Here is a 71,426-nt window from a genome sequence, read left to right as displayed (position 1 = left end):
CTGCAGCTGACAAAGAGCCACAGTGCTGGGACGTAACCAGTGAGGGCCAGGGTAGCAGCTGCCTCATCATTTCCCAGAAGGAGCCCAATTCCTAATGGAACTCAACATGGCTTACTTAGAGGAAGAAATCAGAAATCTACCAGTTTCTTGGCTGAGATGGACACAAGCTATTCCCTGGCTGCCCAGAAAACCCCTTTCTTCAGGAGAGACTTCTTTATTCTGTATGTCCTTGAAGGAAATCCCTGTGACCACTTAGATGAGGAGAGTTATTGCCCTGGCTGGTGCACAAGATCAGGTTGGGGGTCCTCACCGTCACAAGGGCTGAAGCCAGAGTTCAGCAGAGTATTGTATGAAAGACGAGGACTGCCCAGGAGGACTGCCAACAGCATCATAAACAGCAAAGAGAAAAGACAACATATTGCCAGGCTTGGTGGCACACACCTGTGATCCTGGCACTTGGGTGGGGGATGAAGCAAGATGAGGAGTTAATGGCCACCCCATACTACATAACCAGTTTGGGGTTAGGCTGAGCTGCATGAGGCCCTGTCCCTTACACGCACGCGCGCGCGCACGCACACACACACACACACACACACACACACACACACACACACACACACACAAAATAATAGACAATTCAATAAAAATGGCAGCGTTTCCAAGAAAAGTTGTGTCAGGATGGCAGTCATTAAGGAAGCAAATAAAAACTGCTGGTGAGACAAGGATGGAAAGGGAACCCTTATGTACCCCTGATGGGAATCTAAACTATGGATCTCAGAGTGGAGGTTCCTCAAAACCCTACAAAGAGACACACTGTAGCTCCAATTCTAGTTGGTATTAACAATAAAAAACCAGACACAGATATTGGGGTTAAAGCTGAAGATCAGAGAAGCAAAGCGGCCATTCACTAGAGAGTTCTCACCTCTGCCAATGCTCAGACCAAAAGGGCGATCCTATCCTCAGACTGCATCTCCAGACTGCATCTGTCTCCACCAAACCTCAGACTGCACTGTGAGCTCCTGTCTCCTTTCGCCTTATATTCCTCTCTCCATCCAGCCATTTCATTCCTGTCTCCACCTCCCTAGTGTGGGATTAAAGGCCTGTGACCCCAAGTGCTGGGATCAAAGGTGTGAGCTCTGTTTCTCTTTTAGACTGATTCACTCTCATGTAGCCCAGGGTGGCTTCGAACTCACTGAGATCCATCTGCCTCTGTCTCCCAAGTGCTGGGATTAAAGGTGTGGCCACCACTGCCTGGCCCCTATGGCTAACTAGTGACTTGGCTCTGCACTCTGATCTTCAGGCAAGCTTTATTTGTTAGCTCATAAACAAAATATCACCACAGAACTACAGTCCAGAAATGGAGGGCACACCTGTGATCCAGATCTTGAAGCTGAAGACACACTTTTAACCTGGCCACACCTTCTGCTAGAAGCCCATAGAGAAAGATTCCTGGACTTTTCATTCACAGCTAGCCATGGTTAGACTGTAGCCTATAAATCATTGAAATATACACACACACACTCACACACACACACACACACACACTCACACACACTCACACACACACACACTCACACACACTCACACACACACACACACACACACACACACACACACACACTCACACACACTCATTCCATAAGCACTGGGGAGGCTGAGACAGGTGATCCTGAGGGCCCAGCCTAACTGAAATGGTGAACACCAGGCCAGTGAGAGACCCTGTCTCAAGGTCACAGTGACAGAGCAATGGAGGATGATGCCTGGTGTCCTGTTCTGGCCTTTGCATGTATGATCAAAGACTAGCACACCTGTATGCTTGTGTGTGTGTGTGTGTGTGTGTGTGTGTGTGTGTGTGTGTGTGTGTGTGTGTGTGCACTATATGCATACATACAAATGAAAATGAGGATGCTGACATCATTATTGAGAAAAATGGGAGCGTGAGAGCTGTGAGATAAGGTTTAGGCAGAGAAAGGTCAACAAAAGTTCCATTTGGGATATTATTGAAAAGAAGAATACAGGCTTAGATTTCTTTGGCAACTTAATACTATGCGTCTTAGTCACTGTTCTAGTCCTGTGAAGAGAAACCATGGCCAAGGCAACTTTCAGAAGAAAGCATTTAATTGGGGCTTGATTACAGTTTCAGAGACTGAGTCCATTATTTCATGGTGAGGAGAGTAAGAGCAGGCAGGCATGGTACAGAGCACTGGCTGAGAGCTCACATCTGATCTGATGCATGAGCAGGAGGGAGGGTGGGAGGGAGAGAGAGGGGGGAAGAGGGAGGGAGAGAGGGAGGGAGGGAGAGAGAGACAGAGGGAGAGAGGGAGAGGGAGAGGGAAAGAAGGAGGGAGAGAGAGAGAGACAGAGGTAGAGAGGGAGAGGGAGAGGGAAAGAAGGAGGGAGAGAGAGAGACAGAGGGAGAGAGGGAGAGGGAGAGGGAAAGAAGGAGGGAGAGAGAGACAGAGGGAGAGAGGGAGAGGGAGAGGGAAAGAAGGAGGGAGAGAGAGACAGAGGGAGGGAGAGAGAAAGGGAGGGAGGGAGAGAGAAAGGGAGGGAGGGAGGGAGGGAGCGAGCTAAGTGTGCCTGATAGGGGCTTTTGAAACCCATGATGGGTAGCCATGGATGGCCTTGAACCTGTGTTCTTCCTGCCCTGGAAGACTCCTGAGTACTAGGGTTGCAGGTGTGAACCATACATGGCTTTTGGAAGAGTGAGATTCTACTTGAAGGAGAGGCTTTGTGCCCCTTACATACCATTAATCTATTTGTGTCTGTTGGGATCTCTTCGGGGAGTGAACTCTCACTTTCCCTGTTCCTAGAAAGTGATTCTGACCCAATCATTTAGGCAGAGCTGACAGTGCTGTCTGTCCCTTGGGTAGTTGCCCAAGGATAGGCACAGCTGAGACGTTCAGAATTCACATCTCTGAGGGGTTCTTCCGTCTAAAGCAGCACGAGGCCATCCTTTTCTGAGAGTGACATCTTCATGTCAGCTAAGTCAGCAGGAAGAGAGAAGGGAAGAGAAAGGGGTGCAGAGAAACAGGACCACAGGGGTCCCTAATGTTCACAGGGGCAGCTGGAGCCTCTGCACTCGGGCTCACTCCTCTGAGCCCCCCATCGTCTGGGCTGGCCCATTGCCCCTCCAGCCTGAGTCACAGGAGCTACTTCTGGAGGAGGCAGCAGGCTGGACCCCAGAGGTTCACACTCAATGTTGAGCCATGGCCTCTCTGGGCTTACAGCAGTGGATGATGCCTTCCTAGGCTGTGACCATAGCAGAAAGAGGGCATTCCCAACTCCTCGCCTTTCCACTGTCAAGGCTGTTGCCGTGGGGCAGTTGCCTAGCTCTCTTCAGCACTAAATCCTCACCTGTGCTTCCCCGAGCAGTCCCTCTTCAGGGATCTGCCATCCCTCACCCTCTGGCTCCAACCCTGTCACGAGGCTCCTGCTTGCTCAATCTCTGTGACTTCAAACATACCAGACTTTGACCTCAGCTCAGGGGCCTGGACCTAGGCTTTTCCTGCTGCTTGGGCAGCTCTCAGAGACCTCTCTTTTCTCCCAGCTGACTATGTCGTGTGTCAGCCTGGATGTTAGTCATACTAGTTCCTCTTCCTATGACCTTGGCTTTCCCATTTAAGACCTGACATCATTTTGTTCTTTTCTGTAATTATACGTCTAATGTTGCTTTCTTTCCCTAGTCTATAAATGCCTTGGGCAGGGTCTGGTTTTCGTGGCCCTCTCCCTGGGCTCTGACACTGGCTGCCCTTACTGAATTGCTGAGGAATGAGGTGAATGCAACTGCCAGCCATGGAAAGAAGGGCTCCTGGACACAGCAGCAGGATGCTGACTTTAGCAACAAAGCATCTTCTCTGGGATGCCTGCCAAGGAGATGCTGCAGAGAAGGGTGGCCTTACCTTGACTTCAGTGTAACAAGAAGCAGAGACAGCAGTCATCCAGGAAACACCCACAGTGGCACAGCAGAACGGGTGGACACCACAGACTGGGGACTGTCCTGTCACAGGCCTCATATCCTCTACAGGGAGTTCCAGGCCACTGGAAGAGAACATCAGCTCGGAAATCCAAGGCACAATCTAACTGACTTTCACAGCAGGAGGACAGCATCCGTGGAGTTCAGGGGCGGTGTTGGGACCATAGAGCAACAAAGCTGGCGGCATCGCAGAGTGATGCGGTGTGCCCAGCGGCTGTGTGGATGAGGAAATGGGTAACAGTTCCCGTTTTAGTTAGGGCTGTATTGCTGGGAGGAGACACATGGCCATGGCCACTCTTATAAAGCAACGCATTTCATTGGGGCTGGCTTACAGTTCAGAAGTTTAGCCCATTATCATTATTGTGGGAAGCGTGGTGGCCTGTCCCAGGCAGACAGTGGAGCAGTAGCCGAGAGTTCTTCATCAGGATCGCAGGCAGCGGGAAAAGAGAGTGACCACTTAATTGGGTCTGGCTCGAACATCTGAAACCTCGAAGCCCACTCCCAGTGACACACTTCCTCCAACGAGGCCACATCTCTTAATCCTTTCAAATAATGTCTGTCACTCACTACCTGGGCTAAGGTTTAGATATGACTTGTCCCTCGAAAGCTCATGTATTAGAGAACTGGTCCCGGTTGATAGGTACAGTTGTTGGGAGAAGATTGGATTCTGAGAACTGCAGTCTGATCAGTGGATTACTCCCTGGAGAGATTCACAGTGTGATGGCATCTGGGTGTCGGGGGCAGGGTCTACTTGGAGGAAGGAGGTTATTGAATGCACGCCCTAAAAATACACCCTGTCTCAGTCCCTTCTCACCTCCCACTGCCTGCTCTGCTTCCCTGATTCCCGGCTGCTATGAAGTGAGCAGCCTCCTTCACCACACCCTCCTGCAGCCAAGCCATCTGCCTTCCCTCTCAGCAAGGGATCTAGGCAACTGTGGACTGAAACTTTGAAATCATCTTTCTTTATTTAAATTGTTTCTCTCAAGTATTGTCAGTGAGACAAAAAAAAAAATGACTAGCATATTGAACCTTCGGGTTTTTTGTTTTGTTTTCATTTGAAGATGAAGCATAGTCTTACAAATTGGCTCAGGAGGGTGAATGCTGAATGAATGGGTGTGCATTGTATTTCACAACCAGTAAAAAACCCTGCACAACACCTGGTCCCTAATGGGCACCCAGTGCTTGCCAGCTATTCTTGCCGATGCAGTAAAGCACTGTTTAGAAAGATGTCTGGTGTGTAACTGGTATCAGGAGGTGGCTGTCACTCTCTTTGGGTGAGAGTCCACTATTTCTAGCCCTGACAAACAGCCAGTCAGAGGAAACTAAGAGTTAAGTCCTGAGTGGTGGGGTCTGTGGGAGGTAATGGGGTGGGATCAGAACAGGGCTGTGGGAGTTGTTGGCAGAGGAGGGAATCTGGGCATTGACTAGTTACAGCTAACTCCCAGAGAAGGGAATTCGGGCATTGACTAGTTACAACTGACTCCCAGGATTCAGCCCCAGTGAGAAACTGCTGACAGGAACTGGCCATGTCCTGAGGGCGTTCTAACCACCTGCTCTAGTGCTCACTCAGAATGCCCAGGGACATGACTGAGGCTGTCATCTGGCCTTGGCCTCCTTTCCTGGATCCTTTTAGGTTCATTTCTCGCCTGAGAATCATCAACTTTCTCCATGCCCAGTGTCTCAAGGCCCCCTCCTCTTCCCCACCACTATATGTCCCCACAGCCCCCTTCCTGATCCTAACAATCCCCCCATCAGCCGGGTGGACTTGGCAGCAAGGTTGTCCTTGCCGCCCACTCTTGCCACGGCACAGTCACGGCATCTCCTGGCCTGTCATCTCTGCCAAGCCTGAGACCTCAGGGACCCTGAACACTTGTCCAGTTTCTGTTCTCTCTCTGAGGGGCTGTGGTCAGAGGGCCGGACGCTCTTCCCAGCCCCAGCTAACTCCCACTCAGGAAATGGCCAGTCTCTATTTTGAGCAGAGCCAAGTGTTACACCTTCCTGAGCCCGGCCACACCACACACCAGCTGTGCTCAGACAATGACCTCTGGGCCGCCCCCTGCAAAGCCAGCAGGACCACTCAGTTCACCCAGATCCTCTGAACCTTCAAAAAGTAAATCTTGTGTTTTCTCTAACAACCTGCTATATATAGCTCTATGCACTATAGTTAACCTTGCAGGGCTGAACACTTGGACAGGCTTGGCCCATTGTCACAGCACCCACCCACATTCGTTCAGAGACCTGCAGTTACCCAGTTGGGAGCTGCCCAAAGGGAGGAGCCGGTCTTAGGGGGAGGAAACAGGTCTGGCCATTTTAAGACCTGTGTATCTAGGCTCCATCCTTTCCTGGCTGTGTAATTTGGGCAGCAGACTTGAGATTTCGGAGCCTCCTCTGTTAAAATGATATGACACCATCCAAAGGGCCAAGAGGGCCACTGTATCTGTTTGTAAGAATCTGATGAAAGCTGTGTCACAAAGGCTTGCTGCTTGTTACAGTATCCGATGGCTTTTTGAAGCCTGTAGGTGTTTGGGTAATTGAGAAAGGTCAGTTCTCTATCTCCCAGGAAAACACACACACACACACACACACACACACACACACACACACACATGCATGCACGCGCACATACGTACATGCACAAGCACAAATGCCTACATACATAAGCACACCCCATATACACATTCATACACATGCACACACACATATTCATACATTCACACACACATTCATACATACACACAAATACACACTCACACACACATTCATACATACACACAAATAACACTCACACACATTCATACATACACACATTCATACATACACACACATGTACACACTCACATGCATTCATACATACACACATGTACACACTCACACGCATTCATACATAAACACATATACACACTCACACACATTCATACATACACACACATGTACACACTCACATGCATTCATACATACACACATATACACATTCACATGTATCGTACACTGGAAAAGCTTTTTGTTCCTCATCCCTTTCAGGGAATTTTTATTATTTTAATTTATGTGTACATGTCTGTGTGGATGTGCACACCTGAGTGCAAGTGCCTGTGAAGGCCAGAGCTGTTGGATCCCATGGAGCTGGAGTTACAGGCAGTTGTGAGGCAAATGGCATAGTGCTGGAGTCTTCTGGAAGCTCAGTGAGTGCATTTAGTCACTGAGGTGTCTCTCTAGTCCCTTTGCCCTCATCTTAAAGCTCAGCTTTTTCCAACTGACGCCGCACCACCTGGCTCACCCCTACTCTTTGTACAGCCCAAGGCTACACAAGGAACCCTGTGGATAGTAAGTCTTTTCAAGAATATGCAACTGAGTTGGCGGACAACACACTGCACCTGGTAGATTTTGACATTCACCTAGACCAGTGGTTTTCAAGCTTCTTAATACTGCAGCCCTTTCATACAGTTTCTCAGGTTGTGGTGACCCCCAACCATAAAATTATTTCATTGCTACTTCATAACTGTAATTTTGCTACTGTTATGCATCATAATGTAAGTGTCTCATATGTAGGATACCTTATATGTGACCCCCCAAAGGGATCATGACCCACATGTTAAGAACTGCTCATCTAGACCCTTGGAAATACCACAGTCAAGATGGGGACCATGTCTAAAGCCTTGCTTACCACCCTTTGTGACACTGTTCCCTGCTTCCAACTCTGTCCCCACCCTCCCAGGCATCCCTATTCCATTTCATCTTCTAACAGGATAGATCAGCTTTAGAGTTATTTTATGTCAACAGAACCAGATGGTAGCATTGTCTTCACTGGGCTTTTGCGATTCATTGGTGTGGATACAAAGTCTCTGTCTCTAAAATTTGTCTAAGGCCATATGACCCTGGGCATGCTCTGTCTTGTCTGTTGCTAAAATTCCTTCCCTGGGAGATACAATGTTTACCTCATCCCCAACAAGCCCAGGTAAGATTCCACCAGATCTCCACCAGTTTGCTGGTGGGAGTGCAAACTTGTACAGCTACTTAGGAAATCAGTATGACAGTTTCTCCAGAAAATGGCAACCAGTCTACCTCAAGATCCAGCAATTCCACTCGTAGGCATATACCCAAAGGATGTACATTCATACAACAAGAACATCTGTTCAACGATGTTCATAGCAGCATTATTTGTAATAGCCAGAACCTGGAAGCAACCTAGATGCCCCTCAACTGAAGAATGGATACAGAAAATGTGGTACATTTACACAATAGAGTACTACTGGGGGGGGGAATGGAATCTTGAAATTTGCAGGCAAATGGATGGAACTAGAAGAAACCATCGTAAGTGAGGTAACTCAGTCACAGAAAGACAAACATGGTATGCACTCACTCATATATGGATATCAGATATTGTGAAAAGGTTTGCCAGCCCACAGTCCACACCTCCAGAGAAGCTAGGAAACAAGAAGGACCCCAAGAGAGACATACATGGTCCCCCAGTGAAGGGGAAAGGGTCAAGAGCCCCTGAACAAATTAGGAACATGGAGGGAGGGAGTTAGGAGAAAGAGGAGGGGAGAAGAGGAGGGGGGAGGAGGACACAAGGGATCAGGAAGATTGAGTGGGGAGAGGACTTGAGGAGAGCAAGATAAGAGACACATCGGTAGAGGGAGCCACTGTGGGTTTACAGAGAAATCTGGCACTCGGGAATTGTACAGAGATTCACAACGATGACCCCAACTAGGAATCTAAGCAACAGTGGAGAGGCTGCCTTAAATGCCCATCCCTGTAATGAGAATGATGACTACCTTAAATGCCATCCTAGGGCCTTCATTCAGTAGCTGAAGCAGAAGCAGACACCCACGGCCAAGCACTGAGCCAAACTGGAATCCAATTTCAGAGAGGGAGGAAGTCAAGGGGTCAAGACCATGATGGGAAAACCCACAGAAACACCTGACCTGAGAGAGTGAAAACTCATGGACCCCAGGCTGACAGCTGGGGAACCAACATAGGACCAAACCAGGCCACCTGAAGGTGGGTGTCAGCTAGGAGCAGTGGCAGTCTATGGGGAAGGATGCGTCCTGCTACCCCAGACAGCGGGCAGGGCAGGGAACAGAAACCCTACCAGCAGTGCGTCCCCCTCTTCACCGCTGGGGCTGCGGATTAACGTTACGCATTCATTCGCCTTTAACATGTCAGCGCTGCTTACTCCAGGCACCGCGCCGACACTGGGGAGGCGTTCTCTGTCCCCAGGATGCCGCCCTGAACCTTACTAGGCAGCATTTGGGGGTGTTCAGGGGTGTACCTGTTGGCTGTCTGGCAGATTAAGGGACAGGAAGTGGGCTGCAGTGCAGGGAGAGGACACTGTTCCTGGCTGTGGCCCACGAAGAGGTAAAGAACGGGATGATGGGTTGGGAAGAAGCCTGCAAGCGGTTGCAGCACAGCAAGGGCAGGGGAGGGGGTGCCGGGGACTGTGGGACACGCAGGCGGGCACCAGCTCAGGCAGCCAGCGGTGTCTGCATTGGCTTCGAAGACTAAAAGGAGATCGGTCCTTCTAAGTTGAGGGCAGAGAAAGAGGGCTTCCGGTTCCCAAAGATGGGGAATTTTTCTTGCTTTCCGGGATTTTTGCCCGCCAGGGGGAGCACCGAGGATGCAGGGCTGGGCCCTGCCTTCCTGCTGGCCAATTCTCATTCCTAAACCTGGCTTCTCCCTGCCTCTTCCAGCCCCAAAGATAGGACCAGAAGAGACAAGCCTGGGCAAGTAAGGGGTTGGTGATGGGGGCAGAGAATTGACAATTCTTTCTGTAACTGCTAACAACGCCCACAGTGTGTCTGCCTGCTTGGGTTGTTAAAAGTACCATCTTCCTGTACCTTTGGGAGAGCAAATTATAATGCTAGAAATCCCTGGCCTTCTGTTCATCCCATCCTGGGTTTAAGACCTGCTGATATATTCTGACTGTAGGGCTTCCCTGAGCTCTGCATTCTAATTTTTGAAGACTGGTTGTGCGATTTGTTCTTTCTTTTTCTTTTTTGAGATAGGGTTTCTCTGTAGCTTTGGAGCCTGTCCTGGAACTCTCTCTGTAAGACCAGGCTGCCCTCAAACTCACAAAGATCTACCTGTCTCTGCCTCCCCAATGCTGGGACTAAAGGCGTACACCACCACTGCCCTGTGCAATTTGTTCTTTCTTAACTTGCTTAATCCAATGGTTGATAATATAAGTTTGATGGCTTTGAGACCTGCTAAGTCTACATTGGTTACTTCTTGGCATAAAATTTCTCTAGGTCCTATATTGAACAGTCCTTGTTGCCAGTTCCGTGTACCTGGGGGCACTGTGAAGGCAGAGATACTGGGAAAATCACAGCAGGGACTTTCAAGCTTTGGTGTGTGTTTGTCTCAGTCAATGCTCTATTGCTGTGAAGAGACACCATGACCATAGCAACTTTTATAAAAGAAAGCATCTAACTGCGGCTTCCTTGCACAGAGGTTTAGTTCACTATCATCAAGGCGGGAAGCAAGGCAGCACACAGTGTGGACATGGTGGAGAGGTAGCTGAGACTTCCACGTCCTGATCCACAGGCAGCAGGAAGAAAGGGACACTGCACATTGAGCATTTGAAACCCCAAAGCCTACCCCCAGGGACTCACTTCCTCCAACAAGGCCACACCTCCTAATAGTGCCACCCCTGGTGACCAAGCATTCAAATCTCTGAGCCTATGGGGCCATTTCTATACAAACTACCACAATGTTGGTTATTGATTTCCTCCAAGTAGTCTAGGAGTGCCTTGGAACCTTTAAGCAGCCTCCACTCTGTGTTTTATTTTTTAAAAATCGTGTGTGTGTGTGTGTGTGTGTGTGTGTGTGTGTGTGTGTGTGTGTGTGTGTGTGTCTGTGTGTGTGTGTGTGTGTGTGTGTGTCTGTGTGTGTGTCTGTGTGTGTGTCTGTGTGTGTGTCTGTGTGTGTGTGTGTGTGTGTGTGTGTGTGTGTGTGTGTGTGTGTGTGTGTTGCCGGTGGCCATGTCAGAGGAGCAGCAGGTGAGAATTGACTTCAGGAGCTCAGCCCACCAGAACGCAAGGCCACTGATGGGTGAGTCTCAGACAGGTGATGCCCTGAGGATTGGCTGAAGAATGTCTCTTGCTATTTCTGTGTCTTTGCATGTTTGTTGCTGCCATTCTTCTCTGGTATCTGGCATGGTGTGAATGGGTGTGAGGGAGCTCCCACTGCCTTTAACGTAGTGTGAGTATCGCATAGAAATATCCTGTTCTACTGAGCATTTTGACCTGTGGATTATTATGAAGATGATTTCCTCTTAAGCTATACTGTTGAACTGATGTAAGGATTTTATATAGTAATAGTGTCAGTTTAAATAGAATTTTGATGAATAAGGGTTTCTAACAAATATGGTAAGGGATTATGATGGAGGTTAGTTTAGTGGGAAAATTAATACAGGTAAAGGTAGGATACAGTGTTGCCTCCACCCCTGGTAGAGCAGGGCCTTCAGAGGGTAGAAAATAAGAACAAGAAAGTGTCACACAGCTAGGACTTTCTCTTGAGGAGCCAAATAGACTATCGCTTATGTTAATGATTAAGGAAAACAATTGAGTCCTAGAAGATAGGCTAGCTCAAGCTCTTTTAATCTTAATGTTGGGAGATTAGTTCATGGGCTTTGGTGTGCATCATAGCTGAAACAAAGCTTTAAATAATGACTTAAGGTTAGGATAAGATGTTTTTGTTAATGGCTTTGAGGTAGAAAATCTTGGGGAATGATTTAAAGTTTAGAAAGGCACACTTTTGATAATGAGTGAGGAACATAACAGTGGCAGCCTGGCTACTGCTGGCTGACGTACCTTTCTTGCTAGGACGGGTTGGTGATCAAAGGTGATGATAATTCCTTATACCCATTTCTGCCCTCAGCTTCCTGATATAAAAAGCTGTTGATGAGTGGGTGTGTACCCTGAGGGTTTAAGGTAAAGCTGACTGATTGTTTTTCATATATAAAGGTTTAGATTTGTGATTCTTAAAATTTCTTATAAGATTACCTTTTGAGATAAATAATGAAATAATTGGTCCTTTCTTTGTAACCGCAAAATGCAGCCTGCCAGTAAAAGAGCTGGCTGAGAAAAACACCTTTCTTGCTCACACTGTTAATCTGTAATAAGTTGCTTGGATGTATGTATGCAGGTTCTTGGGGATAATTTGTTTTTAGCCTGTAATATGTAAAATGTTTAATCATGTAAGGGATATAGAAAGCACAATGTTTTTCACCTGTATCCATTGTAATCATTCACTTGAAAAATAGAATGTAAAGACTTGTAATTTTTATATTACTTGAAAGATTTTGCTGGGGTCTATAAGCTGTAAGGGAAACATTAAGAATGTACAGAAGGGATACATCTGGGTAAAGGTAACAGAAATAAAGAGATGAGAAAGAAATGATAGAATGGTGTGTGTGTGTGTGTGTGTGTGTGTGTGTGTGTGTGTACAGTCAGTCATGGCTCCTGTGTGGCAGTCAGAAGGCAGCCTCAGGTGCAGGCTCTGCTTTTCACCTTGTTTATTGTTGCTTGCAGCTGTGTTATGCACCAGACTAGCTGGTTCCCATGTTTGGGGGTTCCCACCTTCTTGTGGAGACAAGCTACAGGTCACACCATTGTGCCACCTGATGTGGGTTCTGGAGACCCCTTTTCTTTTCTTTTGAAGATATATATATATGCCAGAGGAGAAGAGGGCACCAGATCTCATAACGGATGGCTGTGAGCCACCATGTGGTTGCTGGAAATTGAACTCAGGACCTCTGGAAGAGCAACCAGAACTCTTAACCACTGAGCCATCTCTCCAGCTCCTCAACCCACTTTCTTAAAGGACTTTTTTTCCTACAAAAATCAATATCCCACATCAAATGACCTCAAGCCAAATCCAGCTTTTCCTTACCTTTTAACATCTTAACAATTTCAGCCATTCTTTCTCCTCTAAACTTCCCCAAAGCATTTTCAAACAGAAATCTCTAGCCCAGAGATATGGTTTAGAGGTTAACAGCATACACTGCTCTTGCAGAGGACCTGAGCTCCATTCCAGGTGATCTCTGGAGGAGGCTCACAATTGCCTATACCTCCAGCTCCAAGGGATCCAGCACCTTCTTCTGGCCACCACAGGCACCTGCACTCTGTGCATTCTCTCATACAGACATATATATATATATATATATATATCCATATCCCTCAGGCCCAGATTTTTCTGGCTTTTAGATTTTGGCATCCGATGCTCTACATGAAGGGTTCCAGTGACATTTCAAATCGGAGAAACCAGAACTCTGAGGTCCCCCCTGCCCACACCACCTGGTCTTCCTTGGCTTCCCATCTCAGGAAGCAGCAACAACACAGTCCACTCAGTTGCTTATGTCAGAAATCAGACCCTATCTGTGATTCTCCTCTTCCGTTGTCCCCACCCCAATCAATATATTAATAACCCCCACTGGCTCTATTTCTATAACGTGTCCTGAGTGCAGCCAGATTGTTGCCACTGAACTCTGGGCCACATGAACTCAGATTCCGTCCCCTTTTGGTGGGACCGCTGCCGGTCTCGCAGCTGGCCCCTGCTTCCTCCAGCACTGGCCAGCTCATTTGCAGCAGAATCATTCATTCCCTTCTCATTTCCTGTTACAGAACAGGCAAGAAATGGTCCAAAGCCCCTGGGGTCACATTAGGATACAGACACTACGGGGTGGGGGTGGGGGGTGGTAGTGGGGAGATGAACTGACCTAATTTGAATCCTGACATGGGACCCTCCCCCATACGCACCCCCAGGATGGCTTCAGACACAACCCATCTCAATGCACACACCCTAGGTATGTATCTGGGGGAGATGACATAGAGGTGGCTCTCCCTCTGCTCTGGCACACCTCCAACTGCCTATCTTCAGTGGCCACTGGTGGGAGACTCTTCATGTCCCCTCCATCTCAGACTTGAAATGGAAGCATAGAATCATGACTTCACTGTTGGGTGAAGAAGTCACTCTCAACTCTTAGGGACCTGTGAGCAGGACAGTGCCCCACTGCATATCGGCTCCTCATGCCGGTGTCCTGATTCCTAAAGGCTTCCATGGCATCGCTAAGCAGAGTAGAGGGACTGGAAACCCCAATTGACCTCTTAGATCACCGGAGATTGGAATCTGGAGGGCAGGGCTTGCATTCCAGGAAAACACAAGAGGCCTCTTCTTGTTGTCTCCACCACTACAGCCCAGGGCCCTTGTTTTCCTCCTCCGCACTTTCCACATCCCTGAATTCGGGGCAGAGCTCCAGCTCGAAGAAGCATACATTTTCTGAGGTTTGCATTTTAAAGATCTTTGGGGTAGGGTGGAGAGAAGGCTTAGTAGTTAAGAGGACTTGTTGCTTTGGTAGAGGACCTGAGTTCTATTCCCAGCATGACACAGTGGCTCATAGCCATCTGAAACTCCAGTTCTAGGGATCCCAATGCCTTCTTCTGACTTCTGTAGGCACCAGGCATTCATGTGGTACACATACATACATACATACATACATACATACATACATACAGACATACATACATGTGAAACACTTACAGACATAGAATAAAATAAAGTATCTTTTAAAAGGAGATCCTTTGGAAACTGTAAATAACCCCTCTCCCAGGTCATAACTGATGACCTTGTACAGATTAGGATACTGACCTATGACTTCTACCCCAGAGGTGTGGTTGGTGGGATGAGGTCTCTTGAGTGCCCACCAATCTTGGTATCTAGGCCAGAAAGTCAAAGCCATCTTCTCTTGTTTCTCGCCTGCACTGTGTGCCCGATGACAAGAACCATGCCTGTGGTGGGGACAATGAAAAGACAACAACCACTAAATAAATAAAGTACAGAAGCTGTAACAAGTTGTCCTAGGTATACAGCAGGAAACAGAATGAAAGGGACGTGGGGAGGGGTGGGGCCTCTTGATACGGAGTCTGGTAGAAGCCTCTTCACTAGCTTAGTCAAAATTTCAGCATCATTAACGCTAATTGCTGTGAAAGTTGTCTACACAAAGACAGTATCATTTTTACAGAGCTATTCCAAATAAGAACATTAAAATTGCAAGGAACCCGGCTGAAGGCCCAAGGGTGTGTGACCTTCCAGTTTAAAACCTCATTCCTTTTCCAGCTGTCAACTTGCAAATGCCTTCAGGCAATCTCTCAAACAAGATTATGAACTTTGCTCGCAGTCAAACCACATCTTCCAACCCCTGCAAGCGGCTTCAGTAAGCCTCCCTTGAGCCCTGTGACCTGTGGTTTTTACCTTATCAGCAAAATATTAAGAAATAGTAGTGATTGGTCTGCAAAGGAAGCTGACACAGAAGGTCACTTCAGGGGTGAGGGTTACTACAACCCTAGGCTTGCAAGGCCGAGACTGGGCCTCGAGGAGAAAGAGAGGACACGAGAAAGAAACAAGACAAACGTACAGAGATCTCAACACATGACAGGGCCTTGAAGGAAAGAGAGACTTCCCTTTAAGCCTGAAGAGGAGCTTCATTAATCATGGGGGAGCATGAAGAAGAAAGAGACAGAGACAGGGGGTAGAGAGAGAGGAGAGAGAGAATTGAGAGGGAAATAAAAGGAAGGGGGTGTTGTTGGTGTGTGCATGGGTGTGTGTGTGCACGAGAGAGAGAGAGAGAGAGAGAGAGAGAGAGAGAGAGAGAGAGAGAGTGTGTGTGTGCACAAGTGTGAGAGAGAGAGTGTGTGTGTGCACGAGTGAGAGAGACAGAGAGAGTGTGTGTGTGTGCATGAGTGAGAGAGACAGAGAGAGTGTGTGTGTGTGCACGAGTGAGAGAGACAGAGTGTGTGTGTGTGTGTGTGTGTGTGTGTGTGCATGAGAGAGAGAGAGAGAGAGAGAGAGAGTGTGTGTGTGTGTGTGTGTGTGTGTGTGTGTGTGTTGGGGGAGGGATGCCTGGGAGAGGCCAGAGGCTCCTCTTCAGAAAGCAGCCTTCATTGCTGGCACCAATGAAGGTGAGCAGACTCCCCAAGGAGTCCCTGACTGTTCCCCTAAACAGAAGAAAGGTCTAAGTGACAATCTTCTAGGGGTGGAAGGATGTTTCACAGCATCTGATTTAGTGCAACACAGTGTATGTGACAAGGAGTCTGGAAGAGCCAGGTGCCGTGGGAGATCACGTGATTCAGGTGATGGAAACAGAGCTTCAGGGAGGTGAGGCCGGAGTCAGGCTCTGGGATCAGGCTTAAAGGTGCAGGTCCATATTCTAACACCAACCCAGTGCACCCCAGGGATCAACCTATGACTTCATTTACTGAGAAATAAAAACTAAGCTCTTTAGAAACTAAACAATGTAAACTCCAAAGTCACCAAAACCATGTAAGTTCTCTTTAGGGACACCCATGTTCACACTTTTGTCTGTAATATTCTTTCCCTTTGTGCCCCTCTCTCTCCTACAGCACCATGCTTAAATCTGTCCAAAGCTTTTCTTAGAAAAAAAGAGATTTATTTGTGTGTGTGTGTGTGTGTGTGTGTGTGTGTGTGTGTGTGTGTGTGCACTTGTGTGTATTTGTGAATGCTAACAGAGGCCTGAAGGGGGCATCAGATCCCTTGGAGTGGAGTTACAGGCAATTATGGGCTGGTTGCTAAGACCCAAAGTCTAACAAAGCCGTTTTCACTTCCTAACTGTTAAGTCATCTCTCCAGATCCTAAAATATTTTCTTAATAAATTCCTACTCCAGGTGAGCAGGAGTAGCACAGGACTTTAATCCCAGCATTCAGGAGGTAGAAGCAGGTGGATCTCTGAGTTCAAAGGCAGCCTGGTCTACAGAGTGGATTCCAGGACATCCAGGGATACACAGAGAAACCCTGTCTCTAAAACATGCCCCCCCCCCAAAAAAAAAACAACTTCCTACTCTGCTTCAGCTTCATACTGACTTGTCTTGAAATTCTTTCCTGTGGTGAAGTTTTAAGAAAATGTAGACAAGAAGAAAAATGCAAATGGATCGGTATCTATCACCCTACACAAAACTCAAATCCAAGTGGATCAAGACCTCAACATAAAACCAGATACGCTGAATCTGACAGAAGAGAAAGTGGGGGATAGCCTTGAACTCATTGCTATAGGAGACAAATTACTGAACAGAGCCCCAATAGCACAGGCACTAAGGTCTAATAAATGACATACAAAAAGAAAGAAAGGGAAAAAGCCCCGAGGCAAAACACAGATGAAGAGAAATAGGTGAAGTGTAAGAGCTAGCAAGCCATGAGCATAAATTAAGTTCAAGCATTCATAACTAATATTAAGTTTCCATGTCATGATTCGGGAGCTGGCAGGTGGCTAAAAGAAAGCCTGGTACAAACATCCTTAACCACCAGGAAAATGCCAAACAAAACAACTCTGAGACTGCCGTAGTAAAACACTCTGGATAAAAGCAATTGGGAAGGAAAGAGCTTATTTGGCTTACACTTCAGCTCACTCCAGTATTGGGGAGTCAGGACAAGAACTCAAGGCAGGAACCTGGAGGCAGAAACCCTGGGGGAATGCTGCTTGCTGAGTCACTCACTAGCTCCACTTATGCAGCCAAGACCCAGAGATAGTGCTGCACACAGTGGGCTGCACCCTTCCACGTCAACCGCCAATCAAACAATCTCTCATATACATGGCCAATCTGATCAAGGCAGTTCTCCACTGAGGTTTCCTCTGCCCAGGTGGCTCTAGCTTGCTTCAACTTGACAATAAAATCTAACCAGGACATCCATCTCCAGGATTCCGGTACAAGGTTTAAAGTCACTACTTATTTATTTATTTGTTTATTTGTTTATTTGTGTGTGTGCGCGTGTGCGTGCGTGCGTGTGTGCACGCGCAGCTTGCAGGACTTCTATCATCCAGGTTCCATGGATGAAACTCAAGGTTGGCAGGCTTAGTGGCACATGTCTCTACTGGCTGAGCCATCTCTGCCCTAATGCTTAGGTTTAAATAGAGGGCAAGAGGTATTCATAACTAAGCAGCAATCTTGGTCAAGGTGTGGTCCTGTCCATCACTAACCCACACTTAGATCCATTATCTCCTGCAAGGTGGTGTGACGTGTTATGCGTCTGTTTCTGGAAGACAAGCTCCTCTCCTCTGGCCGGCACCAGGCTTCAGTCTTTTTGTTTTTGTAAATCCTTGGGGGATTTCCAGGGTTTTTTGGGTGCACTGATTCAAAATGAGAAACACAGTATGTCTTTAGAGTACCTTCCTTCCTGCCAGGGAAGCTGGTTACAATGAGACAGTAATTGTAAAGACACTGTCAGGATACACTGCCCTGGCTCTGGTTCTTAGTGAAGAGGCTGCCATGCGGCAGGCATTCTGCGCATTATGGGAAGAAAGTTTAGAATGACAGACATCCCTTCCTTTGGAGAGACCTTTCCTGTTTCCTCACAGGGAAATCCCATAGCTTTCCAGAAATGGGTGTTTATACTCTAGAAACTGATACATTAAACTGAGAGAAAACAAACAAATCAGATGTGTTTTTATCTCCCTGGCAGCTGTTGGTGGAATAGACATCTGGCTTGGCCTGAGCCTTGGCTCATTAAAGTCAGAGTGAAGGGCTTCCCTCCAAGAATGTTGCCTTTTGCATATTTACATAATGATACCCACGCAGTTGCCCCTGACCTTATCAGGAAGCAGAATTCATGCTGGCTGCCAGATGCCCTCGCAGATCCTAGTCTGCTTCCTGCCCTAGGGACCAGGCCCCCTGGGAACAAGACAGGAAAAAGAGCCAGGCTTCCCTTCTTACAGGCCTCACTGCTATCCCCGCAAACGTGTTTCTCCAACCCTGGCAGTGGTTCCCAGGCTTCCTGCATCTCTTGGTGAGTTTCCTGAAACCATGGGGAATATCTGATCCAACAGGCCTGAGTTGGGGTCCCCAGAATTCCCACAAGACAGTGGCTCCCAAACTTCCTAGTATTATAGCCCTTTAATACAGTTTCTCATGTTGTTACGACTTCCACCCCCCCACACACACCAAAAATTATTTTGTTACTACATCATAATTGTAATTTTCCCACTGTTATAAATTGTAACATAAATATCTGACATGCAGGAGATCTGATATGAGACCCCCCCCCCAAAGGGTCAAGACCCACAGGTTAAGAAGCACTGCCCTAAGGGATGTTCTCAGTCCCATGACTATACCTGAATCCCTGATCACAAAATTCAGCCAATCTCTGAGCTTGTCCAAGCTCAGGGATTGAAATCCAACCAATTCCCACCCTGAAAATCTTCACCCTGGAAAAACTCTGCCTCTACAAAGCCCTGTAGAAGCTGCATAGCTGTTTAGTTTGCTGCTGTTGCCTTTTTCCACCCCAGCAGGGGCAGTCACTCTCCTGGACTCCTCCCTCCTAATAAATCTCTTGAATGAGTTTTGGGTGATGACCTTCTTAGCCCGGAGTGGAACAGGGCAGAGAAATAACAAGTTTTGCAGGAGCAGGAGCAAACTGCAACAATTCTATGAGGGTTTCTCCCTTAGCAGAGGAAGCAGAGAAGTAACAACTTTCACGTTTCTTGTTTGAAACAACACTTTCATGTTTCAAGGAACATCTCTGCAGGAAAAACTCCCTTAGCATAGTGAAGCAGAACTGAGCTATAATCGCTCTCTCAGAGAACAGAACTGTTACAGTCCCGTGGGAAACCATCCCCCACTGGAACACTTCTATAGGTATAGCCTGGCCTCTGACAGCCAGGATACCTTTCCCTGAACAGCTATAGGTATAGCCTGGTTTCCAACAGCCAGGATACCTTCTCTTCAGAGCTGTAACACTTACAGGTATAGCCTGGCTTTCCTACCGACAGGATGCCTTTCTCTTCAGAGCTGTAACAGTTACAGGTATAGCCTGGCTCTCCCACCGACAGGATGCCTTTCTCTTCAGAGCTGTAACAGTTACAGGTATAGCCTGGCTTTCCAACTGACAGGATGCCTTTCTCTTCAGAGCTGTAACAGTTACAGGTATAGCCTGGCTTCTGACAGCCAGGATGCCTTTCTCTTCAGAGCTGTAACACCTGCACATCGGTGCCCCATGCCTCAAGCTAGACAATCTTATTGATGCCAGATAGTGGCCCTCAGCTGCAGCCCATCTTTGGAATATGCTCTTACACTATAGCCACAGCTCTCACCTCTGAACCTATGGTACACCCTCTACAGAGCTCACTGCTCTAGTGTGATTTTCCGTTGCTATGATAAACACCATGACCAAAAGCAACTTGGAGAGGAAAGGGGTTATTTTAGCCTATACCTCTAGGTGATAGTCACTGAGGGAAATGGGGACAGAAACCCAAGGTGATATAACTCAGAGACAGAAACTTAATCAAAGACCATGTTTATGGCTTGCTCTCCCATGATTCCTGCTTATCTATCTTTCTCACACAGCCCAGGCACATGTAACTAGGGATGGCACCACCCACAGTGGGCTGGACCCTCCCATATAAATTGTAAGACAATACCTCATAGATACCGACACATGCAAAGTGATTGAGGCAACTCTTTAATTGAGATTCCCTCTTCCAAGGTGGCTCTAGATTGTGTCAACTTGACCCAAAAAACCTAACAGCACATTTACCCCTGTAAATTCATTCTTCAACTTCATGAGAAGAAGTACCCTGAAGCTACTGGCCTCCTGTGGCTTTGGTGACCACTCATTCTCAAGGACCCCAGCACTTGAGCTACTGCCCAGCTGAGACAAGAAAACTTTTGTTTCTCTTTAGGGTCTACCCCCCCCATGTCAATGGTGCATGCCTATAATTCCAAAACTTAAGAGATGGAGGCAGGAGGATCAAGATGAGTTCAAGGCCCGCTTGGCCTACTTACATGAAACACAAGACTCTGGTTTTGTGCTGTTTGGTTTTTGTTTGTTTTAGTTCATTTTTCTAATTCCTAGCCTTCTCCATACAAATGAGACAAGAACATAATCTAACAGGATGGAGCCTAGACACTTGCACACTTGCAACAAGGCCTCCACGGTGGCGGGATAGAGACTTATCGTTCTGCCCAGTAAAGTCACCGGGGAGAGTTGTGCTACTTGCTTCACAGAAAACCTGTTCCTTATCTCACTTTTCTGCAAAGTGGAAATTCTGCAAGAGAGGGCTGGTTGGATTCTCGACTTAAAGTCCGTCTCTCAGACGGGGGCCATGGCATCAACAGAGCTCTTCCTGGAAGCTCAGAGAATGAAGAATTCGTGACAAGGGTCATTGGCCTTGGTGGTGGAATCTGGCTCCTTGTGGCTACAGATCAGAGAGGTCAGTGTCCTCAATGGCTGTCAGCTGGGGACTGCTCACTCTCACAACAAGCTGCTTGTGTCCCTTTTTTCTTGGTCCCCCACCTCTTTATATTCAAATCAGCAACTTTTCTTGGAATCATTTGCAGAATTCATTCTGATGGTCAACTCCGCCACCGACTGGAGCGAACGTCTGTTTTGAGTGGGTTGTGGTTTCGGTCCAGCTGGACGATCCCTCTGATGCCATCAGGAGAGCATCACTAACAGCCAAAAGTCACCAAAGCTGCCTTCAGGTTCTCCCTACTTTAATGGCTGTTATTTTTATTTTGAAATGTAATAGAGTACAATAATGGAAGATGACAGCTGGGGCACAGCTTGGTTATAGAGTGTTTGTTGTGCATAGGGCCTGGGTTGGATTCCTACCATGGGAGTGCAATATGTTATGGACAGACACATTTTCTTCAAAACCCAAATTTAGAGCTTGATCTACATGGCCACCACCAGTAGAATGAGAGATAATTTCACCCTTTCTCACTGCTTCCCATATTTTCTAACACTTTCAAAAGAAGGAAGTGTAAATTTGGAGGAGAAAAGAGAAAAAAAAGACCTACTTATCTTCAAAAAGAAAGAGCTCTACAAGATCTAAGTCTATAAGGTATTAAAAAAAAGGTATGAAATTAGCACCAATTTAAGTGGTGTGTTATAGATGTACCCACAGCTACACAGATCAAAGGGACAGAGAGACAGGCTGCTGAAAGGTAAGAAGGCTGAGGACAAGGAGCCGGGATGACTTTATGGTGCAAGAGCAACAGTTCAGAGATGAAATAAACCTACTGAGCATCTCTGCCTCCCGTGGCAAAGGAATCAAACAGAGGAAAGCCCAGTTAAAGAGCAAGCAGTGGGCAATTATTTTACGTATTTCCATAACTGAAAGTATCCCCTCCATATGATTACATGCATGTGTGTACACACACTAGTATTTGAACATGGCACATGGGTGGGGTGGGGTGCAGGCGCTGACGTCAGAGAACAGCCTCAGTGGTTGGTTCTTGCCTTCCTTCTTGTCTATTACAGGGCTTCTGTGTTCTTGTTTGTTGTCCTTGTTTGTTTCCTGCTGTGTATACCAGGTTAAGTAGCATGCAAGCTTTTGCTGTCATCATCTTCCATCTGAGCATATGAGCACTGGGGTTATAGACACCCGTGTCTCAGCTTTAATGTGGGTTCTGAGGGTTCAAACTCAGGTCCTCATGATTGTACAGCAAATACTTACCCACTGAACAACTGCAAAAAAACAAGACCTCGTTCTGGTCCATTTTCAGTGTGAGGGCCACTTAGAACTCAGAAATAAGTTACAGATGAGCAGGAGGCACTGGGCTCCTGCCTCTGCCTTCCTGAACTAGCGGCTTGCACTTGCTCACCAAGACATTTTTTAGTTTATCTTGGGGTTGGAAAGTTACAGACCATCAGCTACGTGACTCTGCTCTTGTTTCAGAAAAGGGAATGGGAACTAGAGCCAAGGAGGATAGAAAAACAGGAGTGGGGACTGTGCTGGACCAGAGGGGACTGTGCTAGACCAGAGGGGACTGTGCCAGATCACACCTCCCTGAAGAACTCAGTCAATGAGGAATTTGAGGGGCAGGAAAACGCAATTAGGAATATCTATAAAGATCTGTTTTGCACCAAATCATGGTAATGGCCATTGTTGCCTCCTGTCCAGGCTGATGCCTGGCTTCTGCACAAGTGAAAGGAGACCGGTCTCACTTCCACCACACTGAGTCTCCAGCACTCTTACTATGAAGTGAGGACTATGGTTTTTGAAGCCATTTTCCCAGCCCCTGAAGTATTTTTCTGGAGTTAAATATCTGGTTTAGAAAAAAATGACAAATGGGATTTTACTTGAAATCATTCACTGGTATAAATTCTGTGTTCTCCACGAAAGGCAGCTGACTATTGATAAATGTACTCTCTGGTAGAATTTTCTTGAGGATATAATAGATAAGCCACGTGTAATATAACCTCACATCACTTAATTGCCCAGAATTTCTCATCAGGGTATGTTCTCCAAGGATGAAGTAGTCCTGAGTTTGCAGTCAAGGTCTTCTGTGTTGCTGCACTTGCAGGGTTCCTCGACTTCCCTTACTGAGATGGGCGCATCATGTCCTCTGAGGATGGAGACTCTTTCTCTTTCCTGCTGCAGGCAAAGAGGCTGGCTTCTGGCTGTGTTTGTGCAAGTCTGCTGTGCACAGCCAGTAGCATGCTGAAGTCCACCGTCTATACACCTAAACAGGCCAATATAAAGTGCATCCAAACCAAGAATTACACAACGGTAATCTCAGCCCCAAGGGGCATCTACCCAGCACCCTGGGTCTCTGTCCTTCCCCACCAGGGCAGTGGCTGTGCTCTGCTCGGCTGGCTGGAAACAGCAGGGCTTTGTCCTTATCCTGTGTCTCAAGGATCCTGAAAGCTCAAGGGGCTGCATGCACACGGCTTCCTTGAACTTCAATTATTGACACTGCAGCTCTCAAGAAGCCATGAGGACCACAGGCGCCACTGACTGAAAGGAAGCGGAGTTTCCCATCTGTTCAGGCAAAACCCTCTTTTCTGACCAAATGAGGGCACTTAATTGGAAGTCCCCCCCACCCCATCTCTGCTACTCCCAAATCTCAAAACTTCCTGCAAAAAAGACTGGGTTGGGGATATGGGGGGCGGGTGTGCAGAAAGGATTCTGGGAATTGTGAAAACACCTCCTCCAGAAGCTTAGAAAGTCAACTGACCCCAGGCCCCAGCAGCGTGGGCGTTAGAGTTACTTACAAGATCAGGCATGACTGAAACACTGGTTTCCCTGAGAAGTGTGTCATGGAGCCTGACCTTCAGGCAACCTTCCACCCCTTACATACAACAGCTCCACGTGATGAGCATGCGCGCATGGAGGTGGGGGAGCTGGCAGGCGTGCTGAATCTCTGAACGCGCACCTGGTCCCAGGGGAAGGTCTGGGAATTCTCCCTTCTTTCTACCAGCGAGTGTTAATAGGCTAATTAGCGTAGACCTAGGGGCAGTTTGGTTTGTTTATTTCCACCCCAGATGGTCATTTACTCCATCAGTGAGGAGGGTAGTTGTTCATGTCTGGAGCCATCTCTGAGCTCTTAGGTCCTAGTGTGGTGGGTGTGACAGTATAGAGTATGTGTGTGTGTGTGGGGGGGGTTGTGATGGGTATAGGGGATTCAGGACCCTGTCCCCTCCCAATCCGCTCTCTTTGTATTGGCTCTCTGGAGTGAGTGACTTTCAGTCCTTGCCAGGCGTGAATGGTCTGAGTGGCCCCGATTGACTTCTGTGGGTGGAGCACCAGGCCCACCCTTCATTCCAGGGCCTGTCTTTCCTGGCTTCGAAACAGATCTGAGCACAATGTTCCATGCAGCTCTTCAAAAGCCTGGCGTTGAATTACGGTTCCATCACAGAGGTGTTTCCCTCTGTCCTTCATGGCACCGGTGTCCCTGCAACGGTGGCTGCTCCCCGTCCCTGTCTCTCAGTGGTGTGGTAGCTAATTATAGTCAAGTAGGCTCAACAGAGACTCAGCCTGATGGGGAAGGGCGGTTCCTTTTGTCTGTGCCTCCCGCCCCCCAATGCTCAGGGCTGACTGGGCCGTGCTTCACTTGGCCCTGGTACAGTGGGCAGAGGGAGCAGCTAAGTCCAGAGAGTGGGCTTTGGAGCCAGGTCGGCTCCTACCCAGGGTGATGTGGCGTCCTGCTTTCCCGTGTCATCTTCCATTTCTGTGGCAGTGGGTGAAACTTCCCTTGGCAGTCGCTACTCAGCACTGGGGCTCATGCGGCTCAGCTCAGCACGGTGGACCCTCTTTGGCCAACAGAAAGGCTGTCCTCTCAGGTGGCCAGCGAGGCCAAGTTTAGATGGCCACTGCCCATGGGGCCTTTGTAACTCCAGAAGGTTCTCTGCTCCCAGAAGACAGCAGCAAGAGACAGCACCCGCCCCCCAACCTCTATCCCCTCCCCTGACTATGGCTCAGGAGCCTGGACTCTGGTGAGAACTGGGCAACTTCTATCCTATTTGGGCTTTTATTGGCCTTGGATGGGGTACAATCCCAGGAAACAGCCAGAGGTAGATTTCTCAGCCTTGGGAGGCCAGCCTCCAGATGGCAGCAAATGTTTAAACCTTAGCCTGAGCTTTAGGAGAACCAGCCTGTGGCTGGAGGGATTCCCACAGAGGGCTAGGAAGGGGGAACACCTACGGTTGTAGCCACAGGAAGGTTTTGTGAGCATTCAGGAAAGAATGGAATCCCTTACTGGAAAGGTTGAGGTGAGAATGTGGAAAAGGCAAACGAAGAAAAGGTAGGGGAAGATTTAAACCCGGGCTGGCATTTGGCATTTTTAAGGACTCCTATGGGAAGGTTTTATTTTAAAATTTTTTAAAGCTTTATTTTATTATTTTATGTGTATAAGTGTTTTTGCCTGTTTGTATGGATGTGTACCACATGTGTTCCTGGTGCCCATGGGGGTCAGAAGAGGGCATCAGAACCCCATGGGTTGAGAATAACAGGTGGTTGTGAGCCACCTTGTAGGAGCTGGAAACCAAAACTAGGTCTTCCATAAGAGCAGCCAGTGCTCTTAACTGCTGAGCCACCAGCACAGAGTTTTATTTAAGCTTTAATGGGGTTTAAAAGTTAGGATAACCATCCCCTTGGGTTCTGCTGGAGCCTTGGAGATAGTGGGTACTCAAAGTGAAGTCCAGCTGCAGGACATCCAACAAGAGTAAGTTCATCACAGTGCCAGGCCAGGGAACTGCCAGGAGGTCAGATGAGCAGGCCGGAACTATGGGAAAGCTGGGACTTGTGCACACACAAGGCTGTGTCTCACTCTCAACACTCTGTCTCCGAGTCCTTCACCCCAAACTCTACAGGTAGTCACCGTGGCCTCTCAGTACCCCCACTTCTGGTTGCTCCAGGCTATCCATTCCTCTCACCCCGACTTCCTCATTCCTTCCTTATCTGTCACAGAGTTAAGGTGTCACCATTAGTGCCATTAGCTGAGTAGTCATTCTCTTTTCTGCCCACAGGGAGACTTCATGACAACAAAGACATATTTGTTACTCAGGGCCTAGGATGACTGCGTGTGACCCTCTAAAGATATCTGTGTACATGAGCGGTGAGTGATGTTTTTTAAAGGATTTATTTAATTTTTAATTGTGTGGGGGTATGTGGGGGTATGTCAGTGCAGGTGCAGGTACCCAAAGAGGACAGAAGAGGGCATTGGACTCCCTGGAGCCGGAGTTATGGGTGATTGTGAGCTATAGGACACCGGCGCTGGGAACCCAACTCAGGTTCTCTGCAGGAGGAGCATGTACTCCTAACCACTGAGCCATCTCTCCACAATCAATCTTAGTGGACTGAGACAATATCTTATCTTTCTCTAAACTCCAAAGTATTTAAAGAAGAGCCTTCCTGCCTTGTCCATCATCCTGGTCCCAGAATCGACTGGTGTTATTCTTAAGCTCCATTAGTGTGTGTGTGTGTGTGTGTGTGTGTGTGTGTGTGTGTGTGTATGTGTGTGTGTGTGTGTAGAGTGCTTCACCTGATGGGGTGAGCCACCATGGACATTAGTGTGTGTGTGTGTGTGTGTGTGTGTGTGTGTGTGTGTGTGTGTGTGTGTGTATGTGTGTGTGTGTGTAGAGTGCTCCACCTGAGCCACCACAGCAGAGCAGGATGTGGATGGACAGTGCTATACCATTCTCCAGGGATGCAGGCTACCTTCAGGAAAGACCCAAGTGATAGATACAAGGATCTCGAGCACCCCAGAAAGCACAGCAACAACATGGATCCGACACTGTGGTACTTTATAGACCATGTCTTACCTTATCCTCATATCCACAAATGTCTAACCCAGGAAGCAGGTCAGCACCGTGTTACACAGGTCTATGAAGTCTATAAATCACTACCACAACCACACAGTACTGATCCTGGAGTACTGAACACAGTCTAGATGGTGTAGGCTGAAAGAGCAGGAAAGAGAGCTAAAAATGGATTGGCCCAGGAGGCAGAGCCTGGGAAATACAGACAGCTCTCTTGTCAGACGTTGGTCTCTGGAACTGAGAGATGGGCTCCAGCCCCAGTTTGGCTATTTTTTGTTGTTGTTGTTGTTGTTACCAATGTTCTCCCTTCCTGGAATACCCATCTTATTCCTTGAATGATGGTTCTATGTTGGCAAGATCAAGTCATCAAAAGCACAACACAAAGGTGGCATCTCATTCCTGGAAGGAAGTTTCAAAGTAATGAAGGGGTACAGTACTGGGCGATGTGAGAGCCGAGAACCCAGGAGCAGGTGAAAAAAGTGCAGCCAAGGGTTAGGTTCACTCCCGCTCAAGTGTGTGGGCATCCAAGGGCCAGCTGCTGGAACTGTGCCAAATAACCACCCCCAGGGTTCCGTGCTGAACTGCTCTTGGGAGGACTTCAGACATGAGGTTGCAGGCTCCAAGGAGCAGAACCTATCCCCAACGCCCAGCCAGCACACAGGCATATATCTCTTTGGTTTTATTATTACAAATACACCACGGCTCCATCACACTCAGGGAATCTATACTCTACATGCTCTATATACCCTTTCTTTTCTACCTGGGCAGGGCCATATAGAAGCATCCAAGCCATGTGTGGATACAAGACATACTGACAGAAACAGTTCCGATCATAGCTTATAGTGATGCATTTCCCCAGCTGTACAAGAGCTTTACAGACACATGCCAGGGCTTTCCAGAATGCGCAACTGCTTGATTCACATTTGCGAGCTCCGAAGCGCTGCAGCTCCCTGTTTCAGGGCCTCTGCACAGTCAGAAAAGCCCATGCTTTGGAGACATCCTTTCTGGAAGCCCGAGTCAGGTGATCTGTGTTTTCAGTGGGTCAACGACTACGTTTAGAGGGATCAAAAGCTAAAAGGACTCGTCTCCTCCACCCCTTCCCTACCCATCCAAGGCTCAGATCTCAATACGGTGCAGCCCATGTATGTTGAAGTGTGATATTTGGTTTCAAAACATTCAATAGTCTCTTTGGCAAACTGAGAGAAACTGGCAGGGAGCTGCCGCAGCACTTTCCTCCTTGGATTTCCTGCTAATGCTTCATCCTTTCCAGTAGCCGCTGATAGACAGGAGCTAGAAATGAGAGACATGAAAACCAGTAAGATGCAGGTGTGCCACCGTCTGTCTGGTATGTCACTTGTCAGGTGTGCCACCGTCTGTCTGGTATGTCGTCACTTGTCTGGTGTGCCACCGTCTGTCTGGTATGTCACTTGTCTGGTGTGCCACCGTCTGTCTGGTATGTCACTTGTCTGGTGTGCCACTGTCTGTCTGGTATGTCACTTGTCTGGTGTGCCACCGTCTGTCTGGTATGTCGTCACTTGTCTGGTGTGCCACCGTCTGTCTGGTATGTCACTTGTCTGGTGTGCCACTGTCTGTCTGGTATGTCACTTGTCTGGTGTGCCACCGTCTGTCTGGTATGTCACTTGTCTAGTGTGCCACCGACTGTCTGGGACTCTTAGTCTTTTTGTCTTGGTGGTACTAGGGGATGAACCTAGAACCACAAGCATGGCTGGCAAATGCTCTCACCACTGAGCAATATCCATACCCTCTTTTCACTTCTCACTTTTGAGACAAGGTCTCACTAGATTGATTAGATAGCTTTGAACTCATTGTGCAGCCTATCAGTCCTCCTGCCTCAGACTACCAAGATCATGCACCATCAGGCCCAGCTTCAGAATCTCATGGACAGAAGCCATGAGGTCTGCCTCTGCCGCGTGCCGTGTTCTCCTCCTGTTCAGGTACACAGTGCAGGCTTTTGGGTTTGTGGAACTTCGTGTCTTGCTCGGTGGTTGATGCTTTGGACTTTTCTTCATCTACCAGCTTGGAATGAGATCTTCAGTGTGGGTGCCTGCCAAGCCTTGTGCAAAATTCCCAGGCTCCCTGAGCCCAGAGCCATGTCCACATGGACTGGCTGTGACCCCACTATCTTCATGTTACAAAGAAGGAAACTGAATTTTCTCTCTGTTCCTAGTTGACCCCGCTACTCTGACCCTGAGGACCAGGCTTCTTTTACAGCACATGATAACAGGTGGCAGGTTGGCTCTGCTGGGGACTGATGGGCTCACTAGCCCAGATGGGACAGTGTCCCCTTTTCCCCTTCACATCCTCCAGCGGCAGGATGTGAGCCACTGGCAAGAGAGGGGGCCAGCAAAAGGCATCATCTATAAAGATAAGTCTTATAAAATATATAGATTTATGATAATTCAGACTGAGCTAAAAGATGAGAAATCCTAGTCATTGGCCAAGCAGCTTTGAACCTAATACAAGTCTCTCTGTGCATTAATTGAGGCCCTAACTTGGGCGGGCGGCTGGCGTAGAGCACACACGTGGCAGTGGGGCTCGGTGGCTTTTGGCGGAAAGATTTATCGTAACAGGACAGCAAACCCAGACACTTACCGAGCCGCACAGACCTCTGGGCAGACTGAAAGAAAAAACAAACAAACGCAGGTCAGGTTATTTTTTTCATTCATCTTTTCCTTTCCTTCCCTCTGTCTCTATCTTTCCTTCCCTGTCCACTCCCCATCCTTCCTTCTTTCATTTGTCTTCTTTTGAGACAAGGGTCTCACTATGTAGCCCTGGCTGGTCTGGAATTTGTGGCAATCCTCCAGAGAGGTACTGCAGCCATACATGCCTGCCGAAAGCGCCAGGTTCCTGGTACATATTGTCACTGAACCTGCATATGGAGGACTTTGCACTTTGCCATCTCCACTTAAAAAAAGAAAACAAAAAAACGCTGAGGTGGGGGAGAGAAAGGGGAAAGTGGAACCCACGGGCCCCGAAGAGCCTCCTCAGTTAGCCCAGTGGCCCTTGGCTGGACAAGCCCTCTTTTAATCAGGGTGTTATATAGAGGATAGATATTCCTGGGAGACCTCAAGGTAGGCTTTTCCACTGATACCAAAGCTTAGGGTTGCGGGGGGGGGGGGTGTCAGCTGGAGCATCTCCCAAGAGTAAGAGTTCAGAGCTCTTGTGGAGGAGATCTCTGTTCAAAAGTGGAGGGACACATTAGCCCTTCAGCCTCCAGGGTCAGGACTCCAGCCTCCAGGGTCGGGACTCTAGCCTGAAGCCTCTTCTCTTGAAAGCAGAGCTCTAGTAACATACTAACCATTAACGTGCTAAATCTGACTCGGAGAAACCCTCACCATGCCCTAAGCTGGCCGGGACCCTCAAGGAAGCTCAGGAAGAGAGAGATTCTGGAGTAGGCAGGCAGAGCTGAGGCCAGGGAGAGCAGCTCCACACACACTGCAGGGGCCACACACTGCAGAGGACAGGTGAGCCTCTGAAAATGGAAGACTAATTCTGAGGCTGGGCAGCCAGGCTGCTACAGCAGGAACTCAGGGAGTGCTGCCTCCATTGGCAGGGTGGATCCCAAGGCTGCTCTACCCAGCCACGGCTGACTAGTGGGAGAACACGTACTCTGGAAAATGCTGAAGCCTGTTTGAAGATTTCAAGGGCAGAGTCCGCCAGCTCATCTCCCCGTTCTTGTGGTCGGTTGGCTAGAAAGGAAAGAAAACCCACTGTCTGCTACCAGCACTTCATTGGACACACAGCTGGCCCTGTCGGCTACCACTGTCCCCATGTAAACACATAGCCAGACCTTGTCTGCCACTCGTGTTCCCATATAAATATACAACAAAACCCTGTCTGCCAGCAGTGTCCCCATGCACACACACAGCTGAGCCCTGTCTGCCACCAGTATCCACATGTAAACACATAGGCAGGTCCTGTCTGCCACCAGTGTCCCCATGTAAACACAGCCTGGCCTTCTCTGTGTGTCCTCATACACATACACATACATATCTGGGCCTCGTCTGCCACCAGCATCCTTGTAAATATATAAGCTGGGAAATGTCAAAGTTGGAGTGAGGCAGCAGGCAACTCACTAAAAAGTATGCCCCCAAGTTCTGTACCTCGAACCTGTGGCTCCTGACTCACTTTTCAGTCAGCCACAGGGAGGCCATACTCTTGGGCACCATTAAGTTAGGACCACAGATTAGGGCCTCACCTGGCGGTTGCAGAACACTGTTGATGGCATAGACCACACCATTTGTGGCCATGATGTCAGTTTCTGCAACAGGTTCCTTATTGACGCTCACTACGTTGTTTTTCTAATAGAAGAGACAACAGTTGTTAAGCGTGGAGCCTGCTGGCTTCGTTTGTTCACCACGAACCTGCTGACCCCACACCCATTCTGTGCATGGGTGACAGGGCTTCTCTGGTGAGTGGCAGCCCTTGTCCTCTGCAGACTTCCACTGCCTTATGTAGGCTCAGTGCAATCAGAAGGCTGCTTGCCCTCACCCGGGGGGCAAGGAGGGAGCCTGTCTCGTAACAGGAATAAAGCTTGAGGAACCTTGGCAGATTCCATGGCCAGCAAGGGTGACCCAGGTGGAGGGACAAACATGCCAGGCGGATAGACCTTAAATGACAAGTTTTATTAGAAAGGGGAGGGAAGGGGAAGGGGGAAGGAAAGAGAAAAGAGGTGAAGAGACACAGAGGCAGAGAGAGGGCAGAAGAGAAGAGGGAGACAGGAAGAGTCCTGTCTGCCCCAGGGGAACAGCAGGACTGAGAGAGGGAGAGAGAGAGAGAGAGAGAGAGAGAGAGAGAGAGAGAGAGAGGGAAACAGAAAGAGAGCATAAGTGGGCGGGGTCTGTCTTTTAAAGGGGTCCTTTGCACCTGCGTGCAGACTAGTACTTATGGAACCCTGGGCTGACCAGAGCACTGCCTGAGTGCATTCTGCCAGGTGACAGGGGCAGGCCAGAAAAATGCCTGAATCCTTACAGTAGACATGTCTGAAAGGCCATAGAGCCTCTTGAAGCTACATGGGTGGGAAGGGTCCCTTCAAGGTGAACGCTTTCTTGAACAGTCCATGTGCCTGTGACAGACAGGATCCTGACACATGAAACTTAGCCCCCAGAGACCATGAGTGGCCTTAAGTTAAGCAGATCTCTCCTAGGCTTCCTTCCGCATCCTCCTCATGCCCTCCAAGGAACTGGTGAGTAAGAGACAACAAAGATCCAGAGAAAGGAGCAGAGAGGCACCAGCTTCTCTCCACAGGGACAGCTTCTGCTGAGTCAGGATGGCTACGTTCTTTTTCCAAGGTAGAAACATTCTGAACATAGCTCCAAAACTGAGTGGTGCTATAACACATAGCAAGAGATGGTTCCCAGAGCAGTGTCAGGATGGAAGGGCCTCTTAGGACACCAGTCATGGGACAGCTCCGTGAGTGCCTGGCTTTGGGCACTGGACTGGGGAGGGAGATAGGGACTGACCTCTCAAGATGAGCAACTAACTACTTCCCATTTTCTAAAAGGGCTTCTTCACAGTGCACATCAGATGCCCTATTGACCTGAATACCTGGAAGTTCTTATTCACATCTAACTGTACTCTTTCTTGTTGCCCCTAAGGGCTTCTTCTCTTTTCTCTCTTTCTTTGGACAAAACACCCTGGAAGGTTCAGTTAGCATCTTAAAAGTTGTGTGCATGGTGAGGAGTGCCCTACAGACTTCACAGCAGCACACAGCCCGTCTTCCCCTGACACACTCACCGAGCTGACTTCTAGCTTGTCGCCTTGGAGAGACTTCAGCCTCACCAGGGCCCCAATGCCTCCGCTAACCAGGATTTCGTCGCCAATGTGGTATTTCAGGATGCTGGTGAGTTCCTTGGCATTTGCTGGAAAATTGTGGAAGGGAGACACTGTTAGGGACAGGGGTGGTGGTGACTGGTGAGGCTGATAGACGGGAGAGGATAGCGGTGGTTTCTCCTGCACAGGACAACTCTCTGAACAAGCAGAAGTGCATACAGAATACACACTGTGTGCACAGTCCATAACGAACTATCCGCCTAATGGGCAGTGGTCAGCAGCCAGCCATGGCTGTGACCTGGCCCTGTAGCCAGCAGGCGTCTGGGTTAGGCAGGGTTCCATGGCAGCTGAGGAGTTAATCTATACTCCTCTACGTGTGTGACTCATGTTTCCATGAGCTAAATATTTGCCTGGAAAGCCAGGGACCTTTCCAGCGCCGGCATCTGGGATGCTTCATCACTGACATGGCTCCTGCTGACTATAACACAGTAGTGAAATATTTACACATTATGCCCTCAAGGGCAGTTTCTGCTGGAGATGGCCGTTTCCTGGAGGGAGAGCTTGAAAGATTGAGCAGCTGTGCTTGGGGGAGCCATGGAACCGATGAGGTCAGGGCGGAGGCAGTTGTTCCCTCCACAGCATCCTTCCTCCTTCACACATCACGTCAGTTGCTCTGCCAACTGGGACAGGCATCTGATGTCTTTCCCAAGTTACATGAGAGGCAGCACCTAAATCTGCCAGCTACCCCCTGGTCTCTGAGCCTCCCATAGACAGACAGCCAATGGTTTATTTCGCCAGCGCTTATGGGTAGCTGTTCCCAGGACCATGAAACCCAGAGGAAAATTTCAAACTTTCTAGAGAGTTCATTTGGTTATCAACACATTTCTGTAGTGCTAGGGGATAAAGCCACCTATGAGGGACCCCCAAACATCTACACTGAAGTAGGTAAGAGTTCCCCTCCCACAAATATGTGGCCCAGAGGTGCAAAGTCAAGCCACTCCCCTGGAGTCAGGGCCTCCTGTTCGTGTCCGGGACATGTCCCAGGGCCACTCTTCCTCTCCCAGATGTCATTTGCTCTACCCATAGGACTTGAGGGTTATTGAGGAAACTTTTCCCACACCTCTCCTCGACTCTCACACAGCTGAACATGAGGGAATTTGAACAGGCACAGGCCACCCGGAGAGTATTCCAGTCTTACAGGGCTGAGAGAGGACGGGACATTTATGTTCAGACAACTTCTCCTCTCTTTCCGGGAACCTGCGTCAGCACTACAGACACAGGCATTTGCTTGGCAATGAAGAAAATTAAACAGGACACAAACTTAGCTCCTTGCTAACCGCAACCTGAGCCTTCCACTCTGCCGCAGGATGGAAGGCATAAGCAACACCTGTTCCGAGGCTGCCTAAGTTGCTTTCTCCTCGCCCTTTTCTTCCTCCTCTGGCTCACCTGGCTGGGGGGGGGGATGCATCAGAGGTAAAGCCCATCACCCCATCCCATCGCACTGTCATCACCACTATTAATGAAACATGTGTGGCTTGTCCTGTGTGCCACACTCATAGTGAGTCAGGGGCTGTTGCCAACCTCATTTTTCTAAAGGGGAAACTGAGGCTCAGCGAGGTCCAGTGGCACCCCAGAGCTCACCCACATTCTTAGTTGTCTTTTTGTTTTTTATCTCTGAGGTCATTAAATGCAGATCAGTGGGTTTATTATCTCAGATCCCCGGTGGAAAGCTCACCTCAGTGATTCATTTCTTTTTGCTTGGCACTGTGACCAAGAAAACTGAGTGCATCACCTCCGTTCTACAGCTACCTGAAAGTCAACTGGCCCAAGGGAGAGAAGGAAGAGTGGGACACTCAGGGCCCCCTTTGCCATGTCCCTGTCGTAACTGTTTTCTGGGTCCTTTTTCTTGAGTCTCCCTGGTTCCTGCCCTCAGCCCATCCCACCCCAGTTTCCACTGTTGTCACTGTTTGCTGGCCCCTTAATCCTGCCCACAAGTCTACAATACCCTCATCGCCAGGTCCCTTTGCAGTGTGTCACTCATGTCCAGTTATAGCCCAGATGGACCGATACTTCAGAGAATCGGGGATATCTGCTTAAATTGCTCTTACCCAAGAGTTTGTTCAGCTCTTCCAGGGGCATGGCTTGAAAAGCTTCATTTGTGGGAGCAAAAACAGTGTAGGCCCCTTCCCGGTTGAGGGTCTCCATTAGTCCTGCAGACTGGATGGCGGCTACCAGCATGCTGTAGACAGACAGAGAAAACGAGTTTGCTTTTTGTGCCCTCTCCATGCAGGAGGAGAGATTGCTGTACTCTATGTCTCTTCACTTAGAACGAATGTCATACACAGGGCAGATGGCCAGAGGGAAGGAAGGGAGGAGAAAGGGGAGAACTCCTGTGGCTGATCCAGAGCCTGGCTGAGTCAGTGTGTGCTGAGTGTGACCCTGGGGAGCCAGCACCCAGTCTCCCAGTCCTGGGGAGGTGGCTGAAGTCATTACCGGGGAAACCCTTGCCTTGACAGCACTCACTGGAGAACTAGCAAGTTGGAAACAGAGGGATCAAGGCGAGAAAGCAAAGTGACATGATGGCTTCCGCTGCCTATAAATAAAATGCAGAAAGAGGAAGATGGGACAGGTCCTTAAAGCCCGTGCTCTTAGCTCACTGGGGACTTCCTGGTGTGAGAGAGAGCCTTGCGTAGTAATAAAAATGCCCCTCCATTACAATGGGTATGAAGGCCCGGCGTTGGTGGCACACGCCTTTAATCCCAGCACTCGGGAGACAGAGGCAGGCGGATCTCTGTGAGTTCGAGGCCAGCCTGGTCTACAGAGCGAGTTCCAGGACAACCCCCAAAGCAATAGTGAGAAACCCTGTCTCGAAAAACAAAACAAACAAAAACAACGGATGTGAAGATCACAATGCTAGCAGAAGCCCTGCTTCCCATCCTAAGGCTTCAAGGAGGCCCTCATCCTCTTCACACCCCCAACCAAGAATGATAATGTCGGTTTGTCACTAGCATTAGGTCAACCCCTGGGAAGTAGGATAGAAGAGCCGAGGTCCAGCATGACCACCTGGCAGAAGCGTGACCCTAGGATGAGACGGGTTACCTAAAACGATTGTCCCCCTTCAGGACATCCATAACGGTCCCCATTGGGGGAGTCAGCATCCGGTCCATGGTGAACAGGGTCCCATACCGTCCTCTCTTGTCATGGGCAGCAATGCAGCTGTTTTCAATGCAGAGACTCTGCACAGAAGAGGGAGAGAGATGGGGAAATGGGTTCCTCCTTCAGCAGGGGCCACCAGGTTGTTCATAGCCAGCAGCAATGGGATCACCCACAGAAGTGTTCCTCAAGGAAGGGTGGGCACAGGGGTTCTGATAAAATTACACAGGGACTCCATGGCAGTGTCAGTCTCACAAGAGGCCCACTGACAAAGGTCAAATGGACAGACTAGAGGTAGCTGACTGGTTGACTTAACCAGTGATGATTTCATGACTGGTTAATTTCACTGGTCACTGAGCCTCATTGGTCAAATGGTCCTGTTTGGTCACAGGCCAGGAGCAATTTGTGCTGTCCTTTCTATTTGATATGGGAAGGTCTTGTATCAAAGAGGGCTGAGCTTCATAGGGCTTCTCTTCACACAAGGCTGGGAGGACCCAGAGTCCCCCTTCCCCTCCCCCTCATCCATCCTGTTGAATCCCAGGTAGCCCCAGTGCTCAGCAATTCAGTTAGGACTGAGCCCTATTCTCCAATCCTGCAGGGAAGGGAGTGTTGTCTGGCATCAAGTACTTTTCAGAAAAACTGAAAAACTGCTTCCCCTTTATTAGAAGCCAGTTCTTACATAAGTTCCTGGCTATTGAGGACAAAAAAAAAAAAAAAAGAAAGAAAAAAAATTCGTAGAGCTGAAGCCAAAGAATGGGTGTGAATTAGGACCTAGAACTTACATTTCGATAAACAAAAACTCTCAATTTTTTGCCTCCCAATGTATCAAGTGTCTGTCCATGGTACAAATACTTGGATGCCAGCTGTTCTTTGACCATATGGTTCAGAAGCAAAGTCTTCATTTGGTCATCGATGTGAGGGACACCATCTGCAAGCAAAGGGGTGGACATATCCAGAGGGTCAGGCTCCTGAGATAAAGTGGATGTCGAGATACACACAGTGGAAAGCCCATCCTCCCTTGGCTTGGAAATGGAGACGGAAAGCAAGGGTGGCCAAAATTCCTTAACATTTGACATCTGTTTTTTTTTTTTTGTTTTTGTTTTTGTTTTTTTTTAAACTAGGTGTAGATATGGAGGGTGTTTGTACTTCTGCCCTCAGTGGGAGGAGAGCGCTATCCCCCATGATGGCGCTCAGCTGACCTCTGCCCGTATACACCAGTGTTGACCCTGCAAACAAAAAGCTGAAGCCTACTCCACTCTCCTGGAAGACACAAAATATTGAGTTCTGAGGAAGAGAATCCCCGTGCATTTTTGGCTGTTTCAGATAAACAATGGGTAGTCCAAAGTTTCTGATGGAGTCACATCTGCTTTGGACTATGGTGGGTGAAAGGTTCCAAGGCCGTTGTAAATCAGGGCAGTGCTGTAGGGATGGGGCAGCCGTCCCAGAGACAACAGAGCAGCAGAGTGTGTTCCCCGTGTTACCTTTGAACACAGAATTCAGAGGGGCCAGGAAGGTCAAGTGTTCTTTTCCAGAGAGATGCGTGCTGAGGCCAGCTTGTCTGAGGAGGTCAATGGCTGTGGAGACGTCAGATTCTGCAGCCAGCTCAAGAAGTGTCTTGGCTACAAGAAGGAGAAATGGAGTTCAGAGGGTAATGGGCCATGTGCATAAGGCATGGCCCACCCCAGATGGGACAGATATTAGCAGGAACTGCGTCTCGTGAGTCACCAGTCCTCTGAACACAGTGAGACCCAGCATGCTTGTGTCATCAGAAAACCTAGCTTGCAGGGAGGTAAGAGACATTTGGCAGCAGGAAGAACTGTCCCAGGCCCCAGGGTGGCTTGGCCAGGGCCTGCTTGACCACAGGGAGGAGGCTGCGTGGCCAGTGAGGCTGCCTCTGAAGATACTCCCTTAGAAAAAACCTCTCTCCTTTCTGAATGGAAACCAAAGTCTATCCAGTCATCTTCCCTGGGCCAGTGGCCTTGGGTTCTCTAAGGACAGAAAATGCTGTGATGCCAGAAAATGGCCTTTTGAGCCCAACCACGGGATGTAGACCAGAAAGAGCTCTAAGATGGTCTCATTCCTTCCTTAGGTGCCCTACCATGTCCCTGATGGCTGAGGACAGTGCCTGGTCCTCTGCACCTGAGGTTCACAATAGGTACAGGGCTGTGTACTATATTAAGGGCAGGAAGTGGCCCAAAAGATTGCTGGCCCTGTCACCCGAGGTATTATAAGAGGAGGAAGCTGGGCAGGACAGAGGCCCCTGAGGTCCACCTACCCGAATCTGGGATGAGCAGCTCATCAATGAAGTGGATGACACCGTTGGTGGCCAGGATGTCCTTGTTGGAGATGACAGCCTTCCCGTTGATGGTGAGCATGTCCCCACTGCAACCCACCTCCAGTGTGGTGCCTTCCAGGGTCTCCATGGACAGTCCGGCGACAATGGCCTCTGCACACATGGCTGACTTCAGGATGTGGTTGTTCAGCAGATCTGTGGCAAAACAGGACACAGTTCTAAAGCCTGTTGTGGCTGAGGACTTTGCTGGAGTACCACAGGGACCACATCCCCGTCTCTTGTCTACTGCTATCTAAAACCACTGGGACTCTGTGGGCAGACTGCCTGGGTTTGAATCCCCTGACTGGCAATCAGCTAACTGTGGGACCCTAGGCCAGCCCCTTGGCCTCCTTCAGTCTCATCTTCCTTATGAGTAAGCAGATGAGATCAGCCTTGTCTCCTGGACCCGAAGTGCAACAAAGAAACACCAGCCATCAGCTTATGAGCACTGGGCTTCCTAATGTGCGGGGGGAAAGGGGGAACCTCCAACAGGCCCACCATGGGTCTTTTGAGCCTTAGGCCTTTATAAGACACAGAATGAGGCAGGGCGTGGTGAAAACTGCCCCCAAGGATAGCTGTGAATTATCCGTATGTCTTGCTTTCTGGGCTCTGTTCATCTTACCCCAAGGTACTAGTGGCCAGGATCTGCGTTAGGGATGTCTGCACCAGTTGCTCACACATGTTTAGGTGCCACTTTGGAGGCATGTGTGGGGGCAGTCAAACGCCGAAGCCTCCGTGCCTACACCTCTAACAGGCTGCCAGTCATTCATTCATGACACTGCAGAGGAAGCAGCAGGGACCAGTCAAGGGCATGCCTCCCCAAGTCCACAGGTTCCCAGTCACTGCTCTCCAATGTCACCAGGGACCTTTGTCTCAGCTTCACCACGAGGGTGAGTTTCCATTTATCCTTGAGTGTGGGAACAAAAACTGCCCTGTCACAGTGAGGAGGAAGCTCTGAGACCAACAGAGGCACCAGGTTGCTGGAAAAAGATTCTGAGAGCCAGTACTGACCCTACTCAGTCAGCAGAGAAGGGACAAGCACGGTGGTATGCCTGTAATCCCATCACTCAGAAGCAAGACTGCCTTGACTTTGAGGCTAGCCTAGGCTGCATAGTAAGCCCTGTCTTCAAATGACAAGAAGACCCCAGAGGAATGAGGCCTCTGAGGGACCCTGCTTCTTAGAGAAGTAGACTGCACTCCTGGGGTGAATTTGGGGCCACTCAAGGGTGAGAAGGATAGAACCAGAAGTCAGGCTTCAAACGAGATATGCCAGCCCAGGCTGCCTCCTGCCTGTCTGCCAACCACAAAGCAAAGGCACTGTGGATGTAGATCCCAAGTCTGCCTTCAAGTCTGCAGCTACAGCAGCAGAGGGCAGGCCCCTGATTTGAGCCAACTGATTATTGCACAGAAGAAGCAGGTAAACAAAAGGCCTCTACCTGGAGTCTATAATGAGTTCTAATATCGACGAATATAAAAATGTGCTCTGCACAAAAGATCCGTTAATGCATGCTATATTAGATGACAAATGTCCCCCGCCCCAAGGCCTGTATGTCAAAGGCTTGGCCCCCAGGGTGGTGCTATTGGGGGGTGGTAACAGCTTTAAAAGGTAGGGCTACTGTGAGGGCTTTTGGTCACTTAGTATACACAACCCCAAAGCCACAGGTGTGAAAGCCACGGGGGTCACGTGATCATGAAATAACACATCTAAGACTGTGAGCCAAAGGGAATCTTTGCTCTTTGCAATCTGGTTATTTCAGGTGTATGTGTGGAGATGCAGCCACACCTCTCCCAGGGAGTCTCCTAGCCCTGGAGGCTATGGATCCCAACCCCTCCCTCCCTCACTGCATTTACCAGACCATATCTCAACAGCCTGTTTTGAAGCCCTCTGCCCACCAGCTTTTAACTCCCTTGAAGGCACACTTTGGACTGTATTCACTGTGGAGCCCCAGTTCTCAGCCCGGAACAGATATTTTAAAAGGACAACTCTCATCTAGGCATGGCTTCCATCTGTGCTCTGAAGTGTCCTGTTCTCCTGTCCTGTCCTGTCCTCCTGTCCTGTCCTGCCCTCCTGTCCTGTCTTCCCGCGCCAGTCCTAACGAGTTTAAATTTACAGGGTGTCTGTAAAGCACTAGGCATCTTGCATGGTACACTGCCAAGGTTGGTTTAAACGAAGCCATGCCTAGTGAAGCTTAGGAGGAAGAATGTGCACTTTACGGGGTCTAGAGGTTCACTGGGCAGCTTAGTGTGAGTGAACCCTCAGAAGTCTGAAAATTAAAAGGGGTCAGGTGAGGTTAGAGTGGGACCACTCCTAATCTACCTTCCAGGCCTAACTGAGGAGCTGAAAGATGGAACCAGCAATGGAAACCAACTGACTACTACTGATTCCTAACTATGAATTTTTGGTTACCCATGAAGTCTCTGGCCAGACATAGGAAGACATGAAAGGTCAGTAAGATGATTCCAGTTGAAGGATGCCACCACCAGACATGGCCACTGGGAAGAACACAAGCCAGGGTTGTGGTGGACATTCTGAAATTTGTGGCATTAGCATAGGTCAGGGCTCCTGTGGGCTGCTCCAAGGAAGCAGCAACATGAGCCGAGGGTGCTCACCTCTCAGGGCCTCTGGGTCACCCAGGATCCGGTTCAGGGTCTCAGCAGGGATCTTCTCGAAGGCCTCATTGGTCGGGGCTAAGAATGTGAACTGGCCATCACCTTCCAGCAGGGTATTGAGCCCTGATGCAGCCACAGCAGCCTGTGTGGGGAAGGAGAAATGTTTCCTAGGCTCACCTGGCAAGATGCACACACCCTGGCTATGCCTTCCCTGGGGACTCCAGACTCTTAGAGAAGTCCCAAGTGAGAGAGAAGCTCTCTCTGGCTGAAGTTCTGTCTTAGCAGGGTCTCCACAGGGCTGGGCCGGTGCTCCAGCCACATTGGCCATTTTCCAGGTGGTGATGGACTTCACTCCATGCCAACTTTATCCAGTAGTTCCCTTCACCTCTCCCTCCCTCCCTCTCTCTCTCCCTCCCTCCCTCTCTCTTCCTCTCTCTCCCTCCCCTCTCTCTCCCTCTCTCTCCTTCCCTCTCTCTCCCTCTCTCTCTTTTCCTCTCTCTCTCCCCCACTCTCTCTCTGCTACTTGGATTTCTATTCCTTCAAACCTTGACCACAATGTCATTCCTTGGCACAGGTCCCCTGAAGAAAGTGAGCCTGCTCGACATGTCTCCCAACTGTCACCCCACAATTAATTGTGATCCTGAATGAGTGATTATGGAGTGTAAAGATCACATAACTCGGGGTTACACAGCATCTAGAACAATTTCCTAACAGCCAGAGATGCTCCCCCATAGAGAGCCTTCCCTGGTCTGTAAGGCCTTCAGTATCTTCAGACCACAGGCTTCCTATAGGCTTCCTTAGAGCAGGGAGCGGTGCTTCTGCAGTGAGGCTGAGCAGCCTGGGCTGTTCTCACTTTTCAGGCCTCTCTATTCAAAGCATTTCTTCCCAAGAAGCCTTCCCTGGCCATCCCTCCCTCCAGGGCTACACTGCGAATCCCAGCAGTATAGGGAAGCTACTCAGTAGGACTCTTGTGCTGATAATGAAAGAGTGTGCTATCAACTTTGGGGTAACAATCCCTTGAAGACCCAGAAGAAAGGCAGGGAGAAGCCCTCAGAGAGCCCTGCTCCCCCCCATACCACAGCCAGCCAAGAGCTCTCCCCAAACACCAAGGCCTCTCTGTGTTTATGCTGGTGTGTATTTTCTCTCTCTGTGTTCATGCTGGTGTGTGTTTGTCTCTGTGTTGGAGATCTCCAGGGAGGGGCTGCCCCACTCCCACTCGTGTACTCTGTGGTTAGGAAGTTCTCCTTGAATCAGGCAAAACCCCTGACATGGCAGCCTGCGCTCACTTCCTCACGTGTGGCCAATGCCAACCGGAAACCGTTTGCCTTTCCAATTGTTCATACTCCTTCAGTCAGAGCTGTCAGCAGCCAGCTCAGGAGTCAGGATTATCCTCCTGAATCACACTGGCAGCCTCTCTGCAATGTCTGTGCCCTAGGAGACATGGGTCTGAGGCCCCAGGCTGGGGACATCCGGTCTAGAAGCACATGCCAGCTGACTTGTAATTGTGCCCTGTGTAGGGGGAGCATCAGGAATGAGGGCCCCACCCTCCGGGGCACAGAGAACTCTGCTACTGTAACTGAGCACTGGATCATCCACAAGAGACAAAGAAAGGGAAGCTTTACAACAGGGGCATTTCTGGGAGTAGGTCAAGCTCAGTGCTCAGTAGTGTCTTCTCCATGTCACCACACTTGGGACATCATCAGGCCCTCCTGCAGAAGACACCCGGCCAGGCCCCTTTGGGGAGGACAGTTGTCCCCAGCCTGGGCCTCTACTCAAAGCAGCAGTCCCTTACCCGAAGGGTCTCAAAGGTGTCTTCAATCTCAATGATCTGCTGAATATTGTTGGTCACAGTGGAAATGACCTTATCAATGAGGTGCACCACGCCGTTGGTCGCATGGTGGTCAGCTTTCAGCAGCCGGGCACAGTTAACTGTTACAATCTGCTCAGAGAAGAACAAGGATGAGTCACACAAGAGGTTCCAGGAAGAGCAAACAGCAGGTCCCCGGCGAGGAGCAGAATGTGAAGCAGGAGGGTCTGTAGAGAAGACCTGGGAGCAAGGCTTGCCTCAGCTTATCAGTCCCAGGACGGAACCCTCGGAGGAAACACCCGACTTGGGCCAGAGGTGGGTTTGGGATGGACAGAGGACAGTGCTGAGTAACTGGGAGTGTCCCTACCCCGTTGGGATAGTGATGGATCTGGATGTTGGAGTTCTGGTACATGGAGGTGAGGGCCATGCCATGCTTCAGCTCATCGGTCAGGACCCGCCGGTCCACCATATGGTAGCGGAGGGCATTGAGCAGTTCGATGTTGACATTGCTTACCAGGGAGTCCAGCACTTCCTAGAAGGAAAGGGTAGGGCAGTTAAGAGGCAGCAGCCCTCTAAGGGAAAGGCCCCTCTCCAAGTGGATCTAGACTCCTCTTCTGCCAAGCGCCCCTCCTTTAATGAGCACCAGAGGGAGGATGGGGCCACTGGAAGGCACCCAGGGAGCCCTGCTTTAACTTTCCCTTAGGGAAAGGATGTCGGACACAGCAGGAGAATCCCACTGTGTGCCCAGGTCTCAGGAGAAAGGTGGTTCCAGGACGAGTGCCCTGGGCAGGAGGCTCCTCTCACCGCAGGCAAGAAAGCCCAGGCCTCATTGCTAGGGGCAAAGATGGTGAAGCTGCCTGGTCCCTCCATTTCAGGCCTCAGCTTTTCCGTGCGGTCTGTGTACAGCTGCGTGGTGGTTGATCCAACAACTCCCAGGGTCTCGTAAAGGTTAGAGAGTGGAAGAGCTGCAGAGGCAGAGGACAGAGGGGCGGGTGTGAGTCTGTCCTAGACAGTCATCTGCCCTTGCTTCTTTGTCAGAAAGGACAGTGGGCACAACTGCCAGGAGAAGGGAGGGGGAAGTGGGTGGGAAACCCCAGACATCTGCTGATAGAGGTGCTTAAAACTCTCTGGTTTCCCAGAACCAGTCAGTAAGTCAAATGCCTCCCTGTGTGGACAGGCCTAATGGGTAGTTTCTAATTGTTTTCAGCCCAGCAGAGCAAAGCTTCTGCTCCTATGCATTTAAATAAAGCAGGGAGGAAACTCCAAACAGGTCTTACAGATTTCCCTATCTATTGCCACTTGCTCACTAACAGATTTGCTAGAGCGACAGGACTGTAAATCTTCCAGGTCTTTGGTGTGTTTTTCAGGAACTATCTGCGGTTGAGAAGGGCCCTCTTAGATGGCAACTGGAATGTCTATTTATTCACTTTCTAAGACAGACTCACTATGTAGCCCCAGGCTGGCCTTCAGCTCACGTTGATTCTCCTGCTTCAGTTTCCTGAGAGCTGGGATAACAGAGGTCTGCTCATACACAGACTAATGTCCATATTTAAATAATCTGATATTCTTTCCCAGAGTTAAGTCGCCCCCCCCCCCCGCAGGCCAACATCCTTATCCCATTTTATTTCTTCAACTAGCCTTCTCGGGTGAGTCAGCAGTGCCATGACCCTGGCTACACCAACTATATCATCATGATCTTGACACTAAATCAAATTGCTTTCTCTTTTAAATTTCTGTTCATAGCCTAATCTTAAAACTATCTTGAATTTCAAGCTAAAACAAAATACAAATCCTACATAATTGCTGTGTGGCACTAAATGTTCTCATAAAATTCACAGGTTTTGTGCCATCTTTGGCCCAATGGGGCATTTGTGGGGCCCTTTGTTGCCCAAGGGCAAGCCTGCCCATCTAGTATCCTGCTCTAGAGGCCCGAGACCATGTTATCCCATCTGATCCCCAACAGGGCTGATGGGCACCTGATGGGCCAGCCTTGTTGGATGCCCTGAGAACCACTGTCAGCCACTGATGACAAGGCCAGAGCCTGCAACCACGGAGAAGAGGCTGGGCAGAGTGGAGTGGGCTTTGCTCCACCTGCTTGGTGGGGGGGGGGTAGAACAGGAGAGGTACTGCTTTCATCCCCCACCCTCTGCACCCCATAACCCAGTAAGCGAGCACATGGAAGAGACAACCCAACCCTGTTCCCCCACCCTGCTGTGACACCACTGCCTTCTACAGGGTGATTCTTCCTCTTGGCCTTCCGTCCACCCACAGGCAGACCCTGGCTCACTCACCTGCTGGACAGCCTTTCTCTCCTGGGACCTTTTCATATCCAGGGCAGCACTCATAGCTGATGACTCTGAAAGAGAGACACGGGAGTATGTCCCTCAGCGCATCCCCCCTTTCCCAAGATGCTGTCCAGGCAGAAATGCCACGGGGTCGTGGGAAGACAGGTGACAGGCACAGCATGTCCCCGCTTACAGGATCGTAATAATAATCAGCGGCCAGGGGCATCTCACCTCTGCCTTGTAAAATGTTTCTGATGGTTGCCAACACCAGCAGTCAACCACCTGGGAAACCGGGTGAAGGTGGCACGCTCAATAAATAGCCCAATAGAAACATAACTCAACCAGCAATGACCTCCAACAACCACACACAGGAAGCCGAAGGGATGGTGTCAGGGGAGGAGCTGGGAGGACTAGAGAGCCGGTCTACCTCACACCCATGGCTCCACCTCTTCTCTAGGTCTCCACATACATGCAAATCGCACCTGGGGAGGGCGGAGGGGCTCTGGTTTCTGGCTCTCTCCTGCTTTTTTAGTACTTGATTCAATAACCCAAAAGGCAGGATATGAGTGATCATTGTGTTCCCTCGGTTTTTACAAATCAGATTTCAAACGAAAAGCAGAGTGCCTCTTCATGAAGACCTGTTTTGCTAGTTTTCTACATTAAAAATCTTAATGACCCTAAGTTACTCCCCACCCACCCTTCTTCAGTGTTCCCACTGTCTTCCGGGAGGTAACCAAAGGCACCAGTTTGCAAGATCCTCTGCGTTTGGTCAAACACAAAATGTACAGGGCACTTTAAAATCATTTGTTCAGAAAGGTAAAGGCTGTCTTCTCTCTTTCCAAGGAACCAGTTGTGGGACGCTGGCTGCTGTCTGGACTTCACAAAACATGCTCCAGCCACCCTGATACCCGGTAGACACCCCGAAGATGAGAGAGTTTCAAATAATATTGCTGCCCTGTGCTGAAGCTGCCACAGGCGTGCAGCCCCCACCCCTCCCCCAAGGCCTGGAGCCCAATGCAAACAATCCAGTTTCCCGGTTTCTTTCTTATACAGGAGATTTGCCAGTCTTGTTCTTTCAGGGATGACATCATCAGAAAAGAGTCGGCAGGGCAGGCGGGAAGAAATGTGGCACTGGGGGGAGGGGTGTGTGCTGAGGAGGCTGCTGGCTCCTGTGAATTCCTCTGGAGTCTGTTCAGGAAAGACTGGGTTAGGTGAAGATGAAGTGTGGTCATCTGTTACCCAGGGGATAGTTCAGGTTCTCAGACCGCCAGGAAGCTACAGGTGTCACTTGGCTAGACATAGCCCCCCCACCCCCGCCCCCGCCCCGAGAAACAACAAGGCATACGCACATTCATCTGTCCCCTGCTCTCTCCACTCTCTTGCACTCTTCTGCATGTCCCATCGTCCCGTCTTACCTCATCCTGATCCCTGTACTTAACTAAACAGGCCGCTGGCAGTGGAACCAGTATTCACCCCTAGTCATGAATGGACTTTGGGAGCCCATTCCCTATGGAGGGACACTCTCTCAGCCTAGACACATGGGGAGGGCCTAGGTCCTGCCCCAAATGATGTGACAGACTTGATGATCCAAATGGAAGGTCTCACCCTCTCTGAGGAGTTTATGGTGGGGGGAACGGGAGGACCGGAGGGAGGGGGAACTGAGATAGGCATGTAAAATAAGATTGTTTTTAATTTAAATAAAAATTAATTAATTTTTTTAAAAAAGAGAACTAAACAGACAGTGACATCATGGCTGACACTGACCAACCCCCAGTGCTATCCTCTGAACGTGGTCGTCTCTGCTGCTGAAGAACTGGGCAGGGCGGAATGGTGTAGGAGAAGCCATCCTGGATGAGGAGGTTCACCTTAGCATCCCTCAGTGACGACTAGTGGGGTAACCTGGGAACCCACTCCTCTGTGTGGTCTACTTTCTCATCCATGGAGTGGGCATCATTACAGCTGCTCTGTGATGCCTCTCAGCCTCAGCGTGAGCATTCCAAGCAGCCAAGGGACTTCTAAGGGGCAAAGAAACGCTCTCAAAGAAAAGCACTCACTGCTAACTTCTCCCAAGCCTTGAGCCTACGGTACCAGAACTCCGTCCGCCCCCACTCACACACGTGAATGAATGAATGAATGAATGAATGAATAACTAGCATAAAAGCAGCACCAGAGTTCTATGACAGGAGTTGGGGAGGTGGAATAAGATAAAGCTATCACCCCAACTTAGTCACTTTCCCAAAGTGCCAATGTGGAATTCCATGGAGCCAGAGAAGCACTTGGGGAAAACTGTCCTATCCACAAAGCTCCCTCTGGGCCCCCTTCGTGAACATGGCGGCTTCAAGTTCCATGGGAACATGGGAGTGCACAGCTACACTGCCTATAGACTGTTCCCCAAACTATAGCCTAGTCCCCCCAAACCAAAGGACAGCTGAACAGCTTGGGTGGCCTCCCCAGGAATTCAGTGAAGATTAAAGAAAATAAACTCCCCAAAGTGTATGTGTGTATTTGTGGGGACAGGGATGGAGAATGATATGAGGAGATGTGGAAAGCTGGGGCTGCTGAGGAGGGGACAGACCTCAGCAGAGCGGTCTCAGAAGGACAGAGTCAGAAAGCAAGCTGAGGCGTCGGATGGACTAAGGGGTCCTCGAGAGCCTAGACACGTGGGGCATCCCTAGGCTTTCTCCCGTTTCATCAAGGCTCGCTCTTAGACCACTGCTCTTGCCCATGTGCACATTTGGAGGGAGCAGACAGATTTGGTTGCTGTCTCTAGAGTGTGGGGTACAGAAGGCAAAGCCTTTGGGGTGGGCTCGCTGAACCTGCCCTCCCAGGGGCTGCACAGTACCCTGCTTTCACAAGAGCATGACCTCTGTACCACAGTCCTCACAGCAGAGGTTCAGTCTCCAAGGCTGTGTGGGAAACCTCCAGCCATGCTGTAACTGAGTGCAGCCCTCTGTGAATCCTTTTCCAATCCTGCCGCCTGCCTGGGAGACCCCTCCTTCCTGGGCTTGCCAGCCAGCCATTCCTGGCATCTCTCCGGAGTATAACTAGAGGTCATACTCTCATTTGAGGACATCACTTGTCTGCTTAGCAGGCTCGGCAGTTGGCAGGTTCCATGCTCCTAGCTATCTGGACCATATGATCCCTTTTCAGAACCAGCCGGTTCAGGCCGAGGGTAGTACAGGGCGGCTGGAGACTGCAGGTAGAGAAAGCAACTTATTGGGCAATCTTGACCAGACTTTTTGAGTTGGCAGTCTTGCCAGTGAGCTGTCCTCTTCTCCCTGTGCCTGTACCATGCTCCATTCTACACAGACGCCCCCTGGAGAATACAGGCTTTGTAAGCACAGGCTTTGTAAGCACAGAACTTAAATCTGATACCACCTGTACAGACCCAGCAGAAAAGGATGGAAACTACAGGTGCCTCTCCTTGCATGCCCCTTCACAGGAAGGACCAGGCTACTGGCCTCTGTAGCTCGGCTCATCAGCTAGAGTCTGATTAAAGCTACCAGCTTTGGCTTGGCCACATACAGCACAGTCCATAAAACCCTCAGGCCTGATTAAGTACAGACTCGAGCACAATGAGTTACCAATCACCTTGTTCCAGTTTCTTAGGATAGAAGGAAAACGAGGGGGAGTAGCTGATTCCAAGAAGGAATGTAAAAAGATAAATTCAACACGAGGTCAAAGTGTAGGGGGCTCTTCCATGACTGTCTACTGTTTTCTCTTGGGTTGGATGTGAAGAAGTCTCATTAATTTCTCCCTAAACTTGTTTTCCACCAAGCTAATATAAACTTAAAACACTCACTCCCCCAAATGCATGGCATGGGTCTAGCTGCTGTTCTAGCTGCAAGAGGCAGGAGACTGACTGCACTGGGGGAGAAGGTGGAGTAAGGAATGGAAACCGAGGGCAATTTCCTTTGATGGGGACACTCATCGTGTCATTGTGTCTGAGATAAACCACATAACAAACACATACAAACGGCGTCTAGATATTGGCACACCCCAGGGACTGTCAGCCAGGAACAGCTCGTTTTCTGCGTGCTGTTTCTTGGACAGAGGCTAAGCTGATTCTTGAAGTTTCCAGAAGAAAATCGGGGCTTTCCCTAACCGACTGTGCCCCAGCAAAGGCCTCTGTCACATGAGGTGACGTCAGAACATAGGCTCAGGCATTTTCCATATGGATGGGAGTACATTTTGGTGGCTGTTGGATACTGACTGTCCCCATGATCCCACACCCATTGTCTGATGAGAAGTTTTGGTTCTCAGCCCCCCATCAGTCATTATAACAGCCACCAGACTTGAAATCAGTCACTGGGAGGTGACCTGGGAGGTGACTAGTAACTCTGGCCCCAAAGGCATCTCTGACTCCAAGAGGATTTGTCTCTAGGACCCTGGCTTTACATCTGGGGCTGTAAAAGGAGACTTAAGACAGTATACCTAGACCCGATCCTGCTCCCTTGGGTACCTGTGGCATTGCGACCCTAGCTGCCAAGCTTGAATGTCCCTGGGGATGGCACAAAGTGGCCAGACCTTTCCATTTCTCAATGAACGACTCTCAGTAGGAGGTGCAGGCTTTTGGAGCCTCAGTATTCCCACCTGCAAATGGGCTCTTTTTCTTTTTACTGTATTTTTTTTTTAATAATCCCATATTACTTGGTCAGAGAATGACTTTGGGAACTGAATTGGCAAACATACATGAAATATTTCAATGTGGCGTGTATCATAAGTAACTCAGCATGGAGCTTCTAAAACAAGCTGATGAAAATAAAAAACACCCTCACAGAAATGTCAAAGTGGAAGCCGAGTTATAATCTAACAAACAAGTGTCACTGAAAGTAAGGCCTTCATGAGACTGCTGATCAAATCGCACAGCAAGGGCTGTTCCTAGTTCCCGACAGCTTGCTGTGACAAATCATCACAACCTCGGTGGCTTCAAACACTACAGATTTATTGTGTTACAACTCTGAAGGTAAGAGTCAGAAGTCAGCCTCGTGGGCCTGAAATCAAAGGCCACGCTCCCTTTGGAAGCTGTCTGGGTAACTCCATCTGCACCCTTCTGCCGATTCCCTAGCCTGTGGTCACAACACCCTAGATGAGGATCTCGGCACACCCATTCTCTAACTCTGGCTCTTCTGCCCCCTTTACCAGGACCCCTGTGATCCCAGACTCACCTCAGGGTGACACCCCAGCCACATCTATGAAGTCCCCTTTTCCATGTAAAGGAAACCACTTACAGGTTCAGATTAGGATGCGGGCATCTTTGGGGGGGTCATTACCCGACACAGTACATGGGCCCATGAAAGTTCTCAATAGAACACACTTCCACACCAGATAAGCAGATTCCTAGCTTACAGAGTGGTCTAGATCTGGAATTTTTAGGAAGCTCCATGCCATGGAGTATTTGGGGTACGCTCAGTCTCTATAATCTTAGAGCAAGTTATGGACGGGGTCAGGAAATACGCTCGGGCATGGTCAGGGGCCAGTGCACACTGCTTCTGACCGCCTCGTTTCCCCTTGGGACCAAGATGAATGACGTCTACTAGGAGTAGACCTTTAGCTGACTGGAGAGTGCCACTAGGTCCCAGATGGCTCCAGGAAATGTCTGAATTCTGCTAATGCTGAGGAACTGTGTTATGTAGCTGAAGGGCAGAGCAACAGCAGCTCCTGGAGAAATAGGAGCGCCCTGCCATTTTGGCTCTAGAAAATGGCTTCTCACCTGTGAGCCATGCTGCCAGGGGAGCAATTGGCAGGCTTTGGGATGGGCTGCTACCGTTCCCACCGGCTCGCTTCCACACTGGCCCTCTGTTCCACCTTCAGGACGCTGTAGCTCCAGCCATAGCTGTGACATCCCAGCGACATGTGTCGCCTTCAAGCTGTCTGTTGAGCAGACCCCTATCCCCTGGCCTCGCCTAAGAGGCCTGCAGGGAAGCAACCAGGCTTCTCTCTAGACTCTATGGTCGAGAACCACACATAAAACATTTATGGTTTCCTTTCGAACCAGGGTCTGAAATCACAGAGTGGACTACTGTCTGCCAGCCACAAGCCTCTTTGTCTGGTTGTCTCTTGTGTCACTCTGGTGCTACAGCTGTGGTGTAAAGGCTGAAGTGAATTGCTGAGCACTGGAATTCACCAACCAGGAGCCCTCTGCTAACCGCACTGTTCAGTAGATCAGCCTGACAGAGCTCAGCGCTTTTACACACAGCACCGGTCTCAGCGACTTCTCTCCTTGGAAATACAGACAGGTACTGCTGGAAGACCCGGTGGCTTCACCGATGTGGCAGGGAGCACGCTGAGTGTGGCAGGGCCACCCCCACCCTCTGGAAGGCAGCACCCAGAGCCTCACAGGCACAGGCACGGGGTTCTAGGCTCCACACTCACTAGGCCTGTTTCCGTGTATCTGGTAACCTCACATGGTGAGATCTTCACCTCCATACTTGGTGCTCATCATCTGTTTTCGGAACCAAAATTCCCTTCTGGGTGAGGATCCGCCCCTCTAATCCCAGGCACACTTCTGCTGCAGCCTCCCCCTGACATCTTGATGAGAAAATGCCAGTGTGCATGCTGGCTTGTCAAGACAGTCCAGGGACCCAGTCTCCAGGGCCACATCAACTCCAGCCAGTCACTTGATTCGGAAGACAGCTCCTTGGAGACCGCCCTTCTGTGCACACCAGTGTCCTGTGAGGCTTAGTCCTCCAGGACAACAGAGAGGAGTTCCATCTCTCCCTCTTCCCCTCTTTGTCCCCTGGGTCTCTTCCAAGTCAGCTCCACCTCCCCAGGCCAAGGCTGCGCGTGATGTTCCTTCTGGGACCATAAAGTTTTTTTGTTGCTTTTGTTTTTAAATCGGCCCATGTTTTCCTCTGCTCACTTCCTCTTTTTTTGAGGCTTCCTAAAGCAGCAGCCACACTCAGGAGTTGGATGCGAATATCTTTTCCTCTTAGCCTTGTGAGCCAGGTCAAAACCTGGATGGTTTTGGGCCTTGACTGACCCCACTAAAACATCATTCTTCAACCCACAGCCCCACACATCTTCCCCTTCCTGGAGCTGGTGCCTGCCCCTCGCCTCTGCACTCCCTGGGGTGAGACGGCTGTCCCACTACCTCACTGTGCTCTGGGAACCAAATCAGGTTAGAGGAGAAGACTCTGTCAGGGACAATCTGCCAGCGGCCTCCTGTGGCTTGTGCGCCTCATCCTGGCAGGGGTAGGAGTTAGCAAATGAATACAACTCACTGTCAACATCCTCAAGGATGCCATCAAGCTGCCATGAATTCCTCAGTCAAATTCTGTAACACAGGCCTATCTGACACAGTGAGGTAAATGCCACCCTGTGGCCAGCGTGCTACAGGTGCTCTGTAAAACCAGAGGCTCTGGCATGAAGATCTGCCACTTGGCACCAGCACACTGACCATCTCCTGAGAAGCAATTACATGGGGTCTGACTTCACATTTAATAAAACAATTAAAGTCTGAGTAGATCATGTATCTAGTGGTACTGGGGGTATTGGTCTTTAAAACTCGGGTGTCCCGCAAGGATGTTCCATGTAGAATCTGCATAATCTCTTTTTGTTATAAATGGCACAGATTTCTGCTGAGCATCCATTCACTGGACATGGGAAGTGAGCAGCTCACACAATGCTCATCCGTTCACTGGACCTGGGAGGTGACCAACTCACAGTGCTCAGAGCCTGGGCTGTCCATTGGGTGGAAGCCGCTGCCATGGACGGTACAGAGGCTCCCAGAGAGCTGCTGGTTCCATGCCTGCTCTGCTGTATGAGACCAGGGTCAGCAACTGCCTAACATAACCCGAGCCACACACTGTGGTATTCAGTTCTATGAACACGTTAAAGGAACAGCATTTTCCTCCTCTCAGCTAGACATAGTTGTTTGAAAGCAAGAGCATAAGGAACACATTTTAAAAATCTCCCACACTGGGACAACTTCAGGGAAATCTTCCTATTTTGCTGAAAAGAGGAAGGTTAGGCCCCCACAAGTGATTCAGGGGGTTTTGTATGGCACAAGAGACAGCCAGCTCTGAAATCTGTTGGTTGTCAGTGCCAAAGCCGATTAGGTTTCCCTGAGTTCTGTTAGAACATGCATTCAACTGCTTTCACCAGGCAGCCAGGCAGCGAAGGCAAAGGCCACCTCTCTCCATGAAGAGAGGCACCCACAAGACCTACTGTGACCACCACATTCTGTGGGGGACCCCTTCCTTCTGTGTGTGTGGGCTACATTGCATACTCTGGGGTTTGCAGTTATGATGATGTACCAGATACCATATTCCTCCTCTTTGTATATTCTCAATTCAACCCTCCTTACAGCTCCAGGTCTTTATGCTGTGTCCATTTTGCACACAAGGCAACTGAGGATACAAAAGATGACCCCTCCCCAAGTAAGGGCAGAGCCAGGGTCTGAGTTGGAGTCAGAGCCTGAGTCTTAATCTGCTATACTGCTTCCAGGTGTTTGGAGATGCACACATGTTAGGCACACTAAGACTTTCTGGAGTGTTTACCTTGGCATTTGTTGAGCAAGGCTGACCTTTGTTAGTTCACCAACGGCTTTTCATTCCCAGAGTCACATAGCTTCTCCTCTGAATAGTTGTTGCATTTAGTGATGACTGGAAGACACACAGACACCCACAGACACACAGACACACAGACACACAGACACACAGACACACAGACACACACAGTGTGGCCTCCTTGGTAGCCCTCTCTCTCTCTCTCTCTCTCTCTCTCTCTCACACACACACACACACACACACACACACACACACAGAGTGTGGTCTCCTTGGTGGGTGGTGGTTTGGGCCGCTACAGATACTCACGTTGACTTGCCACAGATCTTCCTCTGGTACCACTGCTTGCAGTTGGTGAAGTATTTCTTGTTGGTGCCAATGACTTTCTGCACAGCACACACATTGGGCCTGGAAACAACAGCAACAGTGTTAGTGAAGTAGTCAGCAAGTCAGCCCACACTGAGATCCATCTCATCGTGTGGACCTCCTATGGGTAGCAGAGCTGTCTAGAGAGAGGAGAGATGGCCATTGTTGGTGGTTTGGGGTAAACTTTAGCATGGTCTACATACATCTTTCCTTCATAAAATCTTCTCAAATAAATTCCTTGTCTGTCTTACACACTAAGCATCTTTCTCTGGCACAGGTAATTACTAAGTGTAAGTGAAAGCCTTAAAAGTTTAGGTTACATGTTACAGATGAGGAGAGTGAGGAAAATCCAAGCCATATTGCTGAGACGTGCCAGCCTCCCTCTCTCTGTACCTGCCCTGAGCACAGACTTGGCATCCCAGCATGCGCGTCACAGGTCCTGCTGTCAAGAGGGGACGGCTTCCAGCACTTCTCAGCCAGCTCCATAAACAGACATGCTATGCGTGTCTAGACCAGCTGCCTGGCTCCTGGGACAAGGCACTGGGAGTATCCACCCTGTAAACTAGGGTGCAGGGCCAGCTGCTGTCAGGACTGACATGAGTGCTCTCCCACTTAACTCTCCATGGCCCAGTGCTCAGAGCCACTCCCCATTCCCCCAGAAAGCTCCTGGACAACACTCTCCGTTCCAGACTCTAACCTGGGGTGCCAGCTCTATTTTGTACTGGCTACCAAAAGGACCCCGTGATGGATATAGCACAGATGTTCCCTCTCTCCAACTACCATCAGAAGAACAGTAAAGACAAGAGTTCTCAGCCTGGTTAGAGTCAGAGGGGAATAGGCACTCTGGAAATGCTTTATAACAATTTAGTTTATAAAGATCTTCATTGACTGTGGAAAAGCAGAAGCAAACTCCCTGGGTTTCTGCTGAGAAGGCTTTTCTGGAGCCTTCTAGAGCCTTCAGCGTTCTGCAGAAGGCCATCTGAATGTAGCTTTGAATTATTTTCCACTCCTGAGCAACCAGAGTGTTGCTCAGGCCAGGTGAAGGTGGGGCCTTCTTTGGAGCTCCTGGGGCAAGGGAGCTGCCATGTGTGGTCACACAGGTGAGGCTCTTTCTGAGCAAGCACCAGCCATCTGACCGAACTGTAAGTCAGAAAAGCAGAGAAAACAGACTGAGGGTGTTTGCAAGACTTCCATGTACCCCAGCTTCAAGTACATTCAAACGTGGGCAGTTTCTTCAACGGCAGCTCTCAACACCTTAGAAATGCAATGCAGAGACAGGAGGATTGCTCTGAGTTCAAGGCAAACCTGGGCTACACAGAGTTTGAAGGCACTCTAATTCAACTAACTAACTAACCAACCAACCAACTGTGAGCGCAGAATCCTTTGATAAGCACGGTATTTGGGGGAATCTGTGGCCACCACCCCATCATTTGGACACTGTCCACGGTTGGGTGACAGGGTGGCTGTTCATTTTGTCCCTTTACTTCTCCTCCCCATTTCTTCTCTTTTTGTTGTTGTTGCTCAATAGGCAACAGTAAATGAGCAGAGCAGGCGTGACATCAGGGAAGTGTCGAGGGTGAAAAGTCAAGCTTGGAAGGTGACCACAGGTAAAGGCTGGGCCAGCCCACTGTGGTGGGGGCTCACCAGGTGCTTAGAGACTCCGCAGCCAGTGATGCACATGTCTCATGGTCCTTGAATAACCCCTGAAGAGCTTCCACAGGCCACACTCCAGCCCCAAATCTTCCTACTGCTGTAGAATCCCGGGTTCTCCTGTCCAGCTGAGCAGGAAATAATTACTGTGGATGAATTCCCTGCAGCTCTCCGTGGGCGGCCGGCAGCTCGGCCAGCGGCTCCTCAGTGAGTCTCTGTGGCTCTTCAGTGAGTCTCTGTGGATTTGGCTCCAGCATTCCTCTCCTCTGCAGAGTGAGTTTGCACTGCTCCTGCCCCTGTGACAGGAGCAGAAGCTGGGGGTGGGGATAAGCTGTGTCCACAGGAAATCTATACTGAAATGTAATCAAAATTAGCAGGCCATTTCTGGGCTTCTGCCCCAAGACCAGCAGCTTTGCTATTCCAGTTGCATCTGAAAACCAGGGGCTTCCAGAACTTCCACCCTGTTTCTGTTGATGCTGCTCAAATGTGCGGCTGCACTTTCACTTCTTTTGAATTAGTTTCCCCGCTCCAATAGTAACACAGACACAGCTGGGAGCCAACAGAGCACCCAGGAATCCCCACCTCCTGCCAGCTTTTTGTATTTGCATCCTAAGCGTGGGTTGATTTCACCCTCTGTAAAACAGGAACTTTGCAGTGGCTCCCACCGTGCTGGATACAGGGCTGTGGGGATGAACGTACCAGGGTGATAGGTGACTGTGCAGTGTGTGCACTGTTGGCTCAGCAGCTAGGCACAATGTCCTTTCCCTCCCTCGTGGGACACTCTGCACTCCCGTTAAACTCGCCCCCCTTTTCTAACGCTGCTCACTTTGAATAAAAAGCTGGAACTGGAACAAGGTTATCCATCTGCACAGGGGCCACACCCATGCGTGCAAGGCCAGGCAGTCCCGTGGCTTTTCAGAGATGGTTAGATCAGAGTAAATGCAACCATGCTTGCAACCATTTGCCCTGGCTTGTGTGCCGGGCATCCAGATTTCCCTTGGGGAGGGGTGCTGATGTAGTCTTCCTTATATTTATTTTGAGATAGGATCTCTTTAAACTGCTCACCTCTTGCCCCAGCCTTAGGAGTAGCTGGCCTTAAAGGAGTGCATCACCCTGCTGGGCACTGTCATCTCCCCATGGCTCAGCCTAGCTCAGGTTACTACAGGTTTTCCAGCTCAGTGCCGGAAGCACAGGGGATGCATCAGAGAGGCTGGTCTCAATCATTGTGCATTGGTGTTTGGGTGGGGAGCACACGCCACGGTGAGTGTGTGGAGGTCAGAAGACGACGCTTGGGAGGCTGGTTCTCTCATTCCATGTGGGTCATCGGGCTTGGCAGCCAGTGAGCCACCTCACTGGTCCACATCAGCCTGTAAAAGCTCAAGTTTTCCTAACAATCGGTGTGCTGGGCTCTGGAGGGCGGGAGGGAGGGAGGCTGGCCTCGGCGGTAGATCTGTGTGGCATGTTTAGAGACTTCATGTCACTGTAACATTGCTGCTCTGGGTGACAACGATGCAGAGATCTTCTTAGTGGTTGAGAGAAGGGAGGTATAGAACCCTCAAACTTGAATACAACATGCAAGAAAGGCATTGGGACCAAAGGTGACCAGGGCAGGGACGACAGCTCCAGTAGTCATTGTTTGGCTGTGAGACTTGGAATCTGCCCTTTCTGGATCTGCCCTCTCAACCTTCCATGCACACAGACTAAGTAGCAAATGGCCCCAAGACCTCTGCATTGCCTCCCTCCTTTCTGGAGGGGGTGAGGCTGTGGCATGACCTAGCTGAGCTCTACTGTGCAGTCCTGCACCCAGGAGCTTGTTTTTCCCCAAGTCCTGAGACCTGAGGGACTGTAAGATCTGAAAGCCACATGCAGAAGAAGGGTGACCTCTCCCTAAAAGTGGCAGCCTTTACCCAAGTTCAGAGCATACCCTGTTTGGGGAGCCTCTTACAAAGCCAACCCTCACTAGCCATATGGATTTTTTGTTTTAATCTGAGTACCGATCTGTCTAGTCTCTTGGAGAGTTGGGCACAGCCTGGGGTGTGGGACATCTGGACCTCTCCTGAAGTCATCACTCCACTCTTTCCACATAGCTTTCCCTAGCATAAATGATGGTGGTGCAGTCAGGTAGACTGAAGTGCAGCAAAGCTGGCCTTGTTCCAAGCAGGCATGGCCCGGTTGTGTGCAGAAGTACTGTGCAGACCGCCTGTGCCAGGGTTTCATAGGGGCATACGCTTGCCCAGGTGTGTCTCCTGAAGCCCACACATCTGCAGTGCCCCAGAAGAATCCCCAAAGCCCTACTGACTGACATTTTCAAAGCTGGCCATGGCTTTAAGACCCATTCCAATGCTGGCTCCAGGGCAGACCGCATGATCGGCTGGTGCCCACTCAGGGCTGCGTTTCCCAGTGTGTCCTGCTCTTCATTTCCCAGGTGCCACACTGGTCTTGTGGCCAGAAAGCACTGTTAGGGGATGATGCTTGGGTGCAGAGCCACGCCAGGGTCCTGCTACCTGGTGTGACCAGTCTCACACCTGGAGTCACTGACCAAGTGACCTGGCTGGGCTTCTCCTCTGCAGTGGACACCTCAGCATGCCAGGTGATTCCTGCTGAGAGCTGCCTACGCCCCCTTCTATCTAGAGTTAGGAGAGAAGACTGAAAGTACCCTAGGCTGTCTCACGCACTTTGGTCTGAGTCTGTGGTCGCTGGCCAGTGTCCCCAACCCTTTCGCCACAAAGTTTTCTACTGGATCTCCGCATCGCATCACCCCCACCTCGCCCCAGCCTCCACACAGGGCTAGTCTGTTTGTGCACTAGCTGCTTTTCCTTCGGGCTTTGTCCCTTGCAACTCTGGCCGGATACGATGATGTCCCCAGCGGAGTGCACTGGCAGCTCAGCGACCTGTCCTTGCACCGCCCACCACGGAACCGCTGGGGCTTACCCGTGTTGGCGACCCCGGAGGCGGCTGTGTTGCAGCACCATCTGGTAGGGCGACTTGGCGGGCCCCGCTAGGGTCGCGGTGGGGCCCAGGGCCAGTGCCAGAGCCAGGGTCAGCAGCTGCACCAGGAGCGCCATGGAGCAGGAACGCGTGCGGACCCACGATGAAAGCAGGCGCGGGAGGCGCTGGAGAAGTGAGAGCTGAGGAGCAGCGCGCTTTGCGTTTAGTAGCTGGAGGGAGGGAGCGGCCGAGGGCGGGGAAGGGCGGCCGGCGCCTCCCAGGCCAAGCCACTACTAAGTACCCGCGCCCTCCTGCACCGCCCAGCCTGCTCACACAACCTCCTCCCACTACGCACAAAGTGCGGGTCCAAAGGAAGGCGCAGTCCAGATGCACCAGCCATGCTGACACGCGGTAGATGAGAAGCAAATCTCCCTGTTGACAGAAAACAGAAAAGTGGGGAAGGGTGGGGCTCACACCTTGGCAATCAGGAATCTCCCACCTGGTTTCAGTAAAAATCTGTGAATGCCAGGTAGATGCTGCAAAGAGAGGGAAGAGCTAGGAACATGCCCGGGAGGAGCTCAAAGTATGCAAGCAGTCACACAGTGAGAAGGCGAGTCCTTACCCTAGCACCTATTAGTCACCTGCCCCTTACCTGGTTCCACTTAGCCCCAGGGGTGAGCTCCCAGATGTGGAGAGCATGGGCCTAGCCAAGAAGATACCATGGAGAGAGGCAGCTGGGTGGGGGCTTAGGCGTTTGGAGTAGGCACCTGGCTCACGCCAAGTCTGATAGCATCTGCTTTTAAATCTTAAGGCTGAACAGGACTTAGCCAGGCAGAGGACCCAAGCTATCCAGTTGATTGAAGCATGCTGGGTGGAGACAAGAGCAGGGCAGGAGATGAGAGTACAGACAGCAGAGCCCAGATCCAAGCTAAGAATCCTGCCAGTGTTAGGGAAACAAGCAAATGTCACAGCCAGTGTCAAGAACAGGCTTTGAGAAGACCAGATAAAATAAAGCGAGATGGGAGACAGGAGGGTGGGAGAGAAGTGAAGGAGGCATGTCTAGGAGCTAGTCTCAGGGGAACATGTGAACTCCGTGTGATGGAGAACTTTCATTACCAACTGGCTTGGACTGGCAAATGGCCAGGGTATGTATCAGTGACACTGGACTCCGAGTGTGTCTACAATGGTGTTTCCAAAGATCAGCCACAAGAGAAAAAAACCCTCTTGAATAGGGTGGCATCATGCCATGGGCTGTGGCCATGGGTTGAATAAAGAGGGGAAAAAAGAAGACAAGGTGAGCAGGAATGGTCCCCATGCTCTGCCTATGATCCACAGAGAAGTGAGCAGGCAGCCCCTGCTGCCCACCTTCCCAGCCACACCAGCCAGCCTCGTTTGGACTGTGAGCCATCTTAAAGTGGTTCCTGTCAGGTCACAGCTGTGAGCAAAGTAACTGACATGCTATGTGCTGGGGGACAAAGAAGCATCAAGGATGAGGGAGATGTTTGAGACTCTGGCATCATGATGGCAGCTGCTGCTGTTTTTCATACGAAGGCCATGGAGATGGGTGTACTCTGCCAGGGAAAGATGAGTAGCTTGGGACCTGATGAGTTTGAGGTACACGTGATTCATCTCAGTGGAATGTCCACAGGCAGCCTGATCCAGGGCTCAAGGGAGGGATAAAAGATGGAGACTCGGTCCTAAAGGGGACATGGAGCAAGAGCTATTCAATGATTTGCTGGAGGGAGGTGCCAGCCGAGAGGAGGCTGATAGCCCCATAGGTGGACGAGGGAGGTCTTGACGAGGGACTCCTAACAGAGAGAAGTGCTGCACCAAGCCCATCCAAACAACCTCTGCTCTGCTAGAAAGCAGAACGCATCTCTGAATTCAACGACTGACTGTCTGGTCTAGGATGCTGGAAGACACCCATAGAGTCAAGTGCAGGCCTGATCCCAGGAAGCATCCTCCAGGCCAGGAAACCCGGCAGTGTTAACTTGGGACACTAGTCCGGGAAGCACGCTTTCCACTTGCCAGTCCAGCACACCCCACCTCTGGCCAGATGGAGGGGGTCTGAGCTAGGCTAGTGATCTCACCCATCCGCACTCCCCTCTCTATAAAACTAACATTGGATGACTCGAGTTTTTCCATGAGCTCAGTGAGAAGATCACAGTAATGCTTCAGTTACTGTTTAGATATTTTTAAAAATAATTCCACCACAGGCTCCACACCACCCCTAGCCATAAAAGGGAGTAATGTAAACATACCCCCCATGGTAGTAGCTGCTGCTTCAAAGACGGTGATGTCTGATGTCGCTGTGTGGGTGGGTCCTCCAGACTCATGACCTGGAGCCGCCAGGGCATAACACAGTCCTTTCATTTGAGAACTTTTTTTTTTCTTTCCATATTAGAAAAATCTAAACACAAGAAAACGAGGCTTGTTTGGAACAATAATTACTAGACTTTTTCCAGGTACTTTAGAAAAATGACCACTTTTGTGTTTTGTGGCACATACAAGATCACCAAAAGCTATTTGAAAGCAACTTTGGAACACTCGACAATGGGCCTTCAGTAGCAGAAGACAAACCAATGTTTCCAACGTGCTTTTTTGCACGGGATGTCATGGCCATGGACAAGAGGCGGGCATCAGGCCAGCTCGGGCCTGGCTCTACTGCTCCCATCCCCAAGTGCTTGGGCATCAAGGGAAATGGTCGAACCTTTCCAGAGGACACCCAGCCTCTCTAGCCTGCACCACATACAACCTAGAAGGAATAGGAAGGTATGTTTTGCATGAGATTTCCAAGTGCATATGTGTCAGATCTGAGAGTCACCGTTTCTTGAGTCACACACTGTGCAATGCCATCTATTCATGTAAGAGACATAGTCAAGAAACAGCCCCATTTCCTACATCTAAGGGGTGACTATGGTGTCGTGTGGTACCAAACTTTCCGGGGCTCTCCCACAGCCCTGCCACTCCAGATGTGACGTGCAGGAAGCAGCAACCACACCACTGGAGAACGTGCTGGAAATGCAGACTCCAAGACTCTCTCCAGACCTAAGAATCTGACTCCACATCTTCACGGGGTCCCTCTGTGATGCTCCCTAGGAGCCCCCACCTGTGTGTGTGTGGGGGGGGGTCACATTAGCTAGGTAACCTTCAGGTGAGGATAGAGTATGGGTCAAATGATTGACCCAAAAGGAATATCCGGAAATATTTGCCCCAGCTAAATAGCGGCAGAAGAAATCTCAGCCCATGCTGAGGTCAGCTCCCACTGTGATGACCATCAAGGTGTGGCTGTGACCTCCAGGTGGCTTTTGCTCTGGGTCCTTGCTGTTGATAGTCACTGTCTTCTACACACTGATCAAGGAGAGGAAACTGGGCTCCAAGTCATCTTTTGTTCTCCCTCCCCTCCGAAGGGGCTGGCTCAGACCAGGGCTGGTAAGATCTGAAAACAAAGTCACAGCTTTGGATTTCCCAGCTGATGGGGACAGCAGCTGTCACAGTCCTGAGATGATGGCACTAGGCTCCCAGGTTTGCTCTGCTCAATGATTTGCTGTTTTCCTCACTTCGCCAAACACTGGTTTTCTTCATGAGAGTTTGCCAAATGCTACTTACTGGTTAGAACCCAAATTTGTTTTCCAGGGAAATTGATTTTTCATAAGGAGAGCTGCATTGATTTGGCACAACTGAGATCTCTGAGGAGAACCCAGAGGCGTTCTTGGGGTTACTTTAATTGCCTGACCTCAAATGCTTTTACAGAGTGATGCCCACAGATGACAGTTCGATGGCTTGTGGGACCAAGCTTTCCCACCCCAGTCCGCTTCCCTGGATGTGTTTTCTTTTTCTCCAAGGCAGGCAATGGCCCCAGAGAGCTAGATAGCACCAAGCAGTCAAGCATTCCGAAGTCCAGGAACCCACACAGCTCTCTAGGCTGACATACCTTTTTGATGCTCCTACCAATGGCACCACTCACGGCAGGAAACCCTGTATGTGAGTTTGTCTCTCCTGTCTTTCTGATTCCCATATGTCCTCTGTCACCAAGAAAATTGTTTGTTTCTAATCTTTCCTCAAAGTTTCTGTTCCTTCTCCTACACTTGAACACCCAGATTCCTGTCACCAACTCTTACTGACCTACAGCCAACTCCTTAACATCATCTTCTGCCCTACACACACCCACCTTTCCCTGCATCCCCTGTCTAAGTCAACCCACCAAACACCGCTCGCCTAGACACTCCAGAGAGCTACTATTTATGGAAGAAGATCCAGACTGCTTTGTTGAGCTTTTTCTTTCAATGTACAGAAAAAGGAGCATAGGTATTTTTTGTTTTGTTTTGTTTTTACAAAAGGCCTGGGAAATGTAGGGAAAAGACTATATCAGTGGAAAATCCATCCATAACGCCTACAGCAAAAATTCCATGATTTATTCCCCTCCTTATGTGCACCTGACACCCAAGTCCCCTTTGAAATTGTTCCTGTGGATTCCCCCTCAGCTTGCCCCGCGTGCACACTGTCAGCTCCCACCAGGCACACCTCTTCTTCTCCCACAGCACCGCCAGCTTCCACACCATGCTCTTCTCTGTCTTGTGCACACACACTAGCACTTTCATAACCAACTTTGCCATTAAGAAGTTTTTCTCAGGCAAATTGCTTAATTTTTCTGGGCTGGAGCATTTTCAGCTGGCTTCCTGTCCTGATTATCCCACTTTGGGGGAGGGCTCTCCTTTTGAGGGTAAAGTCTGTCTTGACAGGCAGCCTGTGTGTTTGCCCAGTGGTCCTTTTATACACCCCATAAGACAGCATGGAAACCACTCCATATTTATGGCCCACCAGTGGGCTGCCCTGCTGAGTTTTGAAAGGTCTTGTCTAAATTGCTTTAGGTGCATTCTTGCTTTTTCCAACTGAGAGGTCTGGACTGGAGAGGCTTCAGTGGGATTGCTTAGGGGGGCACTTGCCATCATGTCTAGGGCCATACTGCCATGCGTGGCTCTGCCTCTGGCTATGACTCTGAAGGGATCTAAGGAATGTTATTCCTGGCTTCCTCCCCTGACTGCCCACTGAAATCATCCCAAACAAGCCTGATGGTGTCAGAGTCCCGGGAAGGTACTCCCAAAGTCACACGCTGACTCTCTGGCTGGTCCTCAAAACCAAGAGGAAGTAAGTCTCTACTTCCTCAGTTGCAGTGTTGCCAAAGGGGAAAAGCAAAGGCAGACTGAAGCAACTGTGACAGCTGGCTCTGCCACAGCCATTCTTATAACTGAGTCCAAAATCCTAAGAGTGCTCTTCTCCGAGTGCCATCCCACTCCACCTCAGAACGCCCCAGACATTCAATCCTATGCTGTAGAAGGTGATTTGTGGAGGACAGGATGGTGGGATTCTGTCATTGTGTTTCTACATTCTGGAACATGGCATCGCCCAGAAGAGCATGTTGGCCCAGCCATGAGAGGACAGAATTAAATCCCATCCAGAGAGCCATATGAAACCCAGTTTGGACTGCTCCCAACCCTCCATTAACTACACCCAGTAAGGCACTAGGCGCAGCCGAGAGGACAGGATCCAAGGGTGGTTCTGTTGGTATCGTATCTTCTAGCTGTACCCATCCCTCAATCTTACAAGTCACCCCAGCATATTCCTCCTCCCTGTTCCATTCATGGGGCCCCAGATGAGTCACTAGGACATGAATGTGGTGAATATTGAGATGTACACAAGCCACACAGGGTCCTGCAGTGACAGGCACAGCATTTGTAGTGATAAAGAGGACACAGATAACAGAGCAGCCACCGTGGTCCTCCAGGCTGTGTGGAGGGAAGACATCCTGAGAAAGATGGTGGGAAGAATCAGAAGAGGAGCACCCTGTGCACACATATGATGCTGACTTGTCAATGGATTGCCAAAGGCACTCATCAAGTCATCCAGTCATTGAGAGATCCTGTGGGTTGGGTACCACTGTCTTCACTACTCCACACACAAAGAAGTCAAGGCTGAGAGAAGCAAAGGAACTCAACAGACCGGCCCCAAAGCCAGCAGAGTCAACCTAGGAAGAAAGCAGCCCACCCCAGCCTGCTATACCGAAAACCACCGTGCCAGTTGAGCCCTGAAGGGGGTGGAGAAATCCCTGAGTGTGTGAAATCCTGAGTGAATGTGTATTGTACCTTGGAGCGAAACCCTGTGTGGATGAACGACAGGTGCCCGTGTCAAGGACCATAGCACCAGACCCATGGGAAAATGGCCAAGCCCCTCCCTCCCCTTGAGGCTCAGAGGGATAGAAAAGCCTTCCTTGGGGATCGGAGTGTGAGTGCTGACAGTGTGTGCAGAAAGTGTCCATCAGGAACCGTCTCTCCCCACATGTTTATATCTAAAGTCTGCTCCCCTCAGAGATGGCTTCTACAGACATTAGCTAAGCCTGCCTCCAAGTTCAGCTGTATTCAATAACCAACACAGTGTGATTCCCAGATACTGCAGTTTCTCCAACAGGGAGTCCCATCCACCCAATCCCAGCTTTCCTGTGTTCTGTCTTTTCTTCCTTCTATCCCTGGAGGAATCATTCAAAGATGTACCCTCTCCGTGTAGGGCGTCCATTTGCTTTTGAAACCCTATCACTTTCTCTGTATAGAGGTTCACTGAGCAAACCCTACCAACTTCCGCAGGCTACTCTAGTGAGAGGCAGCCTTGGGAAGGGGAGTGGTAGCCAAGTGTTACAGCTCTAACCTCCGTCTGACTCTGGCTAGGCAGAGCTACTTTTCCTAGTGCAGCCCACTCTAGAGAAGGACTCACACCTGTGAAGCAGTCGCTGTTTCCTCAAAGCGCCAGAGAACCACATGAAATAAGAAGAGAAAGGACCCAGATCAGGGGATGGCTCACACAGCCCTGTGGGCTTGTGTCAACACTGTGCAGGCACACTGAAAGGAAAAAATCCTGGAATGCTTTGCTTTATTACTGATCAAATATAAGATATGTGCATGAGAATTAGTTAAACTAATGGCATTGTATAACATTTAGGACATCAAAGTCTTCAGACAACAAAAGAGTTACCCCATTTCTAGTGGAGTGGCCACATTAGGGGCTGAGCTGACCCGATTAGTCAGTCCTTTAACAAATGTCCTGACAGTTTTCAGAAGGCAGCCCGCTCGGAAAGTCAGTCTCGATGGGGTCTTCCCATCTGCCCGAGCTAGCCTGCAGTGGGCTGCCTCCAGACAGGAGTGAGTCATGCCTGGCAGGAAGCACTCGGCCCATAGACAGCCAGACGCATGCATACAAGGCGAAAGCAGCTCCTAATACAAGACTCTACGCAAAAGCAGCTCCTAAGGGAAGTACCAACCACATGCCACACCATACAGCTGGTGTGGGCAGGGAGGGGCCAGGAAGGGGGCAGGGGTCCCAGAGTCTTCCCAGAAGAGGTGATTCATCATCCTAGCTAGGGGAAGCCATGTCAGCAAGGTAGACTGCAATTCCTCAGGCAGAAACTGGAGCCAGGGCTGCTGGGCTGGCTTTCTGGTTCTTGTTAGTACTTGATAATTCAGGAGACTCATAAGAGCCCAACAAAGTCACATTTACATGTACGAATTCTGACAGGGCAAAACATTAATTAATTAATTAAAAAAGATGCCACCCTGACTTTTTACATTAAACCATCTTTTATCTCTTCTCCAAGGTACAGCATATACTCAATACCCCGAGGCTTGATTTTTCTTTGGACCACTTCTCCAAAAAAAAGAAGCCCTAAAGTAGACCCCAAGAACTTGTAGATACTGATGTCATCTACAGGACCACCAACCAGCATCACGTGCTGGTGTTTGCTCAGGCTCCTGCTGAACTTTCTGGTTGCTTGCAGTTTCAAGGAGGCAAGGAAGGGCAGCAAGCGTGTGTCTCTGTGGCCTACAAACACCAGACTCTCTCTGTGTGACCAAATCCAATACGTGCCAATTCTACTGAACCCTTGGGACTATGCGGCCGAGTCGGCCAAGTTTGGGAAGGACACGGACCTCAAGGCTGGGCTCACAAAGGCTTGGCGTGGTGATTAAAGTTCTGCATGATGCACGACTTCAAACAAGTGTTTATTTAGATACGAAACCCACCGAAGCACCCCTGAAATAATATGCTGTGCCATTGTGAGTTATTTTTTTTCTTTAGTCTCTGTACTTACACCAGAGACCCACTCATCGCTTCTAACCCGTGAATTAAATAGCGCTACAGAAAGGAAGCCTGCAGGGTCATGAGACCCTGGAGCTCATGCGCTTCTTCCTAACTGATTCCAGATGTGTACATTGGCACAGTGTCAGCTCTGGGACAATAACAAATGGCAGTCCTTCCCCAGCTAACAGCAGTGGCTACTGGTCCCAGCAGCAGGGACTGTGTGTTTTTACTTCAGACTCCTCACTTGGCTGGAGGCATTGGCCCATGCTGTGCTGAATGTTTACCTGGCATGGACCTTACAGAAGATGGCAGTGAGCAACAAAGACCATACCGGCAGGCAGGATGTCCCCTCAAAAAGAAAGTCATAGAAAACTGTACCTTTCTAAGTGGTCCTAAGCCAGGGTCACAGCAGGGGCTGGATTTGGGGTGGGAACCTCTTACCACTGTGGAAATGGCACCCTGGAAACTATTAGCTCGGGAGTCTGATCTTGCTATAGATGAAATAAATGCTTCTCTGTCCTGTGGTCCAGGAGGGAGGAAGCAAGAGAGGGTTTTCCCTGACTGTGGACCCTTACAAATGCCAACCACACACACAAGATAGAATCGAGTGACCGGGGCCACCGACAGGCTGTTAAAGGGCTCAGTAGGGACAGGCCTGCTTTCATGAGAGGACCTCTAGAAGCGGTTGGCTCTGGCTTGGTTCAAGTGGCAGTCTCCCTCTCTGAGGTGAGGGAAACCTTGGCACATGAGCTCAAAGTTTTGAGGCCGTCAGCTGAGCCCAGCTCCCACGCTTTGCTCCACTCTCCCCAGGATTTCAGTCTCTGTCTCTGTGTTCCCACTCATTGAGCAACTTCTTTTGTGGTAACCACAGGGTAAGTCGGCACTGGAGGTAGGAAACTGGAAAAGACACGGACAGATTTGTCTTAAGTGTGGCCTTCTTCAGCAGAGGGATGGGGAATTGGGCTACCAGGACGGTACCCCCAATCCCCCGGAGCCAAACGTGAGATTTGGAGGGTTTGGCAGTGTGAGAATCGGTTCCATGCTCCAAGGAACACAGAAGTACTGGTTTGTGGCTTTCCAGGAACATCCCACAAATAAAAGACTCTGAAATGTCACAGAAGGTCTTCATTCTGGGTCTTAAAAGGAATATCCAGTCCCAGTTGGGTTTGGTTTGCTGGTGAATAGGGCTTGTTCGCCTGTGAATTCTGTGGGCTTGAACAGAATACCATGAAGGGTGTGAGCTGGGGTGGGGATGGGACTTTGACAAAGGTGAAAGGTCACTTTGGGGCAGCAAGAAAAGCTGAGTCTGTCAACCGAGTGACTGGACCTGACTTGCTAAGAACAAGTGAGTGTGAATGGACCATCCTGCCCTCTCATCCCCACTGATGACTCTGCTCTTCTCTGGTCTGGGACAACAGATGCAGGCTGAGACAAGTCATGTCATTACCACTCACCATGACTGGCCCAGAGCCCCAGCCGAGGGATCAGTGGGCATACACTCCTTTTGCAGGCCAAGTGCTCACAGATAAATCTTGATTTTGGAGCCACACATGACCATCAGAATATTGCCTCCTAGGGATCCATGCCTTAGGAGCCAGAAGGTGGGATTCTGCTAGCCCCTGTCTGGCTGGACTGGATTTCACGCAGTGTTGCCCACAGCACAAGGGTTTCCAAGAGGCCTCCCTCCCTCCCTCTTAAACTTAACAACACTTACTGCCTGTTTGCCAGGTACATGCCATTGTCTAGGAAGGCAAGAGAACGGGTGACATCAAGGTCCAGTAAACATTTGTCTCCACAGCTAATGTCAGGAACATTTCAGTTCTCAGAATTCAGCATGCCTTCCACTTGCCCTCCATATTTTACTTTAGACAACTCTTTCTCTAGGACACTCTTGTTGCAGATCTTAACCTGGTAGGTAACTTTCTCTGGGCCTCTTCCCCTGGCCCTGCTGGTCTTCTGTCACCATGCCAACCAGTAGCATTCCTGTTCTCCTTACTAGATCATTAGTTTGGCGAGGGTGGGAGAAATGCCTGCCTCATTTATTATCCCATTCCCAGAACTCATCATCAGCCCATAATTTACTGACGAATAATTGATGGGCATGCAAGGCCACTGTGGTCCTACCGACTTCCAGGGAGGCTTCTTGGAGAAGCCATGTCTTAAGATTTTCTTCGAGAAAGCTTGAAAGGGAAGGCAAGGGGAGTCATGGAACCTAGAGACATCATGCTCCCACCCCACAGGAGATTTCCATGCGAACAAACGTGGGAACCATTGCTCTTAGCAAATGGAGGGTGCTCACCCAATGGACCCCCTCCCATGCTTCCAAGATGCCAACTATGCAAATGATTCTCACTGTTCAACACAGTGGGCTGCAAGCCAGGCCGCTTCTTGGGATATCTCATCTGATCTTTCCAGCAACCTTGCTGAAAAGAGACACACACTTGTCTTCATTTCTACAGATGAGGGCTGAGCCTCATAAAGGGTGGGGCTTGGCCAGCACTGCACAGGGACTCAGCCAAGAGTCTTAGCTGGGGCTGTCTGGCTCAAAGCCAGTGATCTTCAATACATTGCTTGTGACCTTCCTCAAAGAACTGATCCTCTTGTACATTTAAAAAGCTTATATATAAAGATTATGTTGTATATTTAGATAATCGCCTAAAATGCTAGAACATTCTATTGAATATGTATAAACTTTACCTTTTGTCAAAATATTAGAAGTGTAAATTTAGTTCATATAATTTATGAAAAAATCTCTGCCCTATTTCAACTCCATCTGTTCTGTCTTGGACAAATTATTAATCTCATATACATGAATATTCTCTGTAATTGGAAGTAATAATGGAACAAATAATGGAACAGGCCGTTGGAAGGCTTGGATTAGCTCCATGTGCAGGACTTAGCATAAGGACTGGTTCCCGCAGCTGGATACATGTGGGCCACCACTGAGTGATCTCACTGTGACACCAGCCCTTGCTGTCACACTGGCCCGGACTTCTCTGGGTACGAGCAGCATGGCTTCAATTTAACTCAAATGAGCATGTTACTATTTGCCTTCCTGACAACCACCTCCCTTAAAGAGTCAGTCTAATTCTGGAGAGAAAGACAAGTCTCTGTGTCTTGCGGAGACGGCCTGGACTGAACCAGGTGCACACTTTGCCTGCTTCTTTTGTGGATCTTAGAGCCTGCGCTTTCTCACTGCCTTTGCCTAGGGTCCTGGCACAATGCCTATGGTATGGTGGTTACAGGGGAGTCTTACTTCTGTTGAGAAGAAGAACGGGGAAAGTAGTACCAGTGGAGACAGGGGCACACTTAGCATGCACTCCAAGGATCTGGAAATTGGTTCTGGTAAGGTCTAAGCGCACCCTCTGAAAGGTTGTCCTGTAGTCCTCCAGGGGGGTGGCACGCTATTTTAGAGTCCCCATTTGTCCTTCAAGTACTGAAACCACAGGTGACTGAGGCAGCCCTCTCTCGGCTGAGGCCAGCATCCCAAGAAATGCCCAGTGAAAAAGGTCAAAGGTTTTCTTGTTTCGTCCTCCCAGGAGCAGTTGGATTGCAGTCAGCAGCTACAGGGCCATAGACTTTGCTATCACAAAACGGTCTATGGCCCAGAACGCTAGTGCCCCTTGTACATTCTTGAGCAGGCCTCACCCCCTGAATAGAAATCTTTCCTAATCCTGTGGTGTGCAACCCTGGCTTTGTCTCCTGATTGCTGGGAGTTCTTAGATACAGGGTCATACCCCAGACCAACTAAACCAGCATTTGTAAGAACCAGGCTGACACGCAGCTGTGCACACTCACTGGGTGGAGTGTGATAGTCCAGGACACACACACACACACACACACACACACACACACACACACACACACACACAGTGTGGTATCAGATAGGATGAGGATAAATGACCCAGACACAGATACTGGGTTCAAGCTGAAGGTCAGGGAAACAAAGCAGCCGGCCACTAGCTTCTTACCTCTACCGTAAGATGAATGGGCTGATCCTGTCTCAGGAGCTCTCAGCGTGAGGAAGAATGAAGGCCTCATACTGACTACTCCCTCCTGTCTTTTATACCCTTCTAGTGCTGGGATTAAATGTGCAAGCTATTATTCTGTTTATACCCATTCATTCTCATGTAGATATAGGTGGCCTTGGACTCACAGAGATCCGTCTACCTCTTAATCCTGAGTCCTAGGATTAAAGGTGTGCACCACTACCTCCTAGCTTCTGCCTGCTGGGATTAAAGGTGTGTATCACTGCTGCCCGATCTCTATGGCCTGAGGCTGGCTTTGTTTTTCTGAATCCTCAGTCAAGCTTTAATAAATCATAAATAACATATCGCTGCAGAGGCTGGCCAGCTTATTTATACCCTGGGATGCAAATCATCTCTTGGTCCCTAGAGACACCGTTTTAAATTTATACCCCGCCTCCAGCCCCCTCCTCACTCCCTGCCTCCTGTCTGCCCTGAGGTGGCCACATCCCCAGGCGTCTGCTGGATCTCAGTAGCCCCTGGGCTTCTATCCCTTTCTCAGCCATAGCAAGACTTCCTCGGCATGGCTCCACTCTGCTCCCTAGACTTCCCTCACCGCCCCCCCCCCCCACTCCCCGACTTTCCAACCCAGCTGAATGAAGCTTGCTTCTCCAAACACACCTCCATTCCCACAGCCCCACCCTTGGACCTCATCATCCCATCTCAGGCTCGCTGTTGACCACCCTCTGTGAGACTTTGTAGCTCACCATCTGATGTTTTTCCTCACAGCCCTTATGCCTTTTCCTTTCTTGCCCTCCACACCTTTTCCCCACAGGCTGGGGGCCGTGAGGGCAGGGTGAAGGCCCCACACTTGGCTGCCCAAA

The 71,426-nt window shown here is 49.7% G+C and overlaps 1 protein-coding gene across 1 annotated transcript; it reads right to left on the bottom strand.

Annotated features, from left to right (window-relative positions):
- Window positions 1–28,271: 28,271 nt before the first annotated feature.
- Tgfbi (transforming growth factor beta induced) lies at window positions 28,272–58,590 on the bottom strand. Its single transcript, XM_027409740.2, has 17 exons — window positions 58,457–58,590; window positions 53,819–53,917; window positions 45,009–45,073; window positions 43,522–43,682; window positions 43,085–43,249; window positions 42,703–42,849; window positions 40,911–41,052; window positions 38,244–38,456; window positions 37,450–37,587; window positions 36,751–36,896; window positions 35,915–36,051; window positions 34,924–35,054; window positions 32,780–32,904; window positions 31,242–31,344; window positions 30,653–30,732; window positions 29,636–29,660; window positions 28,272–28,312 (listed from the first exon to the last, which is right to left on the bottom strand). The coding sequence occupies exons 1-17, from the start codon at window positions 58,588–58,590 to the stop codon at window positions 28,272–28,274; spliced, it is 2,052 nt and encodes a 683-aa protein (XP_027265541.1).
- Window positions 58,591–71,426: the final 12,836 nt, after the last annotated feature.

This window comes from Cricetulus griseus, chromosome 3 (genome assembly GCF_003668045.3).
Source record: "Cricetulus griseus strain 17A/GY chromosome 3, alternate assembly CriGri-PICRH-1.0, whole genome shotgun sequence".
Lineage (NCBI taxonomy): Eukaryota > Metazoa > Chordata > Mammalia > Rodentia > Cricetidae > Cricetulus > Cricetulus griseus.
This window is presented reverse-complemented; position numbering and strand designations above follow the sequence as displayed.

Excerpts from the sequence above, each read along its gene's own strand:
- Tgfbi (XM_027409740.2), bottom strand. The coding sequence starts at position 58,590 with ATGGCGCTCCTGGTGCAGCTGCTGACCCTGGCTCTGGCACTGGCCCTG. Across the intron at positions 45,074-53,818 it reads AAGATCTGTGGCAAGTCAAC|AGTCATCAGCTATGAGTGCT; the intron begins GTGAGTATCTGT and ends TCTCTCTTTCAG. Across the intron at positions 35,055-35,914 it reads AAGGGGGACAATCGTTTTAG|CATGCTGGTAGCCGCCATCC; the intron begins GTAACCCGTCTC and ends GTCTGTCTACAG.